The sequence below is a fragment of the Camelus dromedarius genome, chromosome 9 (genome assembly GCF_036321535.1).
Source record: "Camelus dromedarius isolate mCamDro1 chromosome 9, mCamDro1.pat, whole genome shotgun sequence".
Lineage (NCBI taxonomy): Eukaryota > Metazoa > Chordata > Mammalia > Artiodactyla > Camelidae > Camelus > Camelus dromedarius.
In genome coordinates this window covers 69,288,009-69,354,892 of record NC_087444.1, presented here as the reverse complement: position 1 = coordinate 69,354,892, position 66,884 = coordinate 69,288,009, and the positions used below count along the sequence as shown (strand labels likewise).

The window sequence follows — 66,884 nt, the reverse complement described above, 5'->3', positions numbered from 1 at the left end:
TGGACACACTACTGATGACCACACATAATCTGATATTTGGCGGCACCGAGACCGTGGGCACCACGCTGCGCCACGCCTTCCTTGTGCTCTTGAAGTACCCAAAAGTGCAAGGTGGGAGCGCCGGGAGCCTGCGGGATGGGGAGACCCGCCCCACCCAGCGCGGTGGAGAACACCCGCCCCGCCTGCCTCTAAGCCCCGCTCACAATGAGCTCCCGCCCAGTACGCCTTAAGTCAAAGCCTCCAGCTTGTGCCTGGATCCCACAGCCAAACCTGCAAACCCACCGGAGGCCGCCGCACCCACGTAGTTCCCAAGGTCCGCACAGCCTACCTGGACCCAGACTTCGCCCACACAGCTCGGAAATCCCGCCAAGAGCCTCAGCCACTGGACCTGCCCCTGAACCCATCCCCTCCCACACAGTCTGACCCTCTGGCACGGCATTGTCTGCAACCCCGCCTCCCCAAATCCCGCCTCTGGGTCATTATTCCTGCCTGGAACCCTGGCCTCCAGGACACAGTATAGACACCGACAGGATCTTTGCTGCCTGCCCCACCCCCGATTTCTCAGCTCTCCCGCACAGCCCACTCACTCCATCCATCCTCCTGTGGGCCTAGTCCTTAAAAATCCCGTTGGCAATTTCATCAGGGACCTGGACTCAAGGCAGTCCCAAAGCCCCGCCCGCACAACCCCGCCCTTAGGATCCCTGGCACAAACTAAACTTTCGCCCTCTCCTATATTTCTGAACCCAACCCCTCCCTCTGAAGCTCTGGCTAACCTTCACATGCACCCCTGCAGCGGTTCCCCACTGGAAAGTGCTGACTGGACTCCTTCCACACGCATGCACACACCTCTTCTTAACACAGTCGAGCCTGCTGATACCCTCAACAATGCTCCCCTCTCCATTTCCAGCCCGCGTCCAGGAGGAGATCGACCGCGTGGTGGGTCGCGAGCGGCTGCCGGCGCTGGAAGACCGAGCGTCCATGCCCTATACAGATGCGGTGATCCACGAGGTGCAGCGCTTCGCAGATATCATTCCCATGAGCTTGCCGCACCGGGTGATTCGGGACACGGCCTTTCGAGGCTCCTTGCTACCCAAGGTTCGCTGGACACCTGGCAAATGACACTGGAACCTTAGGAAGAGATATCCCAAGCTCTTATAATGCGCATCGGCGGCTCTAGCAAGGAAGATTCCAGGCCTAGTAATCAGCCCCCTGGACCTTAGCAACTGGCATCCCAAGCCCTAGCAACAGACATGAAGCCCTTAAATCCAGAACCTCAGCCCCTTTCCAGGACCCTGTTCTGAACCTGGAGCAGACCCCCTATGACAGGTCCTCATCCTAGGACCCCTCTCCCAAATCCTCAGGGTCTGAGACTTCATTCTGGGGATCCTCTGAGCCTGAACACTGTTGTCAGAGACCTCACCCCCTCCCCAGAACCCCCAAATCTGTTCCTACAAGGAGGGTATCCAGCATCCTGCCTCCGACCCAACAAAACAGCTTCCAGTACCCATCACTGGCAATCCTAGACACTCACACACATTTCTTGGACCCCTGGTGGAGTCCTATGCTCCACCACCCCTTATCAAGTCCCCAGGACTCCCAGCCCTATGGCATGGAAATCCTAGTTTGGGAACCTCCTAGCCCTTCTACACCGCTAATTCTGCCTCCCCACCCACATAGGGCACGGATATCATCACCCTCCTTAATACAGTCCACTGTGACCCCAGCCAATTTCTGACGCCTCAGGAATTCAACCCTGACCATTTTCTGGATGCCAGTCAGTCCTTCAAGAAGAGCCCTGCCTTCATGCCCTTCTCAGCAGGTGAGAGCAGTGGGGACAAGAATCAGTCTTTCTGGCCTGGTATTCCACTTACATTCCCCAGTCCTAATCTCACTCCCCAAACCTCGCTTCTTCATCCCACCCCTCAAGTTTGGATGAGCAAAGACATTCATTCTCCTTCCCAGCTCTGCTTCTACAGGCGGATAATGACTGAAATCCTTGAGGAGCGAGGCAGGGAGACAGGATGATAATTTAACTTGGATGTGGTCACTGTCAGTCTCTCCACTGGGTGGTGCAGTTGAAGTGGTTCTAGTTTTTCTTGGCTTTGGTCTTTACCCTTCTAAAAAAAAAAAAAAAAAACCTTTCCTGCTTAACTCAGTATTAGAAAAGGGGGTGGGGTGGATAATAATAGGTAACTTATCGTATTGCCTACTGTGTGTCCGGTACTGCCTCTGAGAAGGACTATCAGAGTGATGGCTAAGAGCTAGGCTTTGCAGCCAGACCTTAGCGTTGTGAGCTTCTAGCTGTGTGGTCTTGGCTGTGTTCCTTCATCTCTGTGTACCTCGATTTTTACATCTATAAACTGGAGATCATAAAAGGGCCCATCTCTTGGCGTTGTTATGAGGATTAGATTAATTAATAGCAGTTTGGTGCTCAGAGGAGTGCTACCACCTACTAAAACTGACATGAGCATTATATTCTCACTGCTTCAGCGGCCTTTGCCATTCACGACAACCTAATGAGGCACTATTATCCCCATTTCAGATACCTACCCAGAAACTGTGGCTTGATCAAGATCGCAAAGCTAGTAGTGGCAGAACTGAGATTCAAACCCATGCATTTGCACTTGTAGCAGGTCCACGAATTACTTAAACTATCTTTCCCAGAACTTTAGATGGGTGGGTCTGTCATGTCCCCAACAGTCGGCTTCATACGTTTTCCTCTAAAAGTTTGAAGAGCCCCTCACCCCATCTTAACTCCTCGCTCCTCCCCACCCTTTCACCCTGCAGGACGTCGGCTGTGCCTGGGCGAGTAGCTGGCGCGCATGGAGCTCTTCCTCTACTTCACCCCCATCCTGCAGAGCTTCTCTCTGCAGCCGCTGGGGGCGCCCGAGGACATCGACCTGACCCCGATCAGCTCGGGTCTCGGCAATTTGCCGCGGCCTTTCCAGCTGCGCCTGCGCGCGCGCTGACGCCGCATCCTTTCCAGATTCGCCTGGGAGCGATGAGGCCCGCACGGAGGGCTTGTTCCCTCAGTCTTCTCGTTCCACTGTGCCCCATCCTCTCACCGTCACATTTGCTTCCCCTCACGTTGCGCATGCCACATGCCCATCCCCCATCATTCCTGTCTTTACTGGGTCTGCGCCCCTAGAGGTAGAGAAAGCCGCGGGGAAGAGGAAGCTGATGCCGTGTTTAACCCACAGAACTCGTTCTATATTGCACTCCTTTTGGGGAGCTTTTTGTATCATTTCCCAGTAAATTATCTTTATAATAGATTCAAAGCTGCCTTGGCTGAATTAAAGGGAGTAGGACAGTCCCCTGGGATGGGGAGAAGGAAGGTCTGGCTGCAGAGAGAGGAGGCACCTGGCTGTGCCGAGTTCGACCCTCACCCTCAGGGCAGCTGAAATTGTTTCCTGGAGACAGACTGGAATGTAAAGACTCTGAGGCCTGAATGAAGACAGAGAGGCAGAGAAGCCACGGCTGAGAAAAAGACAGCAGCCTAGAGAAATGTGGAAGATACGATCCAGGGCCCTGTACAAAGATGGAAGGTTAAGCAGGGAGAAAGTGAGAGCCTCAGAGAAATAAGCAGACACAGAGCCTGAGAAATAACAATTACTAACACTTAAAAAGTGCTTCCTATTCACGAACTGCTCTGAATGCCTCATTTAAATCTCCCTAGACAAAGCACTGTGATTATACATTTTTACAGATGAACAAACAGGCTCAGAGAGATGAAGTGACTTGCCCAGGACCACATAGCCAGAAACAGGCAGAGCTGGGTTCTGAGCGCAGATCATCTGCTTCCAACGATGCTCTTGTCAATCTCATGAGTCAAAGACTCGGAGGAAAGCAGAGAGATACTAAGACTGAGAACTGGGGAGGCAAACAGAGCAGAAGATAGAGACAAGGAAAGAAACAAAAATGATCAGAGAAAGACAGGAAGGGCAATGAATGGGAAAATGAGGCACCAGGAGACTGAATCTCTCCCCTATTTCTCACCGCTCTCATTTGACTATTCCTTTGTCTTGCAATTCCCTCCCTTTGGGGTGGGGATAACAGTCCCAGGCATGGGGCCTTGCAGCCTGGGACTGCATTTGACAAGCTGACATCTTGCTGACAGTAGCTTTTCTCAAGGAGCAGGCATCTTAAGCTTCATTGAGTCAGAGTCGGACAGAATGAGGCTGGCCCCTAGCCCTGGGCAGAGGTGGCCTAGGAGGCCCTCCCCTGGGTGGAGTCCCCCCAAGTTCATCCAGAAGCTGGGACATGCTCTGCTGAGTATGGGGCCAGCTGGAGTGAGGCTTAGAGGCAGTCCCCATATGGGGTGACGGCTCCCTAATCCCCACGCTGTTCCCACCACAGGCGAAGCACAGAGTCTGCCCTAGGGCCTAGGCAGGAATGCAGAGGGGAAGGGAGGACAGGAGAGACTCAGAGGTCCTGAGAAAGAAAGACAGAGAGATGGCAAAGAGAAACACATGGAGATACTGAAAAAGAGACAGACAGAGATGGAGAGAGGCCGGAAGAGACAAAGAGATACATAGAGAGAGGTCCCGGAAACCAAAGACTGGGAGTCAGAGAGACAGATGAGGAGAAAGAGAGGGACTGAGTAAAAGGGAGAGACAGAGATGCCCCAAGAGAAGGAAGATAAAGAGATGCTAAAGACAAGATAGAAATTGAGAGAGGCACAGAGATGAAGGGAGACAGAGATATGAGAGGAAAGAAAGAACTAGAGAGACAGAAGCCTCAAGAGATGAAGCAGAGACAGTCAGAAGGATTCAGGAAAGACAGAGACTGAGAAAAACAGAGTCCGACTTAGAGAGAAGCAGAGACAGAAGAAAGTCGTGTATTCATTCCACAGACATTTACTGAGCTCCCGCTATGTGCTGAGCACTATTTTAGGTGCTGAGGATGCATAAGTGAGCAAGACAAAATGCCTGCTCTTGAAGAGAGCCTAAGAAAGAGGCTCTATCAGAGAGCCTGGGATGGGCTAGGGAGGGATGGGGTCCGTGAGAGCACGCTTGCTGCGCCCCACTGCACCCCTGCTGTCTGCGGAGTCAGTGCCTCTGAGCAGCGCCTTGCCCTGCAACCCCTGCCAGGCACTGGGTTCCTGGGCAGAGGAAGGCTGACAGGCAGGCATACGTGCTACACAGACAGACAGGAAGAGGCGGCAACAGAGACAGAGGGAGATGAAGGTAAAAACAAACTGGAAGAGGTACTGGGAGGGAGAAATAGACATTGAAAAGAGAGAAAACAAATAGGAACAGAGGCAAACACTGAGAGTAAAATGGAGAGAGAGAGAAATGGGGAGAGAGATGAACAGAGAAAACAGGGAAATTGAGGGTCAGTGAGACACTCCCAGAGACTAGCCCAGTCCCAGGCTTTGCACAGCCCCCCACTGTCTCCCCAGGTCTGGGCCAGGCGCCAGGCACCTGGCGGAAGGCTGGATCCGGCAAGACAGGGTGGGCGGGAGGGTGGGCCGCATTCCTGAACTGTCTGTTCCAAGTATCGACTCAGCCACATCCCCCACCGCTGGCCCATCCAGGCCTAGATCTGCCCCCCTCCAGCCCACATCCCCAGAGATGGCCGGAATGAGTACCAAGTTTGTCTGCCATGGTGGCCTGGCCTCAGGTCGGGGTGCACACTGAGGGGCCTTGGGAAATGGAGACCAGGAGGTGTAGCAACATGGGTAGAGGACATCTGGGGCATCTGGGAGCTAGAGCATTGGCAACAGAGATGGCAGAAGTTCAGGGCAGGGCATAAGTATGGAGATACAAGGGGTCTACTGTGGGAAGGCACCCAAGAGTCATAGGATGGATAGATACGGAAATGCCAGTCTGATGGGTACCAGGGGGCTAGGGGACTTGAGTTGAGCATCTGGGAGACAAGCACAGCATACAGGGTTCCAAAGCAATGGGCATAGAAGTGACAAGGGCTCAGGGGTGAGTCCCCAGGAATCACAGGTACAGGGCACAGGAGTGCCAAGCTAATGGATGCATCACCAGGAGTGTTACAAGAATTGTATTAGGAGTCAGAAGTGTATTTAGGAATCAGAAGTACAGGGTAGAGCATTCAGGGTTCACAGGCCCACAGGTGGCCAGGGTATTCTGAAATGCACACCTACAGGCCAAATACGATGGGGTTCAGGGGTTCAGGAGGGTGCACCTGTCGACCAGGGGTGCTGACATGAAAATGCTAGTGCATTTAAGACTGCCAAACAGGACAGGCTGAGGCAGGCACAAAGAAAAGGCCAGGAGGAGGCAAGTGCAGCAATTAGGGCTGCGGGCAGGGTGGAAACTTTGGGTTGGAGAATTACAGAGTGAGCATCCCGCAGGCGCTCATCCCTCCCACTCCTAGTGTCTGCCCTGCTCCACCCAAGACCCAAAGGGAATCAAATAAAGGTAAAGGGGCTCATTGAGGATCAAAGGCATGATGATTACTGGCGTCACAGCGCTGCTGTTGCTGGTCTTGGTACTGGCACTAGTCGGGCAGAACTGGGGTGCCTCGGGAACTCAGGCACAGAGGGCCCTACCCCCTGGGCCCACACCACTTCCGCTTCTGGGGAACTTACTGCAGCTGGAGTCTGGACGCCTGGACCGTGCACTCATGGAGGTAGCCCCGACAGTGGGTGGGGAGACAGAATTCTGGATTTGTGGAGATGGGGCTGGGGGCTGGAACTCCTGGTTCTCTGAACCAGCTCTAAAGACAGAGCTGAGGGCTCAGACCCTGAGAGTCCTGAGAGAGGTTGAAGGACCTGGAGTCCTGTGATCCAGGTAAGGAGACTTGGAGTGGAAAACCTTGGTGCAGGACATCTGGTTGTGACAGACGAGGAGACTGGGGTGGGAGTCAGATCTGGCGGGAAAAGGGGCTGTGGGCCTGAGCTCCTGGTTCATGATGGAGCCGTGCTGTCACCCTCCAACCCCCCCACTTGTGGGTCCTGAGGGAGGAGGAGCCTTGGGGAGGATGGTCTGATCCCAGGGGAAGGGTAGCAGAGAGATCTGTTCTGGTTCAAGGCAGGGAGGTATTGTGGTCCAGGACGCCTAGTTCTGAGAGTGCTGGGAGCTGGGGACAGGGACTTCTAGATCTTGAGAGAAGACAGGGTGGAGTGGGAGTCTGGACTGCTGGGTCTGTAGGAGGAAGAAGCTGCGGGCCAGGCTCTGGGGTCTCGATGGAGGAGGGGTCAGGAGTCCAGAACGGGACCCGCTGAGCACCGGCTCCGTGTAGCTTTCTGGCCACTGGGGCCCAGTGTTCACAGTGTGGCTGGGCTGGCGCCCTGCAGTGGTGCAGTGCGGATACGCAGCGCTGTGAGACGCATTAGTACTGCAAGCGGATGCCTTCTCCGGGGCCATGGCAGTCTTCGAAAGCTTCACACACGGAAACCGTGAAGCCCTGGCAGCGGAAGTGCGGGCCTGGACCATCCAGTTTGGGCGATCAAGAGTGGGACGGAAAAAATGGAGCGGGGCCTAACAAGAGTCAAGGCTAATGAGGACAGACTGCAAGGAGAGGTCGAGGTGCAGCTACAGTGTAGGGGTCGAATGGGCGGGGGGCGGAGGGGCTGGTCCTTCATGCAGCCAATAGAAGTGAAAAGTCTAAAAGTCCAAGTCAAGGAGAGCAAGCACTTGTCAGGGATCGGGACCAGCAGAGGTGGGGCCAATGCGTGTACAGGGCCGAGAAGGCTGGGGTGGCAACCAAGAGGCCTGGAAAAGAAGCAGAACGAAAGGTTGCGGGAAGTCGTCTCCACTACTGGAGATGCTTCCGGGTTGGGTTGGGGCTAACTCCCCGGCCCGCCCCCTTCTCTGTCCCACCCCCAGGCATCTAGTGTTCCAACGGGCAGCGGTGGCAAACCCTGCGCAATTTTGCACTTGGAGCACTTAAGGGGTTCGGTCTGGAAACGCGGACCATCGAGAAGCGTGTCCAGGAAGAGGCAGCCTGTCTGCTTGGCGAATTTCAAGCCACCATTGGTGAGGCCTGGTCAGGCCTGGTCGGAAAAGGACCTGTTGTGGGTGTGGCCTTTGGACAAGAAAGGGCCGAGGGAAAGCGTTTAGGTGGAAAGAAGCCAGTAAGCCCAAGAGCTAGGTAGGGGTGGAGCCACAGCGTACCACCTTGTCTTGTTCCCACTCCCAGGAGCCCCGTTCGACCCCCGACGGCTACTGGATAATGCCGTGTTATCTGTTCCGTGGTCTTTGGGAACCGCTATGGCTACGAGGATCCGGAATTCCTGAAGCTCCTGGACCTCTTCAATGACACCTTCCACATCACAAGCTCCAGATGGGGCGAGATGAGAGGGTCGGCACCAGTATCTCCCTCGTGTGCCAAATCTGCCAAATCCCTAGTCCACGGACCTACATTGGATCATTAGAATGGGACAGTTTTAGAATTTTGGAATTCTGGAACGTACAACATCAAAATTCTGGTCCAGTCTTCCCATGGGTAAACTAGTAGTATTGTTCACTGTCGTATTGATTCCCTATCCCCCTCAATGTACATTTTCCCCTCCCTCCTGGACTGGCTCCCGGCCTGCACCACCAAATCTTCCGAAACTTCACGGACCTTCGGGTTTTCATCTCTCAGCAAATCCAGCGGCACCAGCAGAGGCAGCAGCCTGGGGTGACTCTCGATTTCATCGACTGTTTCCTGGATCAGGTGGATAAGGTGAAGGGTCATGCTGCCCTAAACTCTATCCCTGCTGCCCACCAGCATAAGCCTGACAAGCGCAGCACCTATCTCCTCTGCCCACAGGAACAGAAGGACCGGGAGAGCCACTTCCAGGAGGAGACGTTGGTGATGAAGACACACAACCTCTTTGGCAGCACTGAGGCCACAAGCACCAATCTGCGTTATGGGCTCCCCATTCTGCTCAAGTATCCAGAGGTGGCAGGTCTGGGAGCTGGAGAGTCAGGGATGAAGGCGCCAGGGTTTGGGGATGGCTGGGGGCTGGGGCATACTCAGTTCACACTCTGCCAGCTCCAGCCAAAGTGCAGGCCGATCTGGATGCCGCGGTAAGTGGGATACATGCCCCACACCTGGAGGACTGCCACCGCCTGCCTTACACCAACGCCGTGCCGCACGAGATCCAGCACTTCATCAACGTGCTGCCGCTGGAGCTGCCACATTCCCTCACCCACAACGTCCACCTGCGTGGCCACTTTCTGCCCAAGGTGCCCACTGAAACCCGGGGGGTCTGCGCAGGGACAGGGGAGGGCCTATTAATGAAGATGAGCAGGCATGAGCATTCACAGTACTCACATAGCCCTGGGACCAAGAAAGGCGGCTTGCTTTGCCAAGAGCTTCTAAAATGGGGTTTTAGATGAGTGGAAGGCAGTCGCTTGCCAAGTTTTAGGGTAACCATTGCATATCACCCCAAAGCATCTTTGTGATTCCTCTACTTGTGTCTGTGCACTGGGACCCCACCCAATTCAAGGACCCAGAATGCTTCAACCCCACCAACTTCCTGAACAAGTGCTAGTTCCAGAGCAACAATGCATTCATGCCCTTTGCCCCAGGTATCGGCCGGGCAGGGAGGTGACCAGTCTGGATGATCCTTGGGGCACAGGGGTTTCTCACCCTACATGTGCGTCCCTAGGAAAGTGGATGTGCCTGGGTGCAGGCCTGGCCCTATTGGAGACCTTCCTCTTCCTCACCTTCATTCTACAGCTGTTCTGCCTGCAACCTCTAGGGAGCCCCCCCCCCAACATTGACCTCACCCAGTGCACTGGCCTGGGCAATGTCCCCCCAGCCTTCCAGCTCTGCCTTGTGGCCCACTGAGGTCAGGCTCAGCCACTCTCTGCTCACTGGCTCTCAGAGCTCCTCAACCCCTTTGGTCAATAAAGGCTCTGAACTGCATATAGAGGCTTCTCCTTACCCAGAGGGAGCCAGAGGCAGATGTGTGCAGCTGAGGTAAACTTTTATTTCTTGGCTGACAGGACTTTCACACCCATGCTCCTCCCAGCACCTTTGATTCTGCCCAAGCAGCGGCAGCCAAGTCCAAAAGGTGCCACGGCCAAAGGGGTTGGGGAGTCACTTCACATTCCAGGCTGGAAGAGTGGGGGGCTCGGGGATACTCCCCCCACAAACCTTTGCCAGCAAGAGGCCATGACTCACCCCAACCCCAAATCCTGCATCCTGGTGGGAGGTGGCAATGCCTCCTTCCAGCTCTCCAAACCTGAGAGGGGCACAACCAGACAGAGCAGGACACAAGCCCCCGAATCCAGTAATGGTAGCCCCCAACACTGGCCCCTGCCCAGGTCATAACCCCAGCCCCCAACCCAGGGCAGCAGAAGTCTCTCCTCCTTGGTCCTCAGTGATGGACGGAGCCCTCCACACCAGGCAGGACAGAGGCAAAGTCAGAAGCAGCGGCAGTGGCGGGGAAGGAGCAGGCACCGAGACTGGTGGGCTGCTGGCCAGGAAGCACCAGGCCAAGGCTCTCTCGAAGTCACAGCAAGCTGTCTGTCCATGCAGCTCTGGGGCTGGCCACTAGGTAGGCGTGGTCGGCTGTGATACAGGTACTTGGACACCTTTCTGTCCTGATGCTGGGGGTGACAGGGGACAGAAGATGGTGATGGTGAGTCATCAGGGAAGGAACAAAAAGGCCAAGGAAACCTGGGAATATGGGGAAAGGAGCAGAAGAGACGGGACTCATGCTGGGGATACCAGGAGAGTGGTCAAAGATGGGGGAAAATGAGTGGCAGGACTCAGTGAGAGACTGATGAGGTGGCCTGAGGCCTAGTGAAGTACATGGAATAGGGAGGACTTAAGGAAGGGGGATGCCATTTGGGAAGGAGGTACCTAGCTGATACTTGTCTTTGGCTGCTGCTCGCTCCTTGGCATCAAAATACCAGACAGTGATGGCGTACCTGGGGACCAGAGCAGCCCCAGAGGGCGATTAGAGATCACTCTTCTTTAACTCCAGCCACCAGATCCATAGTGACACTAGAGTCCACCTTCTGAGCCTGGTTCTGTTACCACCTAGGCCCCTTCTCAGCATTTCATTACTTCCTAGTCACTCCAGGGATCTGACAAGACTTTGTTGACACAGTGGGAGCACCTGGGCATATCCCCAAAAGTATGGATCATACCTGGTGGCATAGGCTGGCTTCACCTCATGAGGGTTCCGCCGATCCGACCAGAAAATGAGCAGGCGGTCAAAGAGTGGCTCGATGTTGGCTACCACGGGCCGGCCCTCAGGGAATATCTGTAGCAGGCCGCCATGCACCTGAGGGCAGGCCAGAGGATGAGGCAGGAGGCTGGCCAGTCCGGCCTTGCACTGCCGGGCCCCCAGGAACCCATCAGGGGGCATAGCAGCCACACACATTACCCCCTCCCCGCCATTCAGGCTCTTAAAATGAATGACAGCCCAGAGTCTGCATCACCATGGAGATCTGCAGGAAGCTACCAAAAACAGGAAATGGGGTGGGGGAAGTGTTTATTAGGCTGGGGGCTGGGCGGACAGCACCATTCCCCAAAGAGGGGGAGCTGCCATCAGTGAGCTGGAGAGAGAGGTGCGAGAGGTGCCACTTCCTAAGAAAAGCCATCAGGCAGACTACACAGCCCAGAATGGGTTGAGAAGAGGAACAGGACAACGCTAGGAGCGGAGCTGGGAGTGGAAAACCAAGCCGATGCACGCCACCCCACCCCCAACACCCTACCTTGACGTCCCAGTTCTGGTTCAGGTAATAGATACAGGTGATGCAGCGACCATCGCCATGGGGGTTGTCCACATGTCTCACGTACCCCAGCCCGTTGCCTGGGTAACACGCCACCATGGCCTGGCAGAGAGGATGGAGGTGGGTTTACTGAGGCTAGCAGTCAGGGACGTTTGGCAAAGCAGCCATTACCTTCTTTCTCACCCCTCATTTCTCCCTGACTCCTCAAGTGTTCTGGGCTTCGACGGTTCCAGTGCTCAGATTTTCTTTTTCAGCCAACCCCCCATCTGCCAGAAACCTCAGCTCCTGGGCCTCAATAGCCCACTACACAGCACGCACACACACACACACCCCCATCCACACCTGGAGTCTGGCACCAACATGTGGCTCAATGAGTAACTAAGAGTTTGGTTTCTCAAAGATGTGGTGTGAGGGAAAGGGCCCAGGTGTTCCTGCAGACCTGACTCCTGGGTTCACGTCTCAGAGCTGCCATATGAGCTGTCATGTTAGGCAGGTGACTTAACTTCCCTGTCTCGGTTTCCTCATCTGTGAAATGGAGCTAACAACCATTTCACAGGTCACGAACGAGATAAATGCCTGGAAGAGCACCCCACATAGTGCCTGACATGTGATGGAAAGCCAGAGCAGGGGCTGAAATGACCCTCTGCCCCTAGCTACTGGGAGGGCTGAGGAGACAAACAGGGGAGCACTGGCATGAAGACCCCCACCTCCTCCCCAGCTAGGGACCATCTGTCTTGATCCACCCCACCCCACACTGATGCCAGGAGGGGCTCCGCTGGCCACTGCTCCTCACTAAAGCTGCTACACCTGTGGGCCACAGCCAGCTAAGACAGCCCCAAGATAAACACTCTCAAACAGATCGGCATGTGCTGCCAAACAGGAGGCTTGCCAGGCACCCCATGGCAGGCCAGGTTGACTCAACATCTCAGCCTCCTCCCCACTTATTATTCCCCAGGGCTCACCCCCAGCAAAAAAGGGAAAATGGCTCTACATTAAACATGTGCACCTGGTCTCCCATAGCACCTGCCCTGGGAAAGAGAGGCCAGAAGGGCTGCCACTTGGTATGGCCACCTAGTAGAGAGCCACACTTCTGACAGCAAGATGACAGCAAGAACCTGTCCCCCAAGTTCCAAAGGAGAACCTTTTTTCCACTGCTCACTCCCTGCAGACGGGTCAGTGCTCTGAGAAACTGCTTCACTGGGAGGAAAGAACACAGCTGTGGTGGGGGGGGAACATGGAGGGGGGCAATCAATGAGTCACTGATTAGGGACGGGGAAGACCTCCCCAGTTAGAATCCAAGCAGAGATTCTGCTGGTTCTGCATGATGGGGTGGGGCAAGGGGGTCCAGTGCCGCAGCCACTTCCCCCACACAGCAGCCAGAGACCCTTTACTCCAGCTTGCCACTGCTCAAATCCCTTCAGTTCCTCACTGCATCCCAGAATAAATTCCTGACCACAGCCTCCAAGGCCACTGGCCTCATCTCCATCTCCAGCCTCGCAGCCCTCTGGCTCTTGTCTGACTAAGCCAAGCTGATCCTCAAGGCCTCTGCTCCTGCTTGGAACATCCCCCTTGTTATTCAGGTCTTGGGTCAAGGAGCACCTTGAGTGCTCTAGCAGAAGGCACCTGGGCTTAGTTCCCATTCCACCCCTCTCAGTGCAAAATCAGTACAGGTACTTGTTTCCCTAGTACCGGCCCCTAGGGCCAGGTCTGTCTCCCTAGTGCCCGGGGGTAGCTCCTGACTGAAAGCGCACCTCTAGGTCTCAAGGCCTCCCTTCCATCCTGCCCTGGGCACCCTTCCAGGGTCTCCCACCATGCAGGCAGGGACACCCTCTGTAGTCTGGCATGGAATGGGACTTGTGCCTGTAAAGGGCACAGAAACAGGCCCTTTAAAGACCTGTTACACTCATCTGTATGTGTGTGTGTGGCAGGGGTGATGTGTGCATTCTCTGGTCCCAGAGAAGCATCTGTATCTCCTGCCCTCACAAGGGAAAGGGACAAGGAGAGTGACATGGAAACTTGCTCCTCACCCTCCCATCCCAGGGAAAGGGCAACGAGGATCAACGTGCCAAGACCCCCTCAAAAGCATTTGCACAAGCATACCCCCAAGTCAGAATCTCAGGACTGAGCCAATGACAGCAGATCCCACCTCCAAACTGCTTTTAAAAGGGCCTCCTGGGGTCCCATATGGTGGTCGTTGATGCCAGTGGGAGTCAATTCCCTCCCACCTGCAGGTCGACTAAGCGGAGGAACTAAGGAGAGGAGCAAAGGCAGAACACATAAGCTGCATCCAGGGAAGACCCAGAGGCAGGTTGTTACGGGCTGCAGCCACATGGGGAATCCGTGCCACCACCACCACCGTGGTCCCCCACCTCAGCACCCCACACTGTCTTACTCCAGAGCCTGGGGAGGAAGCCCATATGTTGCCCTGTAAAGGTGGGGAAGCCTGAAGTTGCTGTCTCACTGGGGCAGGGGAGGGTCTGAGAGGAACTCCAGTGACTGGGTTGGCTCCTCCTCTCCCTTCTCAGTCCAGCCAGGCTTGTTCCTACCTCCCAGGGCTAAAAAAGTCCCAACCCCCACCCCCTCCCTCCAGGACCCATTCCCAGCCACATCAGAGGCACCAAAGGAAAAGAGATCTGCTCCCTCCTCTCCCCTCCTAAAATGGCCACAGACTAGCTGGGGACTTAACCTGGTTTTCCAATTCTGTGGATGAGCCAAGAGAGGCTCAGAGAAGTATCCTGCCCTGGGCCACTCAATCTTGTGGTCTCCCCTCCATCTCCCTCCTGTGAGGATTGGTGACCCTGGGGAGAAGGTGCTGAGCACCTTGTGGCCAGAGAGATTCTCACTGCTCTCTCCTGCCCCTGGCTCTCCAGCTATCAAGTAACAGGAGGCAGAAGGAAGTAGGACAAGTTCCAACTGGGGTGGGGAGGATACTGGCCTCGGCCCCGGGGGAGCCCTGGTCTCTGAGCCAGCTTCAGCCTGAGACAGAAGCTGCACAGAGGCAGCACCCGAGATGGGATCTGAGGGAGAGGAAGGAGGGAGGGGACAGCAGCAGCACAGCCTCATGCCCGCAGGGCAGAACACAGTCTGTGCCGTCAGCCAGGCATCACTGGTGCTGTGCAGTGGGCACTCCCTACAGGGCCTTGTCCAAAAATCACCAAACCTCGGACTTAAGGCCAGGGCCTACACCCTACACGAAAAGAATTAACATTTCAGCAGACCAAAAAGGCCCTATGGACTATTGTCTTGTGCAGGGCTCCTGATCCCAGGTTCTCGAATGGGCTGCTGGAGACCCAGAAGGTCCTGATGACTGCCCATGAACACCGATCAAATGAGCATTTTTCTTAAGAGAAGGTCTGTAGTTTTTGGCAGATTCTCAAAAAAAAAAAAAAATACAAAAAACAAAAAAACCCAGGTTCCAAAAAGAGATTAATAACACTACTCTAAAGCAAGACAAACGGGCCAAGAAGAAACACAAAGGCAGAGAGTCAAGGAAACAGATCAGAAACAGACAAGATGAAGGGATAAGCAGAAAAGGAAAGATGGAGGGCAGGAACTAGGGCAGGGAGGGTCAAGAAAGATGAAGACGTGACTTCCACCTGGGCTAGCACATGGCCACCCCCAAGAAGCTGTCCTTAATGCAAATGCCAGAGTATGGGATACAGTGAACAATGCAGCTCAGCACCAGTGCCTCCTCCCGCTGCCTGGCATCCACCTCCCCATGGCCACCCTTCACCTCCTGGTTCTCCTGCCTGGGAGACAGAATGGACAGTCCAGAGACAGATAGTGGATAGGATGGAAAAGACAGGTATGGATCAAAAGATAAGGAAACAGGGGAGAATGAAGACAAGGACAGACAGGTGCAGATGGACAGACGGAGGCAGAAACATGTGCCTGTCTAAACTGACCACCCTTGGTCTAGGACCCATGCACAGACATCAGGGAGCCGGGAACTACACCATGACCCATGTACAGGTGTGGAGCCATGAATGTCAGCACGTCTTCCCAGGTTCTTCAAGAGGATTCCTGGCAAGGTGAAGAACCGACTATGACTACAGGTCAAACCCATGGTTTACAGGTGCACAAACTAAGGCTCACAGGGAATGAGAGCCCACATTGAACTCCAACACCCCCTCCACTGGAGCTGCCTAAACCCCTTTGTTACCTCAGAAGCCTGTCTCCAAACCCACTGGTGCTCAGAGACCAAGAACCCAACAAACAAGTGCTGGGCAGCCCCCTACCCCACCCCCAACACCCCCCCCACACCAGGTCCCTGCAGCCTCACCTTGGTGCGCCCGTTGATGACGTAGCTGCCCAGCCTCCCAGCACAGTGGCGGATTACAGCATCCACATGGGCCATGAGGGCACCGATGCTTCGGCAGCCCGGCTCATGGCCTTCCACCCAGGCAATCTGGTCCCCACGGATGCTGCGTGGCGGGATAGCCCGCTGGCTCACTAGCTGCCCATCACGCAGGCGCCCTCCCCGCTTCAGGGCCTCCACCTCCGCCAGTACGCGGCTGCCCAGTGCCGCCCCCAGGAAGTTGTCCTTGACGCAGATGCCATAGTACCGCATGCAGGGCACAATATAGTCCAGGGCCAGGCGCTCAGGAGCAGAGGGCAGCACCTCCTCCCTCAGCCCAGCGCTGCCCTCACCATTGCCACTGCTGCAGCCCTCCCCTTCTGCCTCCACCTCTTGGTTCTCCTGCCTGGCCCAGGGCCGCTTGCTGGGTGCAGGGGCATCCCCACCATCCTCTGCCCATTTCCGTTTGGGAGCCTCAGGCCGGGCGCCCTGGGCTGCCAGTCGCTGGCACCCCTTGGTGACCAGCGCCGCAGCACCCTCACTCTGCAGTGGCCGCAGCTCCCCGCCATCCTGCCCACCAAAGCCCTCTGGCAGGGGGCTGGCTGTGGTGGAAGTAGCTGTGGCTCTGGGGGTCCCACTCCCCGCCGAGGCCTCACCAGGCGCTCCTGGACGGTGGTAGGACAGCAGGGGACAGGGCAGATAACTCTCCACCCCCATCCTGGCCCGGCTAGGCTCCAAGGGCTCTGTCACTGAACCCGGCAACTGAGGGAGAGCCTGACTCAGGGGCTGCGGCTGGCACGGGCTGTCCATGGTAGCAATGTCTTCATCTCCCGGGCATGGAGGGCACGGCCCAGGCCCATGGTGCCACCCTCCTCCACCTCCTCCTTCTCCACTTGATGCAGCCGGGGGCTGGGGCGGCTGGGCCTGGCGTGCGGCAGGGTGAGGCAGGGCAGGTGGCAGAGGCTTTTCCCGTGCCCTAGGGGTGTTTGCTGGTCCCCAAGTCCTCTGCTGTCCCTAGGGACTTGACAAGGGACCTGTCAAGGTGGCTGGAGAGAGAGAGAGAGAGAGAGATAAAGAGAGAGAGAGAAAGGAATGTGAGAAGAGCTACAGGCAGGTAGGTTGGGGGAAGGGATACGGAGTGCTAAGGGCAGTAGAAAGGAAGATACACAGTTACAAAGACCCCAAAACCTGAGGCCACGTGGGGAAGAAAACTCTGGGAATTTGGGAGGAATCACTGACAGACAAGGGTCAATGAGGGGGGCAGCTGGAGGAGGCTGGGTAGATGACCCAAAGACAGAGGGCTGCAGTGGGGGCTGTGGAACAGAGCATCTTCGGACAGACACAGACCCACAGACAGAAGAGAGAACCTTAAGTAGAAAACGATGGCGAAGGGGGGAGTAGGAGAGTTAGAAACAAACAGACGGGGAGGAGGGGGTGGGGATCTGCCTGGAAGACCATGAGAATGTGGGGATCCACAGGCAGTGGAAACTGGGGAACCCAGAGAAAAACACACCAGAGAGAAGATGGGAGGGCGAGTCTGAAACAGCCGGACAGAACGGGGTGGAGGGGTCGACCTGGGCCCAACAGGAGGAAGCTTGTTGGGGGCTGACACACACCCAGACGGAAGGGAGGTCCTGAGACAGAGAGAGACGGAAGGGAGCCGTGGGAGCAGGGTCCACAGCGACAGAGGGAAGGGTGGAGGAAGGTTCACGCTTTGGGGACAGGACTAGGGTAAAAAGCGCTCCCCTCCCAAGTCCCTTCAGTGCGGGCCTTGGGACCCCTCAGGGCGCAGCAGGCAACAGAGGTAGGGCCTAGGGACCGCTTGGACCCCATGCCACCACCCCTCCCATCCCCCTCCGCCCGCCGCGAGCTCCTCGCTCCCACCCCAACCCCCCCCCCAACGGCCGGCGCTCAACGTGCCCGGCGCGCGTTCCCTCCCCCACGCCCCACCCCCACCCTCCCCAGGGTCTCCACGCTCCACCAAGGCGTGCCCCGAGCGGCCCCCAACTCCCCACTCGGCTCCCACCGGCGCCCCGACTCGAACGCCTTCTCCTTCCCCTCTCCCTTCCCTCTCCGCGCTCTCCTTACCGAGCTTTTTCCTACGGCCGCGGCGCCGCCGTTTGTGCCAGCCGCCCTGCGCCGCACAGCGCGCCATACCCCGCCCCCACCACCCGCGACGCTCCGCCCCCGCCTCGCCCGGTGGGCACGTGATCGCGCCCGGGCGGAGAAGGAGGTGCGCGCGCAGGCGCGGGCCACACGGGGCGGGGCGAGGAAGTTCAGAAGACCCCCATCCTCGGGAAAGGGGAAGTGGGCCGGTTACCGATGCAAGGCTTGTTTGCGTCCTCTGCTCCGCCCTTTTTGCGCGAGAGAATGAACGCCGTTAGGAAGGGCTGGATCCAAAGCTGGGGGTGGTTTCTGCACATATATTGCCAAGGAAGGGTGGGAGAGGTATGCAAATAATTATATTTACATAGACAGGCCCACCCCCCTCTGAGCCAAGAGCCCTGCGCAGAAAGAGGAGTAGCTTGATCGGGGAGTGGCATGCAAATCGTCGATATTATTTACATGGACAGCCCCGCCTTCTCACAGCCCAAGAATAGGAATGAGATACTGAGAAACGTCTGCGCAGTTAGTTGGGAAATGTATGTAAATTTGCACACCAGTAATTTACGTAAGGACTTTTTATAACGGAGGGAAAAAGGGAGGAACGTCCTTGCGAGGAGGGAGAGATGACCAGAAAGGCTGTGCAAACGTATCCTGACCCATTCTGCTGTGTCCCATCGGGACAATTATGACGAAAGCTACGGAGAGAAGACATTCGCATGACAGCCTTCAGTCTTTTGAACATTTTAGACGACCTAGCCTGGGAGGACTATGCTGATGAGATTATTTAAATACCCTGCCCTCTTCACCACCAGCCAGGCTGAGCCAGGACTCAGGCCTCCCGATGGTTTAAGGACAACTTGGTGGTGGGTGAGCAGTTGGGAGTGTCCTGATGTCCTGAGCGCGCTGCACCTGTCTCTGGTACAGCATGTGCAGTTATCTGAGGTTCACCTCGACACAGGAATAACATACCGATCTCAAATTTGCACAGGAGTCAGGGTTGCAGAAAGACCCACACAGTCTTCAGGGTTCATGGTCAGGTATCAAAAGAGCCAAATTCACACCAAAACTCACACAGATCTCAGGGCACACATACACAGTCACACACCAAACATCAGTCACTTCCTCGGATTTTCAGACATCAGACATGCATAGATAGCTATCACCCACCTGGCCCAGACCCAGGGCTCACGAACAGGCCTGAATTCTCATTCCCTAGCCTTGGTGTCTCAAACAACACCAGCCTCATGGACACAATCTCCAAGGACACAGAGTAGTCACAGGCAACAGTGTCACACAAACACACACACACAAGCAGCAGACATTCCTACAGATCCCAACACACACACATCACAAAGGGACATCAGTGTTACATATGCAGGCAAACTCCCTCCATGACAGACACCTAAGCCACAGAGTCATGGTAGACCCCCACACCATGTCCAACCCCAAAACATGGCTACAAACACCATCTGGAACCTCTTCAGTCTCCCCTCCCTCCCACCCCAAAATGACAGAGGCCATGACACAGGTGTAAACAATGCTTTATGGGGGCAGGATAGGGACAGGACAGGCCTCCAGGTAATAAATAACATGTACTCGCAACAGCAGGGCCAGGGGAGCTGAGGCCAAATGGCCCTGGTTTCAGGCTTTGGGAACTCTTTGAGTATGATCAGGAGTTTGGGGGAACAGGGGTTAGCCAAGACAGAGGAAGCAGCAGCAGGTATTGATTCCCCCTTCCCCCGTGGCTCAGTCTTGCCCCTCAGCCAGGCCCCACCAGGCCAGGGAAGGGGGACAGGTGGCAGGGCAGCTTCTCTGGGGCCAGGGCAGGTGAGGGCCTCGGCCTCCCAGGGCCTGGGTCTGGGCCCCAGCCGGAAGGACAGGGCTGGTCCTGGAGAACAGCTGAGCTGAAAGAAAAGTGTGCGGTGAACTGGAGGGATCTTGGGCCTGTCCAGTTGGTGTCTGCCTCATTTCTGGGTCTCTTCCTGCCCTCCTGTCTGGGCTTGTCTGTCCATGAAGGTGACTTGGGGCTCTGACTCTGAGGGCACGTGCACCTCTCTGTTTATTCTCCTCAGAGAGTTGTCTCCTTGAGTCTGTAGAAGGCCATGGCGATTTCTAAATTTTGTCTCCTCACCTTTGCATCTGTGTTTGTCTATGTTCCTGGATCACCCCAGCTCTAGGTCTCATTCCAGTGTTTTCCAGACTGAGGAGACACATTTTGGTTCTTGCTTTGGCTCCAGATAGCATTACCTGGGAGCTTCTAGAAATCCCAAAATCACTTCAGAATCTCTGCGGTAAGGCCTGAGCATCAGTTGCTCATAAAGCTCTCCAGGTGATTCCAATGTGCAACACTGTATTGGGGATTGGGAAATCAGTTTGGTGGGCCTTGAGCAATTTTTAAAAATTGAAATAGATAAAATAGAATGGAGAATAACAGAGCGCTTCATATGTAATAAGAATGTTGGTCCACAGAGATAAAAAGGAGGTGGGTGGGAGCCAGATGCTGAGCAGAATGGAGAGTGGGTATGGGGTTTCATTTTAGGGTCATGAAAATGTTTTGGAACTTAGACGGTGGTGGTAGCTGCACAACCTTGTGAATGTACTAAATGCCACTGAATGGTACACTTTAAAATGGCTACACTTATGTGAATTTCACCTTGATTTTAAGAAAAAGAATATTAGTACAAGGAAAACTTTGGTTTATACATGTATGACTGTATTAGATCAACATATAAAATATATTTCCCCCTGCAGACTGCAGTCAACAAAGTTTGAAAATGCACTGTCTTATTACACTGAGGGCAAACCCGAAAACAGACTCAAAATTAAGTCTTGAGGTGACGAGTACACAGCCCAGAGTCTTTAAATGGATAAGAAGAAAACTAATAAACAGCCCTCATTTATCATGTCTTAGTTGGGCCCTGTTCTAAGCACTTTACATGAAGTAACTTAATCTTTTCAACACCCTCATGAAGTTGGTACTACTTTCAGCCCCATTTACAGGTGAGGAAACCAAGACCCAGAGAGGTTAAGCAATTTGCCCAGAATCACACAGCCACGAAGTGACAGAGTTGGAGTATAAACACAGGCATCCCAGCTCTGTAGACTATGATCTCTCACCTCCTTCCCTTCTCAGATGGGGAAGACAAAACTGTACGGATAACAATGATCAAGTGTACAGAGTTGAACACTTTAAAAAGGAGGAGCAGTTGTGAGACCGCCCGTCTAGAGGGAGTGACCCCATTTGGGAAGCCAGTACAGGTTCCCTGCAGGAAGAGTCATTTTAGCAGAGACCTGATGTTGGATGGCAGAAAGGAGGCAGGGGGACAGGCACACCCAGGCACTCACAGCAGATGCAAAGGCCTGGAAGGAAAAGAGGGCACTGCCCAGAGAGTTCACCCATGACTCCTCTTTCTCAAATTCCATATCCATTCATCAGGAACTTATGTTGGCTCTGCTTTCAAAGTACATATATCCCAAGTCTAACCACTGTGCTCCAAGGCAACCCTGGAGCTGCCAATGGCTGGGGAAGGGGGTGGGCATGAAGCACAGAGATGAGAATCAGCAAGATGTTCCCCCCCCCCGGAGAAGTGGGGATGCGACCAAATCCTGTGGGATCGTTCAAGCCTGTCAAGGAGTTTGGACCAAACACAGGGAAACAAACAAGGATTCCTGGAGGAGGGGGAAGCAGTTACCAGAGACGAGAGGGAAGGAAAAGTGTTCCTGGTAGAGGGAACAGCAGGAGCAAAGACCCAGAGAAAGGGAAAGAACTTCAGTGTAGCCACAGTGGCCTGTCAGGTGGGGAGAGGTGTGAGTTGAGGCCAGTGAGGCTGGCAGGGGACAGCCCCTGCAGAGGGTCAAACACCAGGCTGAGGTGCTTCAGCTGTGTCCCATGGACCCTGGGAGCCATGGTGGTTTCCAACAGGGAAGGGGCAGATCAGATTTGTGCTTTAGGAAGGCTCAGTGACTATATCAAGAGGGGACAAGACTGGAGACAGAGATCAGGGAGAATACCAACCTACCCACTTTCTCAGCCCCTGCTCTGCCCCCACCTTGGTCCTGTCCACCACAGCGGTTCACCTCAGCTTTGCAGTGGCTTCCTCCCTGGCCTCCCAGCAACCACCCCTGTTCCCCACAGTCTCTCCTACATAGGCAGCCAGAGGGACCCTGTGAACATCTGAATCAGATCTTGTCCCTCCGTTTGGAGCCCTCCTATGGCTCCCATCCCACCCAGAGTATAAGCCAGAGTCCTCCCCAGGGCCCACAATGCCCTAACTCATCTGCTTGCCTCCACCCCAAACTCATGTCCTGCTCATCTACCCGACAACACACACACACACACACACACACACACACACACACACACACACACACACACCCACACACCCCCACACACACCCACACCCACTCCAGCCACACTGGCCTCCTTGGACTTCCTCACCCAGGCCAGGCACAACCCTACTTCAGGGCCTTTGTATTGGCTGTTCTCTCTGCTTAGAACACTCTCTCCCCAGGTCCCCACATGACCCTCTCCCTCACTTCTTTCAGGTCTTTGCTCAAATGTCACCTAGTCAATGAGGCCTCCCCTTATCATCCTGTTTAACATGCCACCCCTCCCCTCCCCACCCTCCTAGTCCTGCTTTATTCTTCTCCACAGCTCTGATCTCCCTAACTACACAGTTTACTTATGTATCTTGTTTATTGCCTGCCTCCTCCACCAGGGCAGGGATTTTTGTCTGTTCTACCCTCTGCCATATCCCCAGTGCCTTGAACAGGGCCTGGCACATAGTAGGCACTTGAGAAATCTTTCACAGATTATGAATAGGAGGGTCAGAGATCCAGGGCAGAGAGCCGGCAGTGGGATGGAAAGGAGGGTGGATTTCCTGTGGCTGGGAAGGTGGCTACTTTAACTCAAGTGTTCTTGTACCTTTCTTTCTCACTCTTGTTTCTCTTGTCATCTCTCCTTTTCAGTGTCTCTGTCTCTGCTCTGTACTCCCCTTTGCCAGGAGACCAGCCCTGCAGTCGCTGAGTCCCCAGTATCCCACCTGGCTCCGTAGGTCTCAGCAGCCACAGGGCTGAGGGGCCACGGCCTGGGCACTCCGAGGCTGCCGCAGCTGACGAAGGGAAGCATCACCATACTGGATGCCAGAGCCCATCCTCTCGGGGTCAAGCTCACCTGGCAGGAGGGGAAAAGTCAGAACTGGTCCTTTGGAGACCTCTGGACCCTGCCTTTCACTCCCACCCTGGTCAGCTGGGGGCCTCACCTGAGTCAATCTTGTTCAGAATGGTGCGGGCACACTTCAGGAAAGCCTCCTCCACGTTCTCACCAGTGAGAGCACTAGTTTCCAGGAACATTAGCTCTAGGGGAAGACACTCGGAAGGTCAGGGCCTCAGTCAGTCCCCAACCTCTACTCTGACTTGGACCTGCTGCGTCTCATTTTGTTCCTCAGATGTTCCACCTAAGTTATTTCACTTAGCATAATACCCTCCAAGTCCATCCATGTTGCTGCAAATGTCAAAATTTCATTCTTTTGGTGGGTAGAGGGTGTAGCTCAGTGGTAGAGTGAATGTTTAGCATGCAAGATGTCCTGGGTTCAATCCCCAGTGCCTCTGTTAAGGGTGGGGAGGGATTTAAAAAAAAAAAAAAAGAACCCAAAATTTTTTCATTCTTTTTTATGACTCAGTAGTATTCCAGTGTGTGTGTGTGTGTGTGTGTGTGCGCGCGCGCGCGTGCATTTACCACATCTCCTTTATCCAGTCATCTGTTGATGAACATTTAGGTTGCCTCCATATCTTGGAAATTGTAAATAATGCTGCTATGAACATTGGGGTGCATGTATCTTTCCAATTAGCGTTTTTGTTTATTTCAGAAATATATCCAGGAGTGAAATTGCTGGGTCATGAGGTAGTTCTATTTTTCGTTTTTTGAGAGACTGCCATACTGTTTTCCCACAGCAGCTGCACCAGTTTACATTCCCACCAACAGTGTAGGAGGGTTCCCTTTTCTCCACATCCTCACCAATATTTGTTATTTGTGGTCTTTTTGCTCATAGTATACTTGCATACCTTTTGATGTGGCTGTCAGTCCCCTAATTAGTCTACTCCCCTAATGCCAGTGCCTGCTAACCTGGGGTCTACCCTGTCCCATCTCCCTTATTCACGAAATGTGCCTGTCCCCTAGGGCCATCGGAGTTTGCAGTCTCCACCTTATACCAATACCCCATGCTGTCTCCCCATGATGGTCAAAACCTTCTGAGCAGCCAACATTAATCAAGCGCCCATCCCTCCAGGCAGTGCTGAGGGCTCCCCATGGACCACCTCCCTTAACCATCATGCACTATGTGAGGCAGAAATGCTACGGCCCTGACTTTCCAGATGAGGAAACTGAGGACCAGGCTGGTCACACAGCTCACATGTGGCAACACTCAGATCTGAACCCAGACTTCTAAATCCCCACTTTCCCCTGTTGAGCAGAGCCACAGAGAGCCAGGAGGCCCACAGGCCCCCCTGAACTGCCCCCATTCCTGGGAGGATCCCCCTTCCCTGCTGGCCCATTGCATGGCCCTCACCATTCTCCTGGGCAAAGCGGGAGGCCTCCAGGAAGGTAACCTCACGCTCTGGGTCCAGGTCCTTCTTGTTGCCACAGAGAATGACCACGATGTTGGGGCTGGCTAGTGTGCGGGCATCTGTCAGCCAGGCAGCCAGCGAGTTGTAGGTCTCCCGGCTGCGGAGAAGGGAGAGAGAGAGGGGAGGCAGATGTAGGAGAAGGCAGCCCGGGCCCCGCCCCACCCACTCCGTGCACCCACCTGGTGATGTCGTACACCAGCAGGGCTCCAGCCGCCCCTCGGTAATAGCTCCGCGTCACCGACCTGTGGGGCCAGGGGGACCCAGTCACCCCCGAGGCTGGGGTCTGCCCCAAGACTGCCCCCCTCTGCGGAAAGAGACTGGTGGTTCGGAGGCCCCCTCTTCACCGCTGGGCCATCACCCTCAACCTGGCCGTGGTCTGGTCTCACTACAATTTCTCACACTCGTGGTCTCTCTGTCTCCCTCAATCTCTCACTTAGCCGCCCACCTCTGTCTCCATCTCTCCCTCTCTCTGAGGCTCTGTGTGTCCCTGTCTTTCTATACGTCTTCATTGGTAGGTGTCTTTCTCCCTCTTTTATGTGTGTGTGTGTGTTTAACTGTCCTTTAATCTTTGTCTGTCTTACTCTGCCTCTCTCATCCTCACCCTTTCCCATTCATTCATTCATTCAGCCGGCATTTTATGTTCACCCCCTTTGCCCAGTCCTGGCCAAGCACTATGCAACTACATCCCCTTGGCCTTATCCTGCTCTGTCTAGGGGAGGCCCCCTTCCCAGAGTGGCCAACTGTATGCATCTCCCTGTGTCACCAGGCTGGGTCCCTCCAGAACTCACACAATCACTGCGCAAGCATTTGTTGAGTACTTACTGCAAACCTGGCCCACGTCTCACACCTGTCTCCCCTGCACTCTCTCTCTGTCTCTGGGCTCTAAGTACCTCACACAGAGAACTAACACACAGATATTAACTTGGCAGCTATGTACTGCTGCCCAGGGACCACATGTCCCCATGGCCTGGATTCCCTTGTTTCTCTCTCCCTGCTCCCTATTTCTCAGACTCCAGGTTTCTGGGTGTCTATTACCTTTTCTGCAGACATTTCCTGAAGGCATACGAGCCCCACACATTTCCCTTTCTTCCCAAAACATCCATTCCTCCATCTCTCTGGCCACACCTGTCCCACTTTCCCTGTCTCTGTCTCTCACCTCTGTTTCTCTGAGTCCCCTTATCTCCCGATCCCTCCTTCTCCCTTTCTGAGTGTTTGTATCTCTCTTTCAAGTTTCCCTTTCTGTTCTACTCATTCTCTGCCAATCTCTACCCCTTGCCCCACCCCAAGCATCTTCAGGCCTCGTTTCTCCCTGGGGACAAGTCTCCATCTCTCCAGCCCATGAGTCTCTCCCACATAGTCTCTGTCGGTCCCTCCTTGGCTCTCTCACTGCTTTTGTTTTGTTTTGTTTTGTTTCTTTAAATTTTTCTTTTTAATGGAGGTACTGGGGATTGAACCCAGGACCTCAGGCATGCTAAGCAGGCGCTCTATCACTGAGCTATACTCCTGCCTCACTTTTCATTAGGCTCCTTTTTCAATCTTTTTCTCATTGTCCCTGTCATCCTCTCTCTAACATGCCTTCTTTCTTTGACTCTATCTACCTGCTTATCACAATCTCTTATCCCGCTCCCTCTGTCTTGCCTGCCCTCTCAGTGTCTCCTTGCTTGTATCATTATGTTTCCAGGTAACTCTGTACACTCCTCCCCTCTCCCCAACTCTCTCTCCTTGGGAGCCCAGCCCACCTACCGAAACCGCTCCTGGCCAGCTGTGTCCCAAATCTGTAGCTTCACGGTCTTCCCACCCACGTTGACCACCCGAGATCCAAACTCCACGCCGATTGTGTGGTTGGAGTCCTGTTTGACTGGGGAGTGGGAGGGAGAGAAGAGGCAGTGCAGGGACTCAGAGGATTCGCTGTCCCCCAAGGCCTCCTCAGCCTGTACAAACCCATTGTCATTGCTGGGATAACTGAGGCTCAAGGAGGACCTAGCAAAGAGCACATACCAAGGTAAGGACCAGGCAGCCAGCACTGGAGTTGTACCTATAGCCAGCCCTGCCCCTGCCCACCCCGACAGCTGCCTATTGCCCACACCACACCCATGCCCACAGTTTAGTTCCCAGGACCACTCCCAGAAACTCACACTTATTCTCAATGAATTGATGAAGGAGACATGATTTGCCAGTTCCTGCACTGCCAATCACCAGGAATTTGAAGAGGAAGTCTGAGAGCAGATGGAGCCAAAATCAAGGAAACCCATGTGGAGAGAAAGATACATAGGAAAAGATGGAAACGGAGAGAACATCACAATGACGGGGAGAGAAACAGACACAGGCAGACACAGGACAATGGGTAACAAAATTAACATAATTCTTATATAGTGCTTACCACATACTAGGCACAGTTCTAAATATCTTTACTTACATCAACAACTCACTTAATCCTCAGGAAAACTCTGTGAGGGAGGTATACTAATAATCATCCCCATTTTCCAGATGAGGAAACTGAAGCTGGAAAGGTTAACTGACTTTCCCAAGTTCCTGCAGCTAGGCAAAGCTGGTATTCCAACGCAGACCAACTGGCTCCAGAGTCCAAGATATCAGCTATTACACTGCTAAAGCCTTCTGAAAACCGTTTCATCAAGGACTACAGTCTTGCCCTTGCCCCCTACGACTTCACCTCCTACCACTTTCTGATTCATTCATTCCACTTTAGCCTCCAGCTTTCAGTCTACTCCCTGAAGATGACAATCTGGTTCCTGTCTCAGGGTCTCTGCACTTGTTCCCTCTGCTTTTCTCTATTTGCTGAGTGAATGCAGCTCCCTGTGACTCCCAAACCAGCGCTCTTTCTTCCGCATCCTGTTCTCCCACCTCCTATCCATCTATCTGGATTTCCCAATTCTCATTCCCTCTTTCCCTCCCTCTCCCCAAGACACTACCCCTATTCTCAAGCTTAAGCCCCACCCCTTGCCACTAGCCCAACCCCCTGATTCAAGGACAACTCACCCCCAACCGCATTTCAGACCTCTCCAGAGTAGTCCCAGGGTACAGAGCATCCCTTCAGGGTTCCCCTAGCCCTTCCAGTTTGACCCCTGCCATTCACACAGCCAGCCCCGCCCCATCCACTCAGGCTCCGCCCAGACATATTAAAGCCCACCCCTTCCCTCAAGGCCCACCATGATCCAACAAGACTGGTTTCCTCAAATCCCGCCCCAGATCTATTTCGCCCACACACCAGTCCCTCAGGCTCCGCCCAAATCGATTAAGCTCAGCATCAGACTCACTAAGCCCCTCCCAGCCTCCACCAGACCCCGCCCCCTGAGGTATAAAGCCCCGCCCCATACCCACAGGCCGCATCCTCCCTGGGCCCAGACCCCAGACCCTAACTACAGCCCACCACCCTTACCGTAGGTCTCAGCCATGACTCGGTCACGGCCACTTAGGGCCGCAATATGGCGACGCGGCCGCGCCTGCTCCTCGGCTGGCAGCCGCTCCACTCGGGCTGCAGCCCCGGCTCCTTCCTATTCCCGGGGCCGGCGCCGCCACTTCCGCCTCCACCCCCCTCCGGCGCGACCCGCTGGGGCTGCGGGATACCTGGCCACGCTTCCCGAAGGCAGGGATTGGTGGACTCAGTGGACACGGGGCGGGGGAAATAGAGCCGATTGGCGGTGAAAGAGGGGCGGGACCAAGACGAACGATTGGCGGAGCCAGTGGGAAGGGGCGGCACAGAAATGCTTCGCGGAGCAGAGAAACGGATTTGGTCAGAAGTCCTGGGGGCAGGGTCGAGGTTCCAGATTGGGTAGGAGCTAAGTTGGGGGCGGGCATACGGATGCAGAGAAGAGGGTAGGACTGACAGAAAGAGCCTCGAAGAGGAGTGATCTTGGGCTGGAGAGTACAGCTCTCAAAGGCAGGAAGGATGAAATTGGGATGATACCCAAGTTAACCTCCCACCTCCCTTTGCAGATAATCTTGTAAGAAAACCTAGAAAAACCTCTCCTCTGCATTTTTTGTCTTCCTCATGATCCGACTGACTCACTGCCAATAGTTCAATAGTTCTCTTATTGGTCTAAAGAGGACACTACAATCCCCCAATTTGGCTGTTTAGGTTATTCCCCCTTCTCATTTGCTTGTGATATCTAAGCCTAGGTGCCCACCTATGGTACCCAGCTTGGAGCAAAGAGCTTTTAGTACGTGAAACTGCTTAGCAACCATTGACGTTACTACAGTCAGTGGGGTGATTGGCTAGATTCAGAAACCTGGGGAAACGTTTCCTTTCTAGATCCCCACCACAAAGACCACAGAGACCCACAGTTTGCACTTGACTGGTGTATTTGCATAAAGCCGGAGAGGGGAAAAAAAAAAAAACAGCAGGGACAGCGGTAGGCTCTCACTGGCAGTAGAAATCCCATTTCTGAAAGAGAGAAAGGGGAAACAGTGGGAAGAAAACCAGCGGTCACACCACAAAGGATCTAGTGGTTTTAGCAAATGCTGCAGCCGCCAGGTTTGGCCACACAAGTGCTATACAAATTAGCCTAGAGCCCTCTAATTTTTTCACCTGTTAATTGGACTAGGACTTAGAAATCATTCCCCATTTTACAGGTAAGAAAAGGCAGGAAATTTGTCCCCGAGCACACAGCTAGTATGCCGGGGAGCCAAGGGTAGGAGCATCTTTGCCCATCACCACAACCCAAGGGTCCTCCCTCCACATCCGTGCCAGCCCCCAAGACACTCACATCCGTCTTCACATCGATTTTGCCACGTTTCAGGGTCTGGTCTTCGCGTACAATGCTACTGGGGAAATAGCCCAGGCGAGCAGCTAGGTCTCCATAGTAATCTCCCTGAACCTGGGGAAGAGGAGTTAAAAGCCAGGGTCTGGGAAGATGCCAAGCTCACTCCTGCTACAAACCTCTGCACTCTTTTCTCCCTGATCTACACTAGCTGGCTCCATCTTTGTCATTCAAATCTCAGCTTCAAGTCACCTGCTAGAAGGTCCTCCTTGACAACCCCTTGCTAATTAGTCACCCAGTCACTTTATATTAATTCTCCAAGCAGCACATACTTGACTTTTTTTTTTTTGATGGCTTGTCTCCTTCCATTAGAGTAAAAGGGGTCATTTTTGTTTTACCTTCAGTGTCTAGAACAGTTTGGCACTATAGTAGATGCCGTAATAATTGCTCAACAAAGTAAAAATTGAGTAGATAACAAAAGCTCCCCGCCCCCTACAAACTCTATTTCAGTTCACCCCCCTCACATTTTCCCCTTAGGTGAAAAATTAGGGTGCACCCACCCCAGCCCCACACCCTTTCCTCTTCTGTTCTCCCAAGACTCACACTGCCTCCCCAGAAGAGCCGCCCTCGGCCCTTCAGCTTGGAGAAGACATACACGACTTGGCCCCTGTGTATGGTCAGGAAACGGCAGTCGGGGGCCACGTAGTCCTGAAGGGCCACAGCCATGGAGATGGGGTCTAGGGAAGGAATAAAGGGGAATGACAGCCCCATCCGCACAGACTGGCAACCCAAGCCCCAAGCCCTCCAACCCCCAGCTCTTACGGCTGCATTCCTCATCAGCACACAGCTTCCTGTCAGCCAGCTTGGGCATTAGGTGGCCCCCGACACTAGGCCCCGGGAAGGCAGACAGAAAGATGATACCAAGAAACACCAGGGACCAAGCCATCATGGACTCTGAGCAAGAGAGTGACCAAGAGAGGAATGGGGTCTCGTTTCCTCCTGCCCTCCCTCTCCAACAACACAAGGAAACCTGTGTTCTTGTCCCCGCCTTAAACCAGTCCCAAATTTTACCCACACCACCTAGAGGCTGCTACACAGCCAGAACCATTTTAAGGACAGGGTGAGGAGAGCCAACACTAGGAAATGCTCAGATAGGCCCCAGGCAGCCCAGGCCACTCCAAGTGACAGCCACCCCCTCAGCAATCAGAGAGGCCCAGTCGGGCAAGTTAAGATATTCAATTCCATCTTTCTTGAGTCAGCTTGGGGACCTGAGCCCCTTTGCTGTCCCCCTAGACAGAACGAAAGAAGCCAGTATGGAAAACCACCTTGGAATTTCCTGTGCTGAGGGGCAGGAGAACAAGGCAGCCCTTTGATTGCCAGGAATAACCCCAGTTCCCAAGCGGAGTATTGTATGTTGGGCCTCAAGCTAGGCAATGTCCTGCCACAATTGCTACTTATCCTCATAAGCCACTTCCTGATTGGGTGACCCAGGCTAAGTTATGTCTCCTCTCAGAGCCTCACCTTTCTTCTCTTTAAAATAGGAAAAATAAAACTCTATTGTTTACTATCCCAGTGGTTATTTATAGAGCATTCACCACACGTATCTTTATTTTATTAGCTCAAATGTATAGTCTGCCTCCCCTTCAAAGGGGGCTATCAAAACACGCTTTTATGTGGAAATGGAAGTGTAGAGCCTTAAGGAATGTGTCCAAGGTGGGAAGCGGTGGGGCCAGGTTTGGTTCCAGGTCCACACCCAGCACTACTGAGCTTGGAGCTCAGTAAGGTGCCCAAGGTCAGAGTGGCAGGATCTGAACTCAAGTCTCATCTCTAAAACTGTGCTTCAAAGAGATCCACATGCCTCAACAGCCACCTCTTCCCTCAGAAGCATTCTCACACTGGCTCCAAGTCCAAACTTTTTTTTAGTTCAGGGGGAAGTGGAGGAACACACACAGGCTTGGGATGGGGAAATCATCTCTAGCAAAGATGGGGCCTAAGCCACATCTACATGCTCAACACCCAGCACCAAGTACAAGAGTATCAACAGCTCTCCTCAAATGTCACCTCCTCAGAGGGGCTTCCCGTGACCACCCCGGTTACTGGTCCCCAGCTCCACCACCCCATCGTCAGTTGTTTGTATCAGAACACAGCAGTTGAAAATAGCTTGTCTATTTCATTCACACTGCATATCCTATGCCAAGGACAGTATTTAGCACATAGTAGGGGCTTGGCAAGTTATTTGCTGAACTTATTAAGTGCTTGCTAAATGCCTGGCACAGGGGTTGGGGGAGGGTAAGGGGGTGGGGGGAAAGGCTTGTAGGCTGGAGTAGCGAGTACAAAAACACCACAGTATTAACAAAGATTCTTCTTTACGCAGGAAGAAAATGAAGCTCAGAGTGCGGACATCAATCGCCTGTGAGGGCAGCAGCCGGGGAGCACCCCCAGGCGGACAGTAGAAACTAGGTGCGACCCATAAACCCGTGGCTGCTAGTGTTCCCTCGCGCCGTCTGCAAGAACACTGTGCCTTTTAGGGAAGGCAGCGATCGCCCTCTTCCCCTTTCAGTCTTTCAGATCCTACAAGAGTGTGAGTTTGGTGCCACAAGTCTTCAGTGTGTCAAACACTGATGTTCGCTTTTAACGGAGAGAGCAGAGCTGGGGCTTGAGTCTTGGCACACTCAAAAAAATATCCAGAGAATTTAACAGTCTCTCTGTATTTATTTTTGTGGTTAATTTTCTGCTTCTGGCAAGTGATCTCATTTTCCCATCTATATGGTATGACAATGGGTTTTAAGCTATATATATATTTTTTTTATTTTTTATTTTTTGAGTCAATTTAAAACTTTCCAGGTCAGGTGTGTGACAGATTGCTAAGGTCCCCCTGTTCAACCTCCCCTTCTTATCCACAGCTTCAGCTGGGACATGACTGTCCAGCCAGAAACCACACTTCCTAGAACCCCCCACAGCTAGGGCACCAGAGAATTGGGTTCACCCACCTGCCTGAAGCTCCTGGTTGGAGGTTGGCCGGCAAGGGAGAGCAGCCGTGTGTGAGGCGGCCACCTTTCTGGCACCAGCACCTGGTCAAGGGCCCTCCCCCTGTGTGATCACGTCAGCTGGGGCACTCCTAGTAGCAGCAGTGACATCGCGCTGAACTCTACAGACTGCAGCTCTAGGCTGCAAACTTGGACAGTAGAAACGATCTGTGGACCAAGTGTCTCCAACCCAAGCTGCCATTCCTACTACCCTTCCCGTGACTTCATGCACACCCATTTCCCTTCTCTTTCTTCCTGAAGTACTGAGAGTGGTTTCTGTGGGACCCTTCGTAGGACAGAAGGCATTTTTGTGTAGAAAACACTGAAGAAAAACCTCTTCCTTAACACTCTATCACGTTAGAAAATGATTGGAGTAAACATACAAATCTACAGAGTGAACGGTGAGCCATGAAAGGTGGCATCCTTGTGCAGTACAGAACCTGCCCAACAGTACCTGGCAGCCTGAGTTTCAATTTCCTGCCCTGAATGTTGATTGAGGTAAAATAGAAATCTGCCAAAGTAGTAAGTGATTTTAGTTTCGACAATGTTGTTACACTATTCTGTGTATTTTCCCAAGGTTGCAATCCCCAAACACCCAGAATATTCTCATGTGCAGAGAAGGGAAACACAGAGGACAAGAAAATCAAAACAACAAATGTTTGTGAAAAAACAAACCTCAAAAAACACTTTAATTCCAGCCTAACAGCGCCAGGTGCAATGTCTGGGGACAGACTCTGGGTACAATGCTGTGTGGCGACCATTCACTCACACACGGCTCCAAGGCCCCCGAGGGGGACTTACCTTCAGGGGACTGAGCCGAGGGAGGGAGGGGTGGCCCCAGGACAGGGGGCAGGGGCAGGCATGGGAACAGGGTGCTACTTCTTGGCAAAGGAGATCTTCATGGCATTGTTCTGGGTGATCTTGAAGCCCTGCAGGGCGTCACGAGCGGCCCCTGCCTGCACTTCATTGTCAAACTCCACGAAGGCGATGTCGTGCCGCCCGGGGACCAGGCGGACCTCCTTGAAGCCAGGGAACCTGAGGGAAAGGGAGAGACCTCAGGGATCCAGACTGGGCACTTCCCTCTAACATTTTAGCCTAACATTTGGTGGGTAGGGGCCAGGAATGTTGCTAAACACCCTATGAAGCAGAGGACAGCCCCAATAACAAAGAATTATCCAACCCAAAATGTATGACACTACGTTGATAAATTCTAACATAAACAAGTATGCACAATGTAAACGTATCATATAATGACAAATTTTAACATGAACACACCTGCAGCCATAACTAAGGTCAAGAGACAGAACACTGCCCCTCCCCCCACATCCTTCCCCAGTCACAACCCACCCACTTCGGCTCCAGAAATAACCATTACCCTGACTTGTATGATCTGCTGTTTCTTTCGTTTCCCTCTTCTCATTCCCTACTTCCTTCCCCATTAGGCAACCATCCCCATGTTTCCTGGCTATCATTTTTTTCCATCAGTATTCTTAAAAAATACACATTGTTCTGTGGATGTGGTACATTATGTGGTAATATTTTTCTTTTACTCAGTTTTTCAAAATTTCCTCTCGGTAGGAGCATCAAGAACTATCATGCCACCCTTCCCGTTCCCTCTAATTGCTGAGCAGCATGCCTTTTTGAGCGTCTGCATTTTTTTTTTAAATGGAGGTACTGGGGATTGAACCCAGGACCTCATGCATGCCAAGCATGCACTCTACCACTCAGCTATTTCCCTCCCCCAACAGCATCTGCATCTGACCCCTCCCTTCTCCCAGGCTGCCTCCAACTCCCCACATACCGTGAGAAAACACCCCAGCTACAGCCCCTTGGAACTCTTGTTAAGAATTTCTGTAGGATATCCAGTCAGAGCAGAGCCACCAGGTGAGTATATCACTAAACAGAGGACAGTTACCCTACCCCATGGCCCAGGGCTCTGCATCCCATCCGCAGGGCACGAGGGGTCAAGCATCCCCACCGCCCACGCTTGCAACAAACGGGCTGACTTCTGCCAGCCTAGCCAGCGCTCGGTGACATCTCACTGCTGTTTTACTCACACCTTGCCTTTGTCTAATCCAGACACTGGAAAGATGAGGCCCAGAGCATGGCCCCCCGCCCCACCCTCACGAAGGTGGAGGACGGCTCGCACGCCCTGGCTACTGCTGACCTCCAGCCTCATCACCACCCTTCCCTGCTGCTGTGGGCCCGGCCTCTTCCTCCTTTTACACCTGTAGCTGCTGTCTCGCTTGCAAAGCCTAAGCAGGCTCAGGGCTCCGCCAGCAAAATTCTGAGGCCCGTCTCCACGGTGCCACCTCCTGGCCATCACCCCCCCCCAGCTCCTGCCCAGCCACAGGCCCTACTTACTGGTTGAAAAGCATGGAAAGCATGAGCTCGTTGGTCTCTTCCGGCAGGTTGGTGAGGAACAAGATGTGATTTGGTGGATTTTCTGAAAGCTGTGCGGGAGATGAGAGCCCATGAGTCTGGTGGGGGATCTACGGCCCTCCTGCTCTCCGGCCCCAACCCTGCTTGAATCCTTCTAACCCGTCACCTGACATACCCTATGCTGTTGCCTGTCTACCCCGCCTCACCCTCCACTAGACCGTAAGCCACAGAGAGCACTGCTGTGCCCATAAACGGGTGCTCAGGAGTTCACTGAATGAACCCAGGTGCAGCCCATCCCTGCTCCAGCCTCCCCTTGACCTTCCAAAGCTGCTCCAGCAAACACACTAATTCCTCTGTCCCGGTGCCTGACCCCACTGCTACATCCTCATTCTCCGAGAGCACCCCCTCAGGGAGGCCTGCCAGGCACACACAACCTAAAACAGTGCCCCCACCGGCCCCTTTCCATTCCTGTATTCTGACTGCATGAGACCCCAGGAGGACCAGACACTTACAGGCTGGGCAGGTGGCATCTGCCCGGGCATGAGCTGCTGTGGAGGCATGGCCCCCGGTGGGATCTGGCCAGGTGCGAGGCCGGGAGGCGGTATCATGCCAGGGGGCGGCATGTAGGGAGGCTGCCCTGGCATGTGGTGCATGATGCGGGGTGCCTGGGTCATCGGCGGCATGCCCTGCGGGACAGGGAGAGCAGGACTGAGATGGGCGCAGGCAGGTGGGACGGGGTGTGCTTTCACTGTCAGTAGGAAACTGAGAGGAGTAAAGGCTGTTCCAGGAAACTCATGGTTTGAGAGACACAGGGAGAAAGATCCAGACTTGGAAAAGGCAAAAAAGGCACCCAAAGAGAGGTGGATGGAACAAAACAGACCTAAGTTCACAGGGGACATTCAATCAGAAAGAGTTAAAAAAAAATTTTTTTTTATATATATATAAAAGTTGGTCAGAATGGCCTAACGTTGTTCACAGACATATACGCAGGTAAAAAGTCTAGGAAAAAAATAAGAACACTGTCAACGGAAAGTGGTGGAGATAAACACCATAATAAGCATGCTGTACTCCTGATTCTAAAAATAAACTTTACGGAAAAAGAGACAGATCCAGAGAACAGACAGTGGAAGGCAGAGATGGACAGGGACGGTGGGTGTGGGCAAGTGCAGAAAGGAGCTGGCCCGATGGCACAGAGCACGTGCACCCAGGGGAGACAGGGGCTGCCAGAGCTGGAATCACACCTAGAGTCAAAGGTGGACAGAAAGGTGGGCACAGAAGAGAGGAGAGGAGAAGAGTGGGGAAGCTCAAATGTAACCCAGACACTATCGCTGATGCCAAAGTGTGAGGTCACACAAACAGAGCACCACCCATCAGAAGGCCCACAAGGAGGTTTGGAGACCTAAAGCGTGGGTCCAATTCATCCAGCTTTAGTACTTTGTGCTTTCTGTATCCGGTTTAGAAAACAGGATGTTTCCACTCTTCATGCCCCACCAAGGTCATGAAGACATTTTCCTGTTTTCTAGAAAATATTGCTGTAGCTGTCACATTAAGGTCCATGATTCATCTCAAATTAACTTACATATAGTAAAGGTAGTGTTAACTTTTTTTCTTACATATATCCAATTGTTTCAGTATCATTTACTAGGGGAAAAAGTCCTTTCACCGCTGGACTGCAGTGGTATCTTGATTATACATGGAGTGATCACATACACGTGTGGACGTTTCTGGACTATTCTGCCCCACTGGTCCATCTTCCCAGCCTTATGCCAACACCGCACCATCTTGATTACTATATAGCAGGCCCCCGCTTTGCTCTCGTCTGCCTTCTTTTGCCTTTCCAGACATTTACTGACAGCCTGTCAGTGTCCTCATAAATTCGTTTGGATTTTGATTGGAATTGTGTTGAATTTTAAACCAACTTGGAGAGAACCAACATCTTAGCAGTAAGTCTTCCCATCCATTTGCTAGGAACATCTCCAATTTCTCCCAGCAACGTTCTAGAGCTCCGGTGGGTGGTCTTACACACCTCTTGTTGAATTTACTCCTTGGAGCTACTTTTCAATTTGAAGACTGATTGTTTGTTGCTAACGTATGGAAATAAAACTGAATTTTTCCATGTTGATTTTATATCTGGCAACCTTGCTAAATTAAATTCACTTTTTAATCCTAACAGTCGATTGGTAGCTTCGTCTGGATTTTCTACATACACATTGACCTAAAAGACATGGACAGCAAAGTCAAAGTCAAGGAGAGAAAGAAAAGAGACTGAGACACAGAGAAAGAAGATCCTGAGAAATAGGCAGGCATGGAGAGACATTTCCCAGTGGAGATACCATCATCCAGGTGCTCAACCCCCCAGACACGCACATAATTCTCATAAGAAAATGGAAGGGGTTGAGGTGGAGGAGTCCTCTGAATCCCCAAGGGGAGACCCCTCCTCACCCTGCCCCCAAGCCAGGCCATGTGGTTGAGGAAGGCCTGATGGTGAGGGGGCCACATCTCTGGGCCCTGGCTTACCGGGACAGGCCCCTGGACAGCACCTACTACGGGGGCAGCCGCCCCGCCCTGCACAGCCTTCTTGGCAGCTGGGGTCTCCTGGCTCTTGGGCTTCCTCTTCTCCCGCTTGCGGTCCCGCTCCACGAATGTGCCCTTCATCTTGGCGATGATATCTGAGTCGGTCTTGGCATACTGAATGCGCTGCCAAGCAGAGAGCAGAAGGGTTGAGGTGAGTGAGCTTCAGAGCCAAACCACCTGGATGCAAAATCAGACCTTTACGGGCTTGGTGAGCAATGTCACAGAAATTACTTGGTTTCAGTGCCTTCATCTGTAAAACGGGGATTGAGTGATTTTCCACTTCAATGGATGATTGCAAGGACTAAATGAGTTAAGCCTCCAGACAGTGTCTGGCATGTAGCAAGCGCTCAGTAAGTGGTTGCTGGGACTCTGAAGGGAAGATCGGACAGCCCTGAGAATCAGGCCCAAGGCAGAAGCAAGAAAACAAGGCCAGGACACTAACTCTATGCAGGGGGCCTTTCAATCACACAAGAGAACTGAATCTTCAGGCGAAATCTCATTCATTTAGCAGTTTACCTAGCACCTATCTGTGCCTTGGGTGTCCAGCAAGGAGTAAATCAAACAGAAGACCCCACCCTCCCAGAGCTTGTTCACTGGGGAAGGTATGACAAATGACATTAAAAAGTGAACTACAGAAGTGTTGAGAAGAACTGAAAGTTTTAGAGTGTGGTCGGGAAAGGGCTCGGTGAAGTGACACTGGGGAAGGCGGGCAATGCAGACATCTAGGGAGAGAGCGCTCTAGCAAAGGTAGCGGTCATCAGAGAGCGAACGAGTGCAGCGGGGATTCAAGCCACAGCAAGGAGACCGATGTGGATGAGGAAGGAAGAGACAAGGTCACAGAGGCAACAGGGGACCTTGGGAATGACTCTTTTCCTGAGAAAGCCAGGAGCCGTGGAGTGTCATAAGCAGGGGAGTGACGCCCTCTCATTGGCATCTCCCAAGAAGCGCTGCGGCCATGGGATGGAGAAGAGGAGCAGGAGTCGAGCAGGGAGGCCAGTGGGCAGGCCGCTGCCACCATCCTGATGAGAGAGGGTGGTGGCTGGGACCAGGTGGGAGGCAGGGGAGTGGATGTTTTGAAGGTAGAGGTGACAGAATGCCCTGACAAGAGTCCACAGGGCTTCACTGCTTCCTATGGTCCAACTTCGGAGAAAAGCAGGGGAGGGTCAAGACAAAAAGATTTATGGTTTTTAGTCCTCAAAAGCGAATTTCTAGCTGCTCCAGAAAAGCAATGGCAGATGTGGCAACTGTGGGCTCGCACACCCAGAGGCGACCACAGGCCGGAGTTGGAGAGCGGCCCTCTCCCAATGGAGGTGCGTGCTCCAGGCTGCCCTGCCACCCCTGGGCCAGTGTCCTCCACATGAAGTGACCTGCCTCGGACCCGCAAGCTCTGACACCTGCTGTCACCTCCCCAAGGGAACGGGTTCAGGGAGGCATATTCCAATCGGGTGAAACTGGAAAACTGATTGAGGGACGAGGGAAAAAGCCCAAAGAACCAAAGATGTCTGCCAGTGATATGACAGGAACTCTAGTCCAGGGCAGGGACTTCAAGCCACACCTCACCTCCTAGACAGCAGTCCCCGTGGCCATCCACCTGGCCTCCCGAACCTCTGCAATCCCTTTCCTCCCAACCCATGGCCCCTGCCCTGGTCCTGGCCCAACCCTCCAGCCTCACCTCCACAACTGAATCCTAATCTCCCTTTCATCCATCCTACACGACAGCCACAGGCATCTCCCTAAACCCTCCCATGGCTCCCCAGCACCCTTAGAATTAAGTCCACTTTCAGGACAAACTCTAGCTCCTTAACCTGACTTGATCTGCTCTCCAGCCAGGCCCTCCTCACCACCTCCCGTCCTTCACCCCAGCAAAATGAACTTGACTCACTTCCTCAATTACATATGCTCTTGCTTATCTCCAGGCCTTAGTCCACTGTCTTCCCCACCCCCTCCCCCAGCTACTCTTCTCCTTCGAGTCTTACTCATCCAGAAAGCCTTTGCTGCAAATTCCCACCCTGGGTGAGATGCCTCCCCTAAGCTCCCCCAGCCCTGTGCACTTCCCCAGTCCCAGCCCTGACCGGTCTCGGTCATTACCATCTGGAGACAGCCATGTCTCTCCGACAGGACTGTGGGTCTGAGAGGGCAGAGCTGGGGGTTCCCTTGGTCACTGTGTGTCCCCACACCCCAGTACAGGGAACAGTGAATGCTAAGGAACAGCAAGAGAAGCTCCCATTCTGTGCTCGCTTCGGCAGCACATACTCAAGAGAAACTCCCATCCTTTAGAGCCCGGACCACAGGTGACAGGAAGCCTAGTCCCAACCAGCTGGCAATAGCACTTTACCCGGGTACGCACACCCACTCCTCTACACACAGTGCTCACCATGGGCTTGTCGTAGAAGGGGAAACCCTGCATGGAGCGCAGGGCGTTGGTGGCGCTGCTGACCTCCTTGAAGATAACAAAGGCCTGGCCTCTCATCTTCAGGCTTCGTGATACCAGGATATCCAGGATCTGGCCAAACTGGGAGAAGATGGCGTACAGGGACTTCTTCAGCTCTGCAGTGGGGGAAGGAAAGACCCATGGGTGACTAGAGGCCTTGGTACCATGTTCTGAGGCTGGAGCTCCATTGCTCAGAGGAAATGCAGCCCAGAAGGGAAACATCAGGCAACTGACAAGAGTACCCAGCATGCTGTTGGTCAGCAATCCCAGCAGCAGCCAAGCATTCAGTGTGTGTGCTCCTCTGTAAGAGGTCAACAGTAACAGGATATACCCAACAACGCTGCTGCACAAGGAACACGAGTCACACACACACAAAGGACACGTGGCCAATGTACAGTAAATGGGAGCACCTCTTTTCATCTTCTCTAGCACCTTGACATCGGCCTGTGTGATGTGGCCCTGGGCCAACTTCTCCAACCTCATCTCTCCCCACACTCCACCTGCACTCCTGTATCTCCAGCCACATTGGCTTCCCAGTCCTTTTTCAGGCCCATCACACCGACTCTGCTTCAGGACCTCTGCACTACCAGGAGCTACTTACTACTCCGCCAGGAGCACCTTTCTCCCAAGGTGTACATGGCTGCCTCCTTCAGTCACCCAGGGCTCAGTGGAAATGTTGTGACCTGAGGCCTTGCCTGACCACCCTGTTTAAATAAACATCTAGTATCACTCTCCCCTCCAGCCTGGGACCCTCCTTGCTTTTCCTTCATGGCCATTTCCCACCTCCTGACATCATGTTTGTTTACTTGTTTAGCTCTCCTTCTGAAGAGCTACGAGCCTGTCCAATTTGTCTACCACAGTATTCCCTGGAGCAGCGCAGTCACCAGCACACAAACCTGCAAAAACATCTGCACAAATAAAGATACCATCAAGTGATTTACGGACATTAACTTCACCAAATTCTCACAACCACTCCATGAGGTAGCAATGATAAATGTCCCAATGTTACTAACATGGAAAGAGGCTCTCAGAGGATTTATCACTGCCAAGGAGGAGGGTCCCAAGGGCACTGGGAAGACCCTGCAGAGCTGGCACCGGGACCAGGACCCAAGTCCATCTGAACCCAGTACCACCATACCTCACTAGCAAACGGTCTGCCACATCTGACAGCCAGAAAAGGATACCAATCTTATGCAAAGACGATATGTGAACTGAAAATGCTTGGTGAAAGAGACAGTAGGAGGAAAAAGGGGTGTGGTGGGGGGATGGGGTAAAAAGGGAAGGAAATAGCCAAAAAGTCTGATGACAGTTCTGGTTTTTGTCGCCATCCACCATCCCCATGAACTCAGTTTGGCCCTGAGTCATTCCCCTGGACCTTGGACTTTGGACCTCTCCCCAGTCTCCTCTCTGGCCCATTCAAGTTCACCCTCCACAGCTGGGAAGATCTTTCACAACTGATTCTGTCCCTTGCCTGGCTCCCCAACACCCTCAGGACAAAGTCCAACACCTTACCCAGTCCACAGGCCCCATGAGCCAGAATGCACTGCTCACTGGAAGGCTCTCCATGAGGCACAGGCTTCTAAGTCTAAGGCACACAAAACTACTCGTTCCCAGAATTCCATAGACTGTTGCCCCTAGACATTTGCACATGCTGGTCCAGGTTAGGAACTCTCTCTTCCCTCACCATAACACAAATACTGCTTCCTCTACCTGGAAAGCTTTTCCAAAATGTCTCCTCTTCTATGAAACTGAATGAATACCTCTTTCTAGATGCCCAATCCCAGCCCTGACCACTCGGCCTGTGCTTCCTCAACCACGGCCCTGGCTACTCTGGGATATCGCTGTCTGGTAGCACATCTGTCACTCCCACTGGACCGTGGCTCCATGAAGGCAGGACCAGGACTGGTCTCAGTTGCCAATGTGTCCCTAGGTCCACAGAATACTGGCTGGATATGATACCCTAAAAGAGTATGAGGGACTTACGTAGCTTGTTATCTTCAATAACAACTTTATCAGTAACCTCAAGCTTAATCCCAGCAAGCTCCTCTGGTTCTCCTGACAATTTTCTTGAGGTGATAGTAAGAACTAGCACTTACCCCACTCTTACTACCTGCTGGGCACCAGAAAAAGAAGCTGCACAGAAGTTTAGCTAATATAATCCCCATAACATCCATGCAAAGACCATGTTATGATTCTGCCCAGTAGATGAGGTTCAATAAAAGTATAACTTGCTCAAGAATTAAATGGACAAGTATATCTGATGTCAAGAATCGAGTTCTTAAGTAGAATTCCATGCTGGTGGCCTCAACCACTTTTCCTTGGTGTGTGACCTTGGGCAAACAGTATCACCCGAGTCTCAGTATCCTAATTTGAGAAATGGGAATACGTTCTTCCTGCAGGGCTGTTGTGAAACTTAATGAAATCAAGATTCATATATTAGCGCCTGGTAGTGTTAGCCATCACTATTCACTTCTGTGAAACATTTGCATTGTGGACCGATCTCTGAGAACATGATAGTGAACAAGACAGTTTCAGTTCTTACCCACATGGAGCTCACAGGCCAGGAAAGAGCCCCATGACAGCCCAGAACGACCAAGGTTTGAAGGGGGATGTCCAGGGTCATGGGAAGTCAGAGGCTGGCACCTGAGTGGAAAGGGGAGGGGGCAGGCTTCCTAGAGAAGGGGTCCGGTGAGCTGAAACCTTGAAGGATGAGGAACAGTAACCAGGTTAATGAGCAGAGTGTAAGATGAACTGAGGAAGTGTTAAAAAGAGAGGAAGCAGCATGTGCAAACGCCGAGGGGTTAACTCTAACAATTTGGCTGGAAAAGACTGAGGAAAAGTGAATGCTGGGTACAGAAGACGGGGGCCGGCTCGTGCGGGATAGCCTGGAGTCCGGACCACCCCGAGAACTCACCATCCTTCTTGATCTTCTCGTTGAGATTGTTGATATAAATAGTGTGGTTGGGGCGGGTCTCGGGAACTGCCATGGAGTGAGTTGCTGAGGTAGGACTGAAAGAATGAAAAAAGTAACCTCAGCCCTAGGTTTCTCCAAATCCTTGTCCCAGTGAGGGTTGCTAAAGGATCTTCCTTACAAGAGGAAGCCGGGTAAGGCAGGAGAAGGGAAGAGGGAAGCACAGCTCAGAAAACAAAGCAAACGCAGGAGACCACTTCTTTCCGCGTGGTGAGGGAACTCTCGAGAGGTTTACTACTAGTCCCAGAATGCTCTACGCGACTCAGTAGGCGGAGCATCCTAGGGGGCGATTCCCACTGGCCCACGCGCTCAAAGGGCGGCCCAGGACAGAAGGCCCGGATGTAAGAACGCGTTAAGAAAGGAGGCACGACTTCACGGCGCCCTGGCCTGGCACAACGGTAAGATGATTCCCCCACACAAGGCGCGGGAAGACCCGGGCGCCAAGAACTCCGCCCGCCTGGCGCCGACGGTCGCCTGCGCCTAAGAATACTCACCGACAGAGTCGCAGCACCCGTAAGCGCCCTCCGCTGTGTTGCTGAGTGCCGACCAGAAAAACTTCCTCTCCTGGTCCCGCCTTTTTCTTTCTACAAGCCAATCCCCGCGTGGAAACCCGGTAGCTTAGCCAATCAGAGTAAGTCTTGCTCCCGGACCCAGATCTTGCCAATCAAAATGACACTTAGGTTCCCGCCTCAGGAGAAGCTCCGCCCACTCCTGCAAGCCCTACGCCTTCTGCGACTCTCGGGGCTACGGGCCAATCAGTGAAGGCCGCGCCCCCTCACGCGCTTCTTGCCAATCCGGACGCGGCTCTCTCAGCAGTCTCCCCGGAGGCAGTTCTTTGGTAGCTCCGCCTCTCCCCCACTGTTTCGAGTTCTCTGTCACGTGGTCGCTAAAGGGGCGGACACGAGTTTCGTGTCTTACCACGGGATTTGGGAAAGGTCATGCGCTTCGTCCGCCATTTTGCGGGACCCGGAGACGCGTTTAATTTCCCACTCTGTTCCCAGTTCCAGCCGTATCGTGGCTCCCAACGAGCTCCGATCTCTGAGCCTTCCCCAACCCACGAGACTCTTCCTGTTCCCTCTGATTTCAGGACTTTTCTCCACAACTAGGCTATTTTCCGTGCGAGGTGACCTTTTGACCTCTGACTAAAAGGTCAGCTGTAAGGTTCCAAAGTCGGGTCTGGGATATGAGGGGGGAATCTATCCCAAATTCCCCTAGTCTTTACTTCTGGGACCCTGAATTCCGAACTTTAGGCGTCTCACCCCAGGTCTAAGCCTTTATGTCCTGAAATTCAACTCCAAGTTGCCAAATCTAGCCCGAGATAAGAAGTTAACTCCTCGCTCCTTGAACCTTGCAACTCATCTCCAACCGCATATCTGGTTCCAGATTAAAGGACCCCGTTAACCCTAAGATTTCTTATGATTTGAGTTAGCCTCAATCCCTGCTCCCAAAGTTCCAAATTTTAGCCCCGGTTTTTTCGGTCCCACTGCTCAGCGCGCAGATTCTGGAACTCAGCTCCAAAACCTTCAGAATCCCCATCCCTAGACCAACACATTTTGGAGGATCCTTCTATTCTCGACCTTCCAGTCCAAGTCACAAACCCCAAAATGATTTCTCCATGCTCTCCTCCCTTAGAGCCACCAAGAGCCCCTGCACCCCAGGCCCCCATCATTCCACCTCCTCCCCTACCCCCAGATCTCCGAGATTTAACTTTTCCACCCTCTTCCTCGAGCATCCAGACCCCTATTCCCCCACCACCCCCAATGCCGCCTCCACCCCCTGCCAAGGTGTTTGCGCCCCCTCATGTCTTCGGCCTGGAGAAGAGCCAGCTCCTGAAGGAGGCCTTGGAGAAGGACGGCCGGGTCCCCAGGGGCAGAGAGGACGTCCAGAGGCTCCTGAAGCTGCACAAGGACCGGTAGGGTCCCCATGCCCCCACCTGGGGTCACACCAAACCACCTGTTCCCAGATCACTTCAGCCATCTCCTCTTGGGGTTTCTTATTTCCTCAAGGTCAGAGGGCCTGACTGCTACAGCCCCCTACTTAGACCCCTTCAGTGCCGGTGTACCTTCAACAATGAAGAAAGATCCTGCCCTCATAAGCATCTAGGCCAGTGGGAGAAACAGATCCCTCCCTTCACCAGGCAGTGACCACCCAGAGTGGTCAGAGCTGTGAGGAGGGAGCCCAGCGGGTTGAGAGTCAGTGGGGCCTGCCTGGAGAGGGTGGAGAGGACCCTTGAGTGCTGTTCAAGTTGCAGGGGTGTGTGGTGAGAGGAAACAGCTTGTGCCCAGGCCCAGAGTGAAATGAAGAGATGTTCTTTTCAAGGACCTGCAAATATTTCTTTAACAGGACCAAGGAGGTGGCAAACGTGGGGTTTCCCAGGTGGGCAGACCACACGGGGCATCGGAGGGGCCGTGTGAAGGCAGGTGGACTGTCCTGAGGGCCCTGGGAGCTGTGGAAGGGCCTTGTGCCCTTCTGGGGAGGAAGAAAGGCTACCTTTGAGGAGTGGAGGTGAGGGACTGGAGTCTAGGGGGCCAGGAGGAAGCTGGGACACCCAGAAAGCGAGGCAGGACAGGTGGGGAGCTAGACCTGGGTTGGGGCTGAAGGGCAGAGAGAGAAGTGACCTGCCCAGACTCAGAAGAAACTTCCAGCCCTCTAGACAAGTTGAAATCTGCACTAAACGGCCCAACCATAGTAAGACAAACATAATGCAGATAACCGCCACCCATTACTGCCCATCTACCATGTGCCAGGCGCTGCTCTGAGTGTTTTTACTTACTAATTTATTTAATCTTCTCAACGATTCCATGAGACAGGAACTATTATTCCATTTTCCAGATGAAGTAACTGAGGCTCACAGAGATAAAGTCACTTAGCCACAGTGCTTAGAAGAGGAAGGGCCCAGTTTCAACTCTGGCATGGCGGCCAGGCTCCAGGCTTTTGGCCACTGGGCCATGATATGGTCTCCTCTCATCAGGAGGGTGCCCCCCCCCCAGGCCTTGCTCTTTCACCGGCCTTGAAATAGAGTATAAGCAACTTACTCTACACCTCCTGAGCCCTGGGAGGGTGGGAGGTGGGAGAAGGATTGGGGTCACCAGAACGTTCTGAGTGGCCTCCCTAAGGAGGGGCTGGGCTGACCTGTAAGGACTCTGTCAAGGTGATGGCTTAGGCCTGGAGCAAATGTTACTTGGTTTTGCTCAAGGCTGAGTGAAGAGATTTCAACGCTGTCTAACTGCCTGAGAAACTGGCTTGAGGGGGAAAAATTTCCAGAGTTTGGATATTGATGAAATAAAATTCCTATTTTATGGTAAACAGAAAAATTTAAACATAAAGTTTTTGTTTTCCCTTTTGGGCCTCCTCCCTCCCGTTTAGTGTATATTGTACATCTGCATTAACCAAACCTCCTTAGGGAAGAACATTCTTTCTTAATCTCATCAAGGATCACAACTCTTAGGGGAGACAACCTTTGTTCTTTTTTTTGTTCTTTTTCTCTTTTCTTTTTTTAAACAACCTTCCTTGACCTTGTAAGGGGCCACAATGACCTATGACCCACAGCTTGCTTTGTACTTACAGATCTGGATTGAGTAAACTGTCAGTAATATGCCATTTGACATGTAACTAACCCTTCGTCTCAAAAATTTATGTAACTGCTTTGACCTCTAATGGTGGGAGTTATAGTCCTGAGTTATAGTCCCCAGGTTGGCTTGAATAAAAATTTCCCTTCTTAGATTGACTATGGATTAAGCTTTTCATCAATGATGTAGAGACAGCCCTTCAAGAAATTTCCTCTAATAAATAAATCTCCCTGGCTGCTAGTTGCGGCTTTTGCACAACTGCTCTTTGCCCCATCAGTAACTGAGAGAAAGAGCAGGCGGAAGAATGATTCCCACTGAGCAGATGAGGAAGCTGAGGCTGCAGAGGGGAAGTGTCTCATCAGGGGTGAAGGGAGTCTGACCCAGCTAAGGTGTCTTCAGGCCTCAGGACAGCCAAGCCCGTGTTCCTCCCCTTCACCGTCCCTCGATCCCACCACTTCGAGCCAGACCTCAGTGCGGGGACTCTAGGAGCTGGTTCCCGCATGACCTAAGTGTGGCTCTGATTCAGTTTCAGAAGTGACCTGCAGTGGATCCTCTTCTGTGCTGACGTGCCCTCCCTCATCCAAGAAGGCCCTCAGTACGTGCCCTGATCCAGGACCCCAGCCCTTTGGCAGGCCGTGGTTCTGAGCCTCTGCCCTTGCCAGGCTCTGTGAGGATTGACCCAGGAGGGTGGGAAGAGTTGGTTCATCCCAGGCAACCTGGGGAGAAGGTGAGAGGAGGAGGAGGGGAGGGAGAGGGGAACTTACAGGTCAGGGTGCACATGCAGTAAACATTTGGAACGAAGGAGCAAGTGAACAAACGAATCTGGTCCATCATCTCTCTTCCTCCTGGAAGCCCAGGTGATGTCTTTCCCTACTCGGCCTGGGAGAGGAGAGGGGAGCTCCCCTAGGGCATCAGACCTGTCCCCCACACTCCAGCTTCCAGGGCAGAGGGGGCCCAGGAAAGACACGACTTACGGGTTGAGGGGCTGGGCCTGTCTCTCCCCAGGTGCGGGCTAGTGGCCTTGTGGATGGCAGGCACCCTCCTGGCACCCCACAGCGACATACCCCTGGAGAGAGTGGTGCAGGTGGCCATGGAGAGGGGTTACACGGCCCAAGGGGAGATGTTCTCTGGTAAGTTGAGTGTGGAAGGGTCTCAAGCCAGGTGTTCTGCAGGAAGGGACTGGAGAGGTTGGCTGGGACATACCAGGTGCATGAGGGGCCTTTGTTCCATTCTCTGGGCCCTTCCCCATCCAGTAGAGCAGAGTGTTACGAGGTGGACTCTGGAGCCAGGCTGCTTGGGTTCCCAGCCCATCTCTGCCACTGTCTGCTGTGTGGCCATGGACAAGCAGCTTACCCTCTCTATGCCTCACTTCCTACATTTGTACAGAGAGGTGATGGTCAAGGTGAAGGTTATGGGCACTGATTCCAGAAAGCCTTTGGCATGCTGCCAGGCCCACGGTGATCCCTCTTTCTCTGTCTGTTCTGTCCCTGCAGTGGCTGACATGGGCAGGCTGGCCCAGGAGGCACTGGGCTGCCAGGCAGAGGTGCTCTGTGGTGGCCTGGGTGGTCCTAACAGAGACCATGTCCTACAGCACCTTGTCGCCGGACATCCCCTGCTAATCCCGTATCCTGCAGCTGGGATGGGAGCTGGGCAGGGATGGAGAAGGGTGGGTCCCAGGGCCACACCACAGCTTTGGTCTTAACCCCAGTGCCAGCTACGATGAGGACTTCAACCACGAGCCATGTCAGCGGAAGGGCCACAAGGCCCACTGGGCAGTGAGCACAGGTGGGTGCCCCCTCCCATATCCTGTGCCCTCACCCAGGATCTCCCCAGCCCAGTCATCCCTCCTCACAGTCTCACCTCCTCACTGGTCTCGAGGCAGGAACCAGGGTTGGGCCATCTCTATCCCCATAGGGTCCTTAGAGGGGGCCTGGCTGGCAGCAGGTGCCTCAGTGTCTGCCAGTTGGGCTTCCCACAGACAGGAACTCAGAACGAGGACAGGAGTCAAACAGTCTGAGCTGCAGGCTTGGTCCAGCCACTTCCAGGGCCTCCATTTTCCTATCTGGAAATCCTGGTGACAATAGTACCCATCTCATTGGCAGAGGAAGTAAAACTGTTTGAATGGTACCTGGTATGTCACACGTCCCAATAAGCATTAGCTATGATTGCCATCGTCATCTTTCCATCTGCCTGAAAGAAGGCCAGATTGGCACATCAGGTGGCCTGGATGGAGGCCCCCTTGTGTGCATGGCTGTCTGACTTTGAGGGCGCCTCTCTGAGCAGCGCCCTCCTGGACACCTGGAGGCCAATGGGTCACAGTGTTTCCTCTGTTCAGTGCCGCCCTGCCACCTCCCTGTGCTGACAGGCTGTAGAGGCAGGATGTAAAATGCCTGCAGCTCTCGGAACCCAACACCTTGGGTCCAAATCCAGCCGGCTCTCTGCCTGCTGACCCCTGCTGACTTCTGCATGACAATGGGGTGATCGAGGCTGGGCGACCAGCACCTCATCAGTGCTCAACTCCTACTCACAGCCTCCCCTTCTCCTCCCAGGGGTCCTGCTGGGTGTGCAGGCTGTGCCTGGCCTCGGCTACGCGGAGGACCCCGAGCTGCCAGGCCTGTTCCACCCAGAGCCCGGCATGCCCCACCAGCCACCATCCGTGCCAGAGGAAGGCTCCCCAGGAGCCGTCTACCTTCTCTCCAAGCAGGGCAAGAGTTGGCACTACCAGCTGTGGGACTACGACCAAGTCCGGGACAGCAACCTGCAGCTGACGGACTTCTCGCCCTCGCGGGCCGCCGATGGCCGGGAGTATGTGGTGCCCGCTGGCGGGCTGCAGGCCGGCCTCTGCGGCCAGGCCCTGCTCCTCAGACCACAGGACTCCAGCCACTAGCCTGCTGCAGCCCCGAACCAGGGTGACAGGACCTGGCCACAGCCCAGCTTTGACGTGTTTGCAGAGCGCCCCCGCTCCTCCCCCTGTGCCACAGCCCGAGGGTTGGGCTGGATCTCTGAGGACCTTCAACCAGAGCTCCTTCTTACAGGGTCCCCCTGAATCCATCCAGTCCCATTCTTGGGCATCACCCCAACTCCCCCTCCCCGAAGCCCACCACCCACATACTCTGTGGGCTGGGGTTACAGCCAGGAGCCAGACAGGCTCCATCTACACAGAAGAGACTGATTAGCTCAGTCCCCAGACCTTGTCCAACCCATGTCAGTGTTGCTTCCACCTGTTTCTCACCAGTGACCACCACCTTCTAAACCACTGCCTTCTCTCTGCAAGAGCCTCCTCACTGGACACCTTGCTGCCTCCCAGTGTCTGTTCACATGGAGCTGGGAAGCCATTAAAAAGGCAAACCAAGGTCTCACCACTCCCCTCCGGAGAAGCTGCCAGCAGCCTTGCCACTTCTGGCAGGATAGGGATTAAACTCCCAGCCCCAGCTCACCTCCCTCACCCCAGGCTGTTCCTTCTCACACTTTCTGCCACCAGCCAGCGATACTGGCCTTTCAGGTCCCTAGAGTGTTCTGTTCCCCTTGGAGCTTCTGCTAAAGATAGCTCTGAAATTTCTCTATCCTGGCTCCTTCCTCAGGGAACATTCCTCAGCCTTTGGGCCGGACACCTCCCCAACCTGTTCTGATTAAAAACAAAAAGCAAATGCCTCTAAGACTGGTTATTTGCGCCAATCCCTTTACCCCTGTTAATTCATCAAATCCTCCAGCTTCATAAGGAAGGTACTAGATCCTCTCCATCTGACAGATGGAGAGACTGGCCTGGGGAAGTGCAGTCACTGGCCTAAAGTCACATGACTGGCAAGTGGCAGGGACAAGATTCAACCAGATAATACCAATACAGTTAGATTATCATTTAATGAATACGTGTTGCATCCACTCTGAAAGGGGAGGAACTGAGCTGTCTTGGCCACCGCTGCGTCCCCTGCACAGAGCCAGGCACCAGAGTAGCAGCTCAGTGATGCCAGTGAATGAACCTGCCCGCCCTGAGCCTGCCTCCACCCCAAACCAGTCATCCCCTCACCGCCCCATCGCTAATGCTCAGATTATGAGTTCTGAGCCCACACACCCATGATGCAAAAGAGAAGACTCCACAAAACTGACTGTGCTGTTTATTGGGGTGTCCTCATGGGGGGAGACAGTGCAGTGATTTTGCCTCCTGTTCCCCAGCATTGCCCCACCTAACAACTACCTCCCACGTATAAATAAGTGTAAAGATGGTCGGTAGAAAAGGAGCGCACCTTGGCCCTGGAAGACCACGTTAGAGCTTTGGCTTAAGGAGAGGGAGGTGCCTGTCCTCCCCACGTCCAGCCTTGCAGGCCAGGAACCCAGAGTTAGGTGCAGGAGAAGGACACCTCAGGGTGCTGGGGTCTTCGGTTTGGACCAGGTTGCAGGCCCGAGGTCGTGGCCAGTAGCCCCACCCACCCTGTGCCTCAGGCCCAAGCAGGGCCTCTTCACGGCAGAGGTTAGGGATGGGTGCCTCCCGAGGGAGGCAGCTGATTCCCAAGCCTGCTTCTCCATCTGAAAGCCCTTCCTGCCACCTCAGTCTAGTCCGCTAGGAGGAAGGAGACAGAAAAGGGTAAAGGGCAGATGAGGAAGTCCCGAGGCTGAGGTTGGTGCCCGAGGAACGAGGTTGTGCTTGGTCACAGTGCTGACGCGGGACTTGGCCGTGGTTTTGGTCTGCAGGGGTCAGCAGAGTTCTCCCAGGAGTAGGGAGGATGCCATGGGGCCAAAGGTGGAGAGGACAGGGTGAACGAGGCCCCGCCCAGCAGTGTCAGCTCCCAGGCCAGTCCCGTGGGGCCACACCCTTAGAGCCAGTCGGCACTCTGAGCGCCCACCGCCCCCGGATGAAGAGCTGGGGCCATAACTAGTCTGGGTGGTGAACCAATGGCTCTTACATTTGTTCACAAATAAGGTCTGGTTCTCCGGGGCCCCACAGGGAGCCAGCTTGCAGAGGGAGGGGCTGACAAGGAGGCAGTGATCACAGTCATTCATGTGGTGACAGGCCCAAGGTCACACCTGTGCCTTGTGGCATCTGCATTGTGTTCTTCCAAGGCGCGTGGTTTAGTTGCAGCCTCTGCAGCCCCTTCCTGGCTGGTCAGAGGACCCAGTCTGGTTCTGACTCATGGTGGGACCCAACCAGGTCACGCTGCCTTGCCAGTTCTTAACAACCCCTGTGTCATGGAAGATTAGGCGCTCCCTGATCTCCAAAGGCCCTTCGATCTTCCACGCTGGTCCTGCATGGTGTGCAACACAACCTCTCCCATCCCTGGACTTCAGCTCCCCTGTGGCCAACCTCAGGCCTCCACGCATCTCGGGGCCCCTCCAGCCAGATGGTCACCATCCAATAAATAAACCTGGGGATGGGCGAGCGGGTCAACTCTGAGCCAGGCCCTGGAGGAGGTGAATCATGTTGTCCAGGCCCCAGAGGTAGCCGTCCTCACGGTTGCCCTCAGCCCAGGGCAGCCGGTGGCTGAGCGTCTGGTGGTCAGGCAGGGCCACTGTCTTGCCGAAGTCAATCATCCAGACCTTGGCCAGGCCGGTGTGGTCGTGCACAAAGAGGAGGGAGCTGCCTACCACCTGCAGAGGGAGGGAGAGGCAGGAGGTTAAAGGGAGGAGCAGGCACTGGCCAAGGTCCTTGCTTCTCCAGGCAGCTGAGCAGGGTATCTGACAGCATGAACTTTGGAGCCAGGCTGCCTGGGTTCAAATTTGAGCTTTATTTTCCTTCCAGTGAAGAACCGATTATCACAGAGGTTCACGGGTGAAACTCTGGCCCACGGGTCTTACTGTAGTTTACATGTGCCTATAAATTATTTAGGAAAAAAAAAAGAGAGGAAAGAAAAGGGAAAAAAGGGGAGAAAAATGGTGTCTTAACCTGGCAATTTACCAAACTATCTTAAAAACAGATGCTGGTGGCAGGAGGGTATAGCTCAAATGGTACAGGGCTTGCTTAGCATGCAGGAGGTCCTGGGTTCAATCCCCAGTGCCTCCTCTAAATACAAATAAATAATTTACCTACCCCTCAAAAAACAAACAAACAAAAAACCCCAAATGTTAGTGACATAGTTAAGTAGCAATGAGCCTCATATCTATGGTCTGTCTGTCCTGCTGTTTCAAAACCATTTCACATACGTACACTACGGAGGTAAGTTAGTAACTTGAAATGTGAAACCTTCTTTTTGGGGTTAAGAACAAACTATATGAATGTTAGGAAAAAAAAAACTTTCCTGAGTTCTCTGTTTTCAAACATGCTGGCAGTTTAGTTGTTAAGTTGCTTTGTATTTGAAAAGATTTTTAAGTTTATTTAGACCTTGCTTCATTGACAGAACATTGTTAGGATGTATGTAGTGAATAAAGCTTTCTTTAAAGAAAAAAAGATCCTAGCTCTGCCACTTACTGGCTCTGTGGCCTTGGGCAAGTGACTTAACCTCTCCTTAATCTCTGTGTCCTCATCTACAAAGTCAAAATGATGGATTGAGAGCACCATTTACCTCAAAGGTTGTGCTTACTGTAAGTATGAATTAATCCAGATGAAGCTCTTAGAAGAGTGGCCCACATAAACAAATGCACAACTAGCTTAATTGTTACCCTTTTTCAAGCTCGGGTACAACTCAAATGCCAGCAGGATCCTGATTGGGTCAAAGGAGCCCGGTGGGGACTGAGAAAGTGGATAATACCTCCCTGTGGCTAAAGGGCATCAACTATTAGCCCCAGTGGATTGCTGCTGGGGACCCCAGACCAGTGGCTTCCTTTCCCCGGGCCTCAGTTTCCTCATCTGTAGAATGGGGATGATAATAGCCCCTGCATCCTGGGGTCAGGGCAGCATTCCATGATCTGCAATTCACAAGGTGCCTTGTGGGGTCTGGCACACAGTCCTCAGTAGACACTGGGGTTTTTAGTTTTTGTTTTTGTTTAATTAGAAATACATTTTTTGGGGGGAGGGTATAGCTCAAGTGGTAGAGTGCATGCTTAGCATGCAGGAGGTCCTGAGTTCAATCCCCAGTACCTCCTCTAAAACTTAAGAAATAAATAAACATAATTACCACCTCTTCTGGCCAAAAAAACGAAATAAACAAATCACTCTTCAGAAATACATTCTTGCCTTTCATGTAACTCTACGTTTGCAAGCCCGTCCCTTTCACTAGTTGGGTTTCAAACACCATGATTCCCAGAGAACCCAGACTGGGCAGGTGAGCAGGTGGCTGTCAGAAGAAGGTCAGCATATGGTGAGTGGCCCAGCGTGGCCACGTCTCCCATCACGCCAGGGGAAACTGGAAATCTCAATTTTGGTGTGAAATCTCACACGTTTTAAATGTTGGCAACTCATCTCTTAAAATGTGAAGTCACTGGGCAGGTGAAACTAAACGGGGACAGAAGAGATGGGGTCCCCAGGCCTCCTCTTTGTGACTTGTGTGTAAAGCCCGAGGGTGGTGATGAGGATGATGAGGGTGACTTTTGGTGATAACAAACATGACAGTAAAAGTTGGCACATACTGAGGGTTTACTGTGGGCCGGGCTTTAACTGTTTATTAATCCACTTAACCTTCACCACACCTGTGAGGCAGGTGCTGCTGTTTCCCCATCCTGCGGGTCAGGAAACAGGCCTGCAGAGCCACTGCCCAGGCTCCGGTGGCTGGGAGTCAAATGCCTGCCTCCCAGATCGGTGCCCTTTCAGAAGTCAGTGATAGCAGGAAAGAGACAGGGGCTTGGAGGGAGAGGCGGAGATACACAGCGAAGTCACCCCTTCCCAGACTTTCTGAAACAGCCCGGAGAGATGAATGTTTCCAAAGAGACACAGGCTGCCAGAGGGAGACGAGAGGGGGAGGGGAGAGCCACCAAACCAGGAACACAGGGAACAATCATTGTAAATGATTGTGATTATAAAATAATCACAAGAGCTGGGCGCTGAGAGCAGGTCTACACTCCCAACAACGCTCTGCAGTCTTCTACCTCGGTGGCTCTGTAAGGAAGGTGCTATTGTTCCTCCCATGTTAGGAGGAAACTGAGCCCTGACAAGGTAGGTCACATACCCAGGGTCACACAGCAGAGCCAGCCTTCATCCTCAGGCCACCTGGCTCAAGTCCACGCTCCTAACTGTCCCACCTCCCTGAAATCCCTAAGGCTGCCTCTACCGTAAAGAAACAAACCCTCAAACCAGGCCTCCTTTGGCCTGTGACCCTGCCGGCAGTTTCTCCTAAGTGCCACCTGGACCCCGACACTGCCCCCAAACACAGGGCCCTTTGTCCCCATGGCGGCCGGGGCTCGCACCTCGTGGGTCTTGAAGAAGGGGGAGTTCTCCAGAGCTTCACGAAGTTCTTCTAGGCGTGCCACGTACTTTCTCTGTGCATGAGAGGGAGGGTTTTTTGGTTAGCTTAGGGACTTTGTGGGTCCTTACCCACCTTGAGATCTGACCTCATTCCGCACCCCCAGAAGAAGCAGGCAGACCCCAGCCAGGATGGGATGAGGGGAGCCATGGGGAAATGGCAGGTGGGGGTGGGCGCATGGCACAGACAAGAGTGTGCTCAGTAGATTACAGAATACCCACAATTCCTAGCAGCTCCTCTCACCAAGAGGTGGAGGCTTTCCCTTAGAATCTAGGCTTTGGTCATTATGACTTGCTTTGGCCAGAAGAACATGGCAGGAAGGATGGTGGCCATTCTGAGCCTAGCCATCGAGAAGCTTGGATTTTTCACTTGTTCTCTTGGCAGGTTGCTTCCACCATGAGAACAAGCCCGGGCTAGCCTACTGGATCAAGCCATCAGCTGAGACAGTGAGGCAGCCACCAGACGTGAGTAGAGCCCTCCTAGACCAGCCAGCCCCGGCCAGGCCACAGCTGGCCAGACAGTGAGCAACGCCAGCTAGTATCAGCCAGCCTCGGCCCGCAGCAAATGACTGCTGTGGGGAGGGTATGGCTCAGTGGTAGAGTGTGTACTTAGCATGCATGAGGTCCTGGACTCAATCCCCAGTACCTCCATTAAAATAAATAAATAAACCTAATTACCTTCCCGTCCCCCCCCCCAAAAAAGAAGATATCCCTAAAGAAAAAGTCATAGTGGCAATGTATGCATGGCCCTAAATTAGGCACCTTAATAGATCATGAAAGAGTCCCATTAAAAAAAAGAAATGGCATGATAAAAAAAAAAAAAGAAAGAAAAGAAAAAGACCATTGACTTGGGAGCAACCATGACAGTGGTGGTCCTAAGCTGGGTGCCCCGCTCACCAGGATGGCACGGTTTCCGTCCACAAAGTCCTCCAGCACCTTTGTCACCTGCTCCAGCTCCTGGGTTTTCTTGAAGTTAGTGTTGCAGGTCCCGTCGGCTTTCTGCAGGATGAGGGGTAGCATGACTTTTTCTTCCCACGCCCGACACCAAGCAGCCTCAGGCACCTCTGGGAGCCGCCTACCTGCCTCTATGCTCACCTGCTGCCCAAGGGAAGCCAGCCCACCTGCCCAGCCCTAAGTCATACTCCTGAGCAACCAGTCCTTCAAGTCTAACCTTGAACTCCCTGGTGGAGCCAGTCTAGCCAAGAGGGCTTTACAGCAGGGGTGGATCTGGCCTTGAATCATGACTGCTACTTTCTAGCTGGGTAGCCTTAAGCAAGTCACTTCACCTGCCTCAGCTGTGATTTCCTCAACTGGAAAATGGGAATTGTGTTAGTATCTTCCTCCTAAAGTGATATAAGGATTAGAGGAGACTGGGTGTGCAGGATACACCGCACAGTGTCTGGCATGTAGTAAGTAAGCACTCAGTAAATGAGACTAATATTTTGTTATGTCTGAGAGAGGCATAGAGAAGCCCCCTGAGCCATTCTGCCATTTGGTGCCAAAGTGCCATGTGGGCACTGGTAACATGGAGATAACAGGACAGGTACAAGCAGATGAGGGAGGCAGGTATTGAATAAGGTCATCACAAAGGGAGATAAGAATAATGGAGTAAAGGGAGTTACGAAGAGATAAAGAGACGCTGTGATCTAGTAGGGTGGAAATCAAGGAGGGCTTACTGGAGGAAATGAAATTTGTAAGGAGACATGAAAATAACTGGGAGTCAACCAGGGGAAGACAGTCCTGGCACAGGGAACATCATGTGGAGAGGGCCTGTAGCAGGAGAGGGCAGGACTCTACCTAACAAATGAAAGTACTTCACTGTGCCATCTACAGGGGACTGTGGCACAGCCACAAACAGCTGTTATAGAGCTGTAAAAGAAGGAAGGAAAGAAGGAAAGAAGGGAGGGAGGGAGGGAGGAAAGAAGGAAGGGTCTCCTATCTCTCTATGAAATGATATGGAAAACTCTCCAGGACTATACCACCTTTTGTAAGAAAGGGAGGAAAATTTAGTACGTACAATTGCATTTGTTTGCATATACAGGAAAAAATATAAAAAAATGATAAAGTGCTTTCCCATGAGGAGGCGGGGGTTGGTGGGACAGAATGGGAAGGACAGCAACAGGGCTGGGAGAGAGATTTCTCCTATATACCCTTTTATAATATTATTTTGACTTTCGAACTGTGGAAATAGCTATTCAAACAACTAGATTTAATTCACGGAAGGAAGGAAGGAAGGAAGGAAGGAAGGAAGGAAGGAAGGGAGAAAAGAAAGAAGAAAACAGAAAATTTTTCTCCATAACGAGGAAAAAGCCCCTCCAGCTGCTGTGTTGGATGATGGTCAGAGGGGGTGAGGCCAGGGTCTGGAAGCCCAGGGAGACGAGGGCCGGAGAAGATGGGGCCGGAGGCAAACAGAGCCTTGGGAAGGGGAAAAGAAGATGGAATGGAGAGATGCTCAGGCAGACAGATAAACAAAACTTGGTCACTGATGGACACGTGGGTGAGAGAGAAGCAGGGCCTCTCCTAGCCCCAGTCCTTCCATCCTCCGAAGTCTCCTGCTCTCTCTCCAGATCTTGCTTCTTTCCAGTTTCTCTGACACCCTGGTTCCCTAGGAAGCCCTGCCTCAGATCTAGCTCCAAGCCCTCTAGAGACAGGCAGGCTAGCAGCTCCTGGCCCTCACCTTGATGCCCTCGATCCGGAAGCCCAGGGTGGAGGTGGAGCTCATGGTCTCCCGCCACTGCATGTAGCGGGGCTTGGTGACTGCACCCTGGGCATGTTCCTCGGGGGTGGGGGCCCCGGGGTCCACAGCCACCATCTTCTCATACATGTCTTTGCGGGGCCGGGGCCGTTCTCGTGCCTTCACCAGCTCCTCCTCCAGGTAGGTCCTGGGACAAGGAGGGTGTCACAGAAGAAATTATGAAGAACAAAGCTGGAGGACTTATACTCCCTGATATCAAGGCATATTATAAAACTACAGTGTGGCACAAGAACAGACAAATAGATCGATAGACTGGAACAGAGTTCACAAACAGACACACACATCTACATTCACCCAATTTATGACAAGGAGGGCACTGCAATTCAGTGTAGAAAGGGAAATCTTTTCAACAAATGGTGCTAGGTCAATAGGATATGGGGAGGGAGAAAAAAAAAAAGAACCTCGATTCCTACCTCACACCATATAGAAAAATTCATTCTAGATGGATTGCAGAGCTAAATGTGAAAGTTAAAACAAAGCTTATAGAAGAAAACATAGGAGAAGACCTTCATGACCTTGGAGTAACAGATTTTTTAAATACAAAGCTACTAATCATCATGGACAAAATTGACAAACTGTATTAAATTTAAAGTATTAAAAAAAAAAAAAACACCAAGGACCTACTGTATAGCACAGGGAACTATATTCAACTTCTTGTAATAACATATAATGGAAAATAATCCAAAATTGAAAGTATGTATATATATAACTGAATCACTTTGCTGTACACCTGAAACTAACATTATAAATCAACTACACTTTAATTAAAAAAAAAAAGTTCATGGACATAAGGGTAGACAGAAAAAAAAAAAGGTACGTCTGTTTATCAAAAGATATTATTAAGAGAATGAAATGGGAGAGTTGTAGGATGGGTGTGTGTGTGTGTGTGTGTGTGTGTATCTCCAGCAAAGGACTTATTTCTAAAATATATAAAGAATTACAAATCTTTATAACACAAAGAAAAAGACAGACAGCCGAAAAGAAAGGTGGGCAAAATATTAAAATGGACACTTTTCCAAAGAGGATATCCAAGTTGTCAACCAATGCTCCACTTCTTTGGTCATCAGAGAAACAGACATTAAAACCATAATGAGACATTCACCAGAAGGGCTAAAAGTGATATAACAGGTAATATGAAGTGTTGATAAGAAGACAGAACAACTGGAACTCTCACACACTGTTGGTGGGAAAAGATGCTGGTAGAACCATTTTGAAGATCAGCTTGGCGCTATCTTCAAAAATGCCCACCTGACCCTCCACCTCTGCCCCATGGCTGCCCCTGAACCCACCTGCTGCCCATCTTGCAGTCCATGATGGAGGGGTTTTCAAAGTCTGCCAGGAGATCTTCCATCTGGTTGAAGGCCTGGCCATCCCGCTGCACCATGCCATAGTAGGCTGGCACGAAAGGCCGCAGGGGGTCCCGCATCAGCTGCTCCAGGCTCCGCTGCTCACACTGACAGAAACGCTTTAGAATCCAACCATCCTCTCCTGCCTGGAAGTTCCCTATGAGCAGCAGTCAAGGAGAGGGTTAGAAACTGGATGAGCAAGACTCCCCCCCATCTCTCATATGTATCAGATCCTCGCCATCATCATTTTGCCTGACCCTTCCACAATACTTCCCTTCCCTGCAACTCTCAAAATCTGGGCCAGAGGTGGTGAAGGAAGGGCCTATTTCTGCATTTTGTTTGAACAGGGTCCTTTTCACAACACCAATGATTGTGTCATTGGTTTTATAATTTTGGATTATGAACTCACCATCAGCTGTGGGAATTTTTTGTGAGATCTGAGTTAAGAGCATGACTCCCCAGAGCAGATTTGCATTTGCTTCTGCCTGGAGTCCCAGAGTGCTAACAATCAGGACCTTAAGTTAAGTTACAAATCTGGCATTTCCTGAGCCATGTAGATAGTTAGTGTAGCTTAGAATTACAAATTCTCATTGAGGCAGATTGTATTTTCAGATTATATTTTCCAAAGACGGCTGCAACAGTAGTTCATGTCCCACATCATGCTCTTCTAGAATTCTGCCACTCACAGCAAGAAGTGGAATCTATATACCGGAAATTAGCACAACATTGTAAATCAACTATTTCAATTAAAAAAGAAGTGGAATCTAATTTTTCTCCCTTTGAATCTGAGAGGGCTTATGCCAGAAGTAACTTCAGAGTCTAAGTCTTAAACAGGGGATCAGCTTCCACTTTGTTGGCAGAGACACCTTTGCAGCTCTGAGCTGCCATGTAAGAAACCTGACTGCTCTGAGGCCACCTCATTGTGAGGAAGCCCAAACAGCCACAAAGAAAAGCCACATACAGGCTTTCCAGCTGAGAACCAGCAAGTAACCAGTATCCACTGCCTGGCGTGTGAGTGAATGAACCTCCAAACATTTTCAGCTTGCAGCCTTCAAGTTGTCCTAGCTGAATTCCCAGGTATTGCAGAGCAGCCACAAGCCATCCCTGCCATGCCCTGTCTGAATTCCTGACCCCAAACCTGTGAGTGTAATAAAATCCTTGTTTTATTCCACTAAATTGTGATTTTTTTTTAAAACGCTGCTAAGTTTTGAGTTTTCCATTTTTTGTTTTTTTGTTTTTTTAACTCAGCAATAGTAACTGGGATACATACAGACGGCTGGCCTGTGTTTTCAGTTTGAGGGGGCCCTTGCCTTTCTCTGGCTCAGCTCTAAGGATGAACAGGCAGATAAGTTCCCTTCCTGCCTCCCTCTGCTGGTAGGTACAGTCTGTCTAGTCCAGCCCACTGCTTGTTTTTGTAAACAAAGCTTTATTGGAACACAGACACGCTCACGTTTCTGAATTACCTGTGGCTGCTTTCATGCTGCAATAGTAAAGTTGAGTAGTTTATACTCATTGTCCAGCCCTTTCCCAAAAGTACTATATGCTCGGCCTTGTGCTACAGTGTTATAGACATTGTGCTAGGTTCTGGAGGAAAACCCTTATAGCTGTTTCTTACTGGGGGCCTACCCTTCTCTGACACAGGGCGATGATAGGGACTGAAAATTGTCGTTTATGAGGGACCTGTCTCTCAATCTTGATACACATTTTGATGTTAACCCTTCAGTTTACCCTGCAAGGGGGGTACAATTATCTCATATTACAAAGGAGGACACTGAAGACCGGTGAGGGAAAGTAACTTGCCCAGGGTCATCCACTAATAAAGAGCACAACTAGGATTTGAGCCCAGGCCCGTCTTTCCCCCTGGTTGAAGATTTGTCCCCGATTCCCAACACAGGAGTAACAGGGAACAGCCCTCCATCCTGTCTCTGATGTACGAATGGCCCAGCCCAGGCCTAAGTACTTCCAATAACAGCTCCCTCAGCCCCCTGGAGACGGTCACCAAGCCCATTTTACAGACGGGGAAACTAAAGTACAAAGAGCAGTCCCTTCCCCAGCCCAGGCGTCTCTGCCTAGCCCTGCCTGCCCCCTGCCCTCCCTTCTCCCTAATGCTCTTACCAGAGTGTCCAGACAGCTGGACCCAAGGGTAGTGTTTTCGGAAGGAGACCACAAAGGGCGAATATTTCAGAACAGTCTTCAGCTTCTTCCATGGTTTGTTCTGTGTGGGGCAGAGAGTCTGGGGTCAGGGCAAGGCTGAGGAGGGAAGGGGATGGGGCTGCTGCCATGAGAGGGAACCAAGCTGGACCTGGGGTCTTCCCACAGCCGGGGGTTTCCTGGGATCCCTAGTCCCAAGCTCACTGGGGTGAGCAAAGCTCACTTACTTTAGCAATCATGAGATCGCCAAAGGCCTCAGCAAAGGCGGGGAAGAGCCTCTGTCCATTTCTCTCTGTGTCTGTCATCACTTTGTGTCTCTCTGTCTTTCTTGAAGGACTAAAGATAGGCTAGGTTTTGTTGCATTTACCAGCAACCCCCAAATCTTCCCCCAGACATATACACGCCAAAAACATGGAAGCCTTCTCTCTGTCCCTGAATTAAGTCAGATCTTCCAAGGAAAATGATACAGGCAGGAATTGATGGATGGAGGCTGAACCACAGGGACAGACAGAAACAGAGACAGATGACAAAGTGATGACAGAGACAGAGAGACAGGGACAAAGACAGAGATTGCGGCAGTCATGACAGCTGGAACTTAGCTTTGGCCAATGACATGTGAGCACTCCTGGGTGGAAGCCTTAAAGCCAGTGCATGACTCTCCATGTTCTGTTCCCTATTGTAGAAAAGGGTTGGGGCAGGGTATAGTGCAGTGTGCATACCTGGCATGTGTGAGGTCCTGGGTTCAATCCCCAGTACCTCCATTAAAAATAAATAAATGAATAAATAAACCTAATTACCTCCCCACACACACATACACAAAAAGAAAATTGTTGGGGGAACTGTGGGAAAAGAAACAGAGGCTGAGTGAAGACAGCACAGAGCAGGGCGCCCTCACCCATCATTTACCAGGTCAATGTGAAGTATGAACAAAAATAATCCTTTGTTGCTCAAAGTCACTAAGTTTGGGGGATGGTTGTTACTGTAGCAAATTCTGATCTCTTCTGACAGGCACAGAATTACTAGAAGAGAAAGATAGAAAGACAGAAAGGGAGACAGATACAAAGTAATGACAGAGAAAGAAAAACATAGAAGCAGAGAAAGACAGAGAGAGAGAGACAGGAGCAACAACAACAACAACAACAACAACAACAACAACAAACAGAGAAGTAAACAGAAAGCAAAGATTTAGTTGTAACATGTTGACTGAACCAAGAGCTTCTTGAGACCTGGTTAGTGTCTGATTCACCGCATGCACACACGCAAATGCGAATACCTTCTCTGCTCCAAGCACATAGCAGGCTCTTAGCAAGCACTGGGAGAATGGGTCGACCCCAGAGGAAAAAGCTGTGTGCCTCATCTCCTCCGACCCCAGGGCTGAGACCATGTTCTCTCCTGCCTCCCAGAGCCCAGCTACCTAGCAGACATCTAATTGACGGTGGGAAGAGGCAGGGTGTTAGACTGCAGGATTCAGGAAGGGCTATTCCCTCCCCTCTCCAGCTGCCAGCCCTGGAGAGGAGGTGATTAATAAAGGTTCCTGTTTACTAAGCACCTGGAACATTCCAGGCACAATGACAAAGGTTCAGTGTGCCACAACCTACTTAATCCTAAAAACACAACCCCAGGAGGATTGTTGACTGTTACAGAAGAGGAATCAGAGATGCAGAGGGGTGAAGTCACCCGTCCAAATCACATAGCCCAGTGCTGAGGTCTTATCTCTGGTCCAACCCCACTGCCCTGGGCTTACCCACTACAGCCCTGCTGGACTACAAGCTTTGAGGGCAGGTCTGGGGTTGTCATGGTTACAACCGTGTCCCCAGGCATGGCCTGATACACAATAGGTGCTCCAAAAATGTTGTTTGGATTGAAGAAGGTTGGTTGAAACTGTCTCTTTTTTTTCCCATAAGCATATTCAGTATCTTCTCTCTCTTTTCTTAGATCTGATAGTTAATCTGGGCTTTCTCAGATGGTTTCATGATGGCCCCAGCCCACGTGCCCCCCTTCTCTAGGAAGCCCTCTCTGGTCTGGCCAGTCACCTTCTCTAGACTCCCACAACCCTCTGGGCTTCCCCCATCCCTGGCCTGACCACTCTGAGCTGTCACTGCCTGGTGATGGGTCTGTCTCCTCCATCGGCCTGGGTGCTCCAAGTAGGCAGTGTCTGGGTCACTGCTGTGTCCCTAGCAAAGCCAACATAGGGCCGGACACATAGTAGGGATTGGGAACTGTTTGTTGTCTGATTAGGAGGACAGGATGGGTGTAAGAAGGAAGGACAAGGGGAGGAAAGGAAAAAAGTAGCTGGGCCTTTAAGGTCAGATGGGATTTCAAAACGAAGCGGGAAAGAAGCGAGGGGTATTCTGGGTGGTGGGAACAGCTTGAGCAACGCATGGAGGCAGGATGGCAGCAGGGTGTTCGAGAGAACAGTGTGTACTTCAGCTTCCCTGCAGCAGAAGGAGTCAGGAGGGGAGCTGAACTAGGAAGGAGCTGGAGACAGGAAGCTCTGAACACAGGACTGAACTCCTGATCGCTATCAGCAAGGCCCTGGGGAGCCATGGAAGACTCTGGAGCAGGGAAAATTCAAAAGTTAATCAAAGCTGGGCTCTGGAGACAGATTCTGGAATGATAAGGAAAAACTGGAGATCAGGAGACCTGGGAGGAAGTCAAGTTAGGGATGGATCCACATGCTGCAAGGGTTAAAAAGACTGGGTTTTCAAATCAGCCAGAACTGAGTTAGAATCCGGGCTCCCACTAGACTTGGCCAACTCTCAGCCAGTGCCCTCACCTCTCTAGGCTTCAGTTTCCTCTCTGTAAAATGGAGATAATAAATAATCCCACTCTTACAGCCCTGTTATGAGGATGCAATGAGTTAATACGTACACAGCACTTGGGAAAGTGCCTGGTGTTCAGTAAGGGTTTGAATTGCAGTTCTGTGTCTTCCAAGGTCTGTGACTTTGGATGAGTCTCTGTGCCTCAGTTTCCTCATCTCTAAAATGGGGATAATAGGACCTCATAGGGCTGCTGTGAAGATTAAATGAGTTAATACGAGCAAGGAGCTTAGCACAGGGCTGAGCACAGGCAAATGATAGCTGCTATATTTTTTTTCTTCATGCACCTCAGTGCAGCTGTTCTCAGATGACAAGGAGGTGAGGGAGTAGGCAGAGAGAGCAGCATTGCAGAAAGCCCCCAGGGTCAGCTCCTTAACTCCAGCACAGGCAGGTTGAGGCAGGTCTGTCTCTTACATCTGTGGCCACATGTGAGAGCACATTCCTAAAGGGAAGCATGTGGGGTGAGGGGGGCTCAGGGAAGACTCCAACCAAGGGCCCCAGGACAACAGGAGGAGGACCCAGCAGGCAGACCCAAGTCCACGTGAGGCTCTTGCACCTGCCTCTGTGCTGACCCTCCCTCCCTGAACCTGCCCTGCTGGCCTCCTGATTCACCAGAGGAGAACCGCACCCAAGCTAGAGGTGAGGGTGGAGAATGTAAACAAGAGTCTGCAGGAGCACTCCTGGGGGCCTGGGGGGCAATGGGGAGATGGGAGAGCCCCTGGCTAGGCTGGGGGTCCCATAGCATTTGGGGTTCACATAGCCCTTTGAGAATCTGATAAAAGCTGGGAGCTCACTCCTTACAAAAGTGAATGAGCTAAGGGGGGTGAAGGTTGGTGACCCCTTAAGGCAGCCACAGGCTCCAGACTAAGAAATGCAGGGTAGAAAGAAAGTGCACCCTTTCTGTCTCCCTATACTAGTGCTCTTCAGAGTTTGGGGTCATAGACTGTCTAGAGGATCCAACAGAAGTCATAGACCCTTGCTGCAAAGCATGTCTATACACACACAGACTCACACAATTTCAGGGGTTCCTGGGTGCCAAGAAGTCAGCCAGTGACCATCCATTTTAGACCCCAGGACTGGAGGCGGGAAGGGGGGTGCGTGAGGGGAAAGGAGAGCATTAACTGGAGAGTGCCTGGAGAGCATTAGTAGCCCTGCTGTCAGAGGGAAGAGGTGCCCAGAGATGAAACTGCTGGCAGAGTTCTAGAGAACTTCTCAAAGGAAAGGCAGGGAGGAATCAGGTTTTGCGGGGATGAGGCTCAAAGGCAGGATGGGTCCCACTCACCCCAGACCTGTCCTCAGGGTCGCTGGCACCTCCGCCCCCGGCCACCACGTCATCCTCAGACTCGTCGAAAGAGGAGGCAGAGGAGAAGCCACCACTGCCCACCTCAATCTGGGAGGGGGGTTCCACCGGCTGAGCCTCAGGCTCAGGGGTTTCAGGAGTGATGATGAGGCGGGGCACAGGGGTCAGGGGGCTACATTCCAGGTGAGAGTACAGGTGAGTCACCAACTCCCCGTGTTCTTGTTCCTCTAATGGGCCATCTTGGTTGTTCTCCCCCAAAAGGCAGTCTGTCCCAGGCTCTGTCTGGGGACCATCAGTGCCAGGCTGTGTCCAGAAGCCATCGGTATCTTGTGTTGAGAAACCATCGGTGCCAGGCTGTTTCCAGACTGTTTCAGTATCCTGCGGTATCTGGGAGCCATCACTGTGCAGCTCAGTCCAGGGGTCTTCAGTATCCTGTTTTGTCCTGGAGCCATCAGTGTACAATTCTTTCCAAGAGCCATCAGCACTTGGCTCTGTTGAGAGAGAGGCTCCCTCTGGTTGAGTCCAGGCGTTGGACCTGTTCTGGTGGGTCCAGAGGTTAGCCCAGGGCTTGGCCCTCGCTGGCTGGGTCTGTGACCCATGTATTTCTAGCTCTGTCCAGGGCCCATCAACCCCTGGCTGTGCCCAGAGGTTAGCCCTTTCTGGCTGAGACTGGAGGTCGAACCTGTGTGGATCAGCCCAAAAGCCATCTGTCCCGGTGTCTGTCCGGGCACCGGCTGTCTCCAGCTCTGAACAGTGGGTGCTCCTTTCTGGAAGTGTATGGAGGATGGACCTGCCTGTCTTTTGGCTGGGCCGCTCCGTCTCCGCTCCGAGGCCAGCTGCTTCAACCTCAGCCTGTCCGTCGGTCCCCGACTCAGGCCCAAGGCCGGCCCTCTCGGGTTCGGTGTGGATATCGGATCCCTCGGTCCCGACCCGGGGCCCGCCCCTCTCCAGCCCCCCCACTGGACCCCCTGCGCCGGGCCCAGGTCGCTGCTGCCCGGGTTGCCGCCGCCGCCCCCCTCGCTGCGCCGCCAGTCCCATGCGGGCCGCCCCCGGCAGCGCCCCGGCCTCCGCCTCGCTCAGGCTTCCCCGGCACGGGCAGCGCCTCATGCCCGCACCCTCGGCTCGGGCTTTGACCGGACCTGGCCCCTCCTGTCCCTTTAAATCCCTCGAGGGGTGTGGCTGGGGAGACACAACTCGCGGGTTCCGGCCCGGGAGCTCCAGCCCGCCCAGCCACGCAGGGGTTAACCGATACTCTCCCCCCCTCCTTTCCCTGGGAAAGCCCCGAAGCCCCGCCTCACCGGACGTGACGTAAAGGGGCTGGGCCTTGCCTGGCCCCTCCTATCTCTGTTGGTGGGGTGGGCTCCGAGCGCCTGGTGCTCTCGTCCAGGTCGGATTTGGGGCGTTTGTGTGGTTCTCTTGGGCCAGTGGACCCCCCCCCCCCACCCCCGCAACTAATCCAATCTCCCTACACTCTCGAATGACTACTTTAGTCTCTCTCTAACCCCTGGCGACGAGTCTAGAAGCGTGCCCATTCTTTACGCAGCGCCGGGAAGGACTTTCAAATACTTGGGAATTCCACTTATGTGGGTTTGAGACCCGCCTCTTACCTTGATTGAGTGACTTCCGCTCCCAACCCCCTGCCCCAGCCCTAGACTCTGTTTTCTCACTTGTAAAATGAGGACACATTATGTTATTTTATTGTTTTGAAAAATATGTGTTCAGTACCACAAGAGCCAATCACTTCTACCAACTGGGAAATTAAGGTCCGGAGCAGTGAATGAATGTGTCTAAGGTCAAGTGGGGTTTAATGAGGGGTGAAGCCATGTTCTTAATCTCTG

At 52.8% G+C, this 66,884-nt stretch overlaps 7 protein-coding genes across 18 annotated transcripts in view; 2 read left to right on the top strand and 5 right to left on the bottom strand.

Annotated features, from left to right (window-relative positions):
- LOC105093356 (cytochrome P450 2F5) overlaps positions 1-3,278 on the top strand; it is an 11,304-nt gene extending 8,026 nt beyond the window's left edge. The window contains exons 7-10 of the mRNA XM_064489345.1: positions 1-111; positions 908-1,095; positions 1,678-1,819; positions 2,788-3,278. The exon at positions 1-111 is cut by the window's left edge and continues 31 nt beyond it. Of these exons, the coding sequence (XP_064345415.1) occupies positions 1-111; positions 908-1,095; positions 1,678-1,819; positions 2,788-2,813 (467 nt within the window). The 3' untranslated portion in view covers positions 2,814-3,278. The remainder of the gene's footprint in view (positions 112-907; positions 1,096-1,677; positions 1,820-2,787) is intronic.
- A 6,600-nt stretch (positions 3,279-9,878) lies between these two features.
- EGLN2 (egl-9 family hypoxia inducible factor 2) lies at positions 9,879-18,143 on the bottom strand. 2 transcript variants are annotated; one of them, XM_031458744.2, is made up of 6 exons: positions 18,040-18,143; positions 15,937-16,997; positions 11,637-11,756; positions 11,067-11,203; positions 10,777-10,844; positions 9,879-10,520 (listed from the first exon to the last, which is right to left on the bottom strand). In XM_031458744.2, exons 2-6 carry the CDS (start codon positions 16,759-16,761, stop codon positions 10,465-10,467), a joined length of 1,206 nt encoding a protein of 401 aa, XP_031314604.2. In that variant the 5' UTR covers positions 16,762-16,997; positions 18,040-18,143; the 3' UTR covers positions 9,879-10,464. The 2 variants fall into 2 exon arrangements, with proteins under 2 accessions (XP_031314604.2, XP_031314605.2); XM_031458745.2 differs by lacking the exons at positions 10,777-10,844; positions 11,067-11,203.
- Positions 18,144-19,581: 1,438 nt separating this feature from the next.
- RAB4B (RAB4B, member RAS oncogene family) lies at positions 19,582-28,329 on the bottom strand. The gene is made up of 8 exons (XM_010985226.2): positions 28,079-28,329; positions 26,817-26,897; positions 26,425-26,539; positions 24,861-24,923; positions 24,624-24,778; positions 23,319-23,414; positions 23,100-23,230; positions 19,582-19,961 (listed from the first exon to the last, which is right to left on the bottom strand). Exons 1-7 carry the CDS (start codon positions 28,092-28,094, stop codon positions 23,115-23,117), a joined length of 642 nt encoding a protein of 213 aa, XP_010983528.1. The 5' UTR covers positions 28,095-28,329; the 3' UTR covers positions 19,582-19,961; positions 23,100-23,114.
- Positions 28,330-28,983: 654 nt separating this feature from the next.
- On the bottom strand, positions 28,984-31,689 carry MIA (MIA SH3 domain containing). Its single transcript, XM_064489344.1, has 4 exons — positions 30,222-31,689; positions 30,003-30,136; positions 29,406-29,516; positions 28,984-29,083 (listed from the first exon to the last, which is right to left on the bottom strand). Exons 1-4 carry the CDS (start codon positions 30,346-30,348, stop codon positions 29,060-29,062), a joined length of 396 nt encoding a protein of 131 aa, XP_064345414.1. The 5' UTR covers positions 30,349-31,689; the 3' UTR covers positions 28,984-29,059.
- Positions 30,005-43,370, bottom strand: SNRPA (small nuclear ribonucleoprotein polypeptide A). Of its 3 annotated transcripts, XR_837551.3 has the most exons (8): positions 43,278-43,370; positions 42,727-42,821; positions 39,756-39,928; positions 37,325-37,504; positions 35,320-35,493; positions 34,790-34,878; positions 33,227-33,460; positions 30,005-30,136 (listed from the first exon to the last, which is right to left on the bottom strand). XR_837551.3 is itself a non-coding variant. In XM_010985219.3 (7 exons), exons 2-7 carry the CDS (start codon positions 42,797-42,799, stop codon positions 33,301-33,303), a joined length of 849 nt encoding a protein of 282 aa, XP_010983521.1. In that variant the 5' UTR covers positions 42,800-42,821; positions 43,278-43,370; the 3' UTR covers positions 33,084-33,300. The 3 variants fall into 3 exon arrangements, 2 of the variants coding, with proteins under 2 accessions (XP_010983521.1, XP_010983522.1); XM_010985219.3 differs by lacking the exon at positions 30,005-30,136 and having other exon boundaries at positions 33,084-33,460; XM_010985220.3 differs by lacking the exons at positions 30,005-30,136; positions 43,278-43,370 and adding an exon at positions 42,905-43,021 and having other exon boundaries at positions 33,084-33,460.
- On the top strand, positions 43,098-50,003 carry ACTMAP (actin maturation protease). Of its 9 annotated transcripts, none has more exons than XM_031458741.2 (7): positions 43,098-43,181; positions 44,568-44,695; positions 46,879-46,947; positions 47,358-47,482; positions 47,846-47,975; positions 48,067-48,137; positions 48,902-50,003. In XM_031458741.2, the coding sequence occupies exons 4-7, from the start codon at positions 47,380-47,382 to the stop codon at positions 49,237-49,239; spliced, it is 642 nt and encodes a 213-aa protein (XP_031314601.1). In that variant the 5' UTR covers positions 43,098-43,181; positions 44,568-44,695; positions 46,879-46,947; positions 47,358-47,379; the 3' UTR covers positions 49,240-50,003. The 9 variants fall into 9 exon arrangements, with proteins under 9 accessions (XP_031314601.1, XP_064345412.1, XP_064345411.1 ...); XM_064489342.1 differs by having other exon boundaries at positions 43,105-43,181; positions 44,520-44,695; XM_064489341.1 differs by having other exon boundaries at positions 43,105-43,181; positions 44,513-44,695.
- A 444-nt stretch (positions 50,004-50,447) lies between these two features.
- Positions 50,448-66,318, bottom strand: ITPKC (inositol-trisphosphate 3-kinase C). The gene is made up of 7 exons (XM_010985217.3): positions 65,029-66,318; positions 60,892-60,991; positions 58,720-58,933; positions 57,353-57,557; positions 55,573-55,674; positions 54,621-54,692; positions 50,448-51,932 (listed from the first exon to the last, which is right to left on the bottom strand). Exons 1-7 carry the CDS (start codon positions 66,151-66,153, stop codon positions 51,729-51,731), a joined length of 2,022 nt encoding a protein of 673 aa, XP_010983519.2. The 5' UTR covers positions 66,154-66,318; the 3' UTR covers positions 50,448-51,728.
- Between the last annotated feature and the right edge of the window lie 566 nt (positions 66,319-66,884).

Bases quoted from the DNA above. Each gene is read 5' to 3' on its own strand.
- ITPKC (XM_010985217.3), bottom strand. From the start codon at position 66,153: ATGAGGCGCTGCCCGTGCCGGGGAAGCCTGAGCGAGGCGGAGGCCGGG. The intron at 55,675-57,352 runs GTGAGGGCCAGG...CTCATCCTGCAG, and splicing joins TCCGGATCGAGGGCATCAAG to AAAGCCGACGGGACCTGCAA. The intron at 51,933-54,620 runs GTGCGAGCCCCG...CTCCCTCTGCAG, and splicing joins CCTTCTTCAAGACCCACGAG to GTGGTAGGCAGCTCCCTCCT.
- RAB4B (XM_010985226.2), bottom strand. The intron at 26,540-26,816 runs GTGAGTTTCTGG...CCCACTCCCCAG, and splicing joins TCAATTCATTGAGAATAAGT to TCAAACAGGACTCCAACCAC. The intron at 24,779-24,860 runs GTGGGTGCACGG...CCTTCTCCGCAG, and splicing joins CTGGTGTACGACATCACCAG to CCGGGAGACCTACAACTCGC.
- EGLN2 (XM_031458744.2), bottom strand. From the start codon at position 16,761: ATGGACAGCCCGTGCCAGCCGCAGCCCCTGAGTCAGGCTCTCCCTCAG. The intron at 11,204-11,636 runs GTAGGGTGTTGG...GCCTGCCCTCAG, and splicing joins ACCAGAACTGGGACGTCAAG to GTGCATGGCGGCCTGCTACA. The intron at 10,521-10,776 runs GTACCTCCTTCC...TGTCACCCCCAG, and splicing joins CAAAGACAAGTATCAGCTAG to CATCAGGACAGAAAGGTGTC.
- ACTMAP (XM_010985222.3), top strand. From the start codon at position 44,388: ATGATTTCTCCATGCTCTCCTCCCTTAGAGCCACCAAGAGCCCCTGCA. The intron at 47,976-48,066 runs GTATCCTGCAGC...CCCCAGTGCCAG, and splicing joins GGACATCCCCTGCTAATCCC to CTACGATGAGGACTTCAACC. The intron at 48,138-48,901 runs GTGGGTGCCCCC...TTCTCCTCCCAG, and splicing joins CCACTGGGCAGTGAGCACAG to GGGTCCTGCTGGGTGTGCAG.
- MIA (XM_064489344.1), bottom strand. From the start codon at position 30,348: ATGATGGCTTGGTCCCTGGTGTTTCTTGGTATCATCTTTCTGTCTGCC. The intron at 30,137-30,221 runs GTAAGAGCTGGG...TTCCTTCCCTAG, and splicing joins TGCTGATGAGGAATGCAGCC to ACCCCATCTCCATGGCTGTG. The intron at 29,084-29,405 runs GTGAGTGTCTTG...TCTCTCTTTCAG, and splicing joins AAATCGATGTGAAGACGGAT to AAATGGGATTTCTACTGCCA.
- SNRPA (XM_010985219.3), bottom strand. From the start codon at position 42,799: ATGGCAGTTCCCGAGACCCGCCCCAACCACACTATTTATATCAACAAT. The intron at 37,505-39,755 runs GTGAGCACTGTG...TCTGCTTGGCAG, and splicing joins CCTTCTACGACAAGCCCATG to CGCATTCAGTATGCCAAGAC. The intron at 34,879-35,319 runs GTAAGTGTCTGG...TCTCCCGCACAG, and splicing joins AGATGCCACCTGCCCAGCCT to CTTTCAGAAAATCCACCAAA.